At 44.2% G+C, this 72,089-nt stretch overlaps 1 protein-coding gene across 1 annotated transcript; it reads right to left on the bottom strand.

Annotated features, from left to right (window-relative positions):
- Window positions 1-17,253: 17,253 nt before the first annotated feature.
- LOC124804968 (homeobox protein Hox-A13-like) lies at window positions 17,254-59,041 on the bottom strand. Its single transcript, XM_047265359.1, has 4 exons — window positions 58,949-59,041; window positions 55,719-55,986; window positions 53,049-53,079; window positions 17,254-17,605 (listed from the first exon to the last, which is right to left on the bottom strand). The coding sequence occupies exons 1-4, from the start codon at window positions 59,039-59,041 to the stop codon at window positions 17,254-17,256; spliced, it is 744 nt and encodes a 247-aa protein (XP_047121315.1).
- Window positions 59,042-72,089: the final 13,048 nt, after the last annotated feature.

The raw sequence follows: 72,089 nt of genomic DNA, 5'->3' as shown, positions 1-72,089 counted from the left end.
CTAAGCTGTAGTAATAGTTTTTTTTCTCTTCAAGTTAAATACTTTACATCTTTTTGGTAGCAGCCTCGTTTAGCGTTGAATGTAAAAGTATAGTACCATTACAAAATTAATTGTTTGCATTTGGGGAGAGTTTTTAATTACTGCAGCACAGATGACAGTCATTTATTACTGAAAAACTTGAATTTGTATCGCTGGAAAATGCTTGCATTTAATACACTCCACATTTTCGCTTTGATGGATATGAAACACAGCAATTTCATGTTCACTGTTACATATTAATTAATGTTCTTGACATGTAAACATTAAGTTTTCTGATATATTTTGTCATCATTTTTCTTGTGTCACAATTTCTCGAAGTGCTGTTACTCACAATACACACTGCACACATCATTAAGGACTACATCCGTCCTGAGGCAGGTACCAAAAGAACTGAGTATTTCCTTTATGTCATCTATGAAGGCAAGTTTAACGGTTTTTATCTCTTTTATTTTATTATAATAAAACCCAACGAGGTTCTCGACAGTACGGGCCCGCCTTCTGGCAGTATGGACTTTGGCGAAAACATGGAAACGACTGGCACTGCAACAAAACTCCGCTCCAGTACAAAAGGACTATCTCGTAAATTCCATGCGAAACAGAAAACAAGCAAAAGTGTATGAAAATAGCGAAAACAAAAACCCGTTTAAACACTGTGAAATATAAATTTATGAATGTTTACTTGATGCTTCTCGCCCAGGTAGGCACCAATATTAACACTAATATTTTTAACACAACACATTACGATTACTTTCGTTCCGATATACACTACTGGCCATTAAAATTGCTACACCAAGAAGAAATGCAGATGATAAACGGGTATTCATTGGACAAGTGATTACATTTTCACGCAATTTGGGTGCATAGATCCTGAGAAATCAGTATCCAGAACAACCGCCTCTGGCCGTAAAAAAGGCCTTGATACGCCTGGGCATTGAGTCAAACAGAGCTTGGATGGCGTGTACAGGTACAACTGCCCATGCAGCATCAACACGATACCACAGTTCATCAAGAGTAGTGACTGGCCTATTGTGACGAGCCAGTTTCTCGGCCACCATTGACCAGACGTTTTCAATTGGTGAGAGATCTGGAGAATGTGCTGGCCAGTGCAGCAGTCGAACATTTTCTGTATCCAGAAAGACCCGTATACATGCGGTCGTGCATTATCCTGCTGATGTAGGGTTTCGCAGGGATCGAATGAAGGTTAGAGCCACGGTCGTAACACATCTGAAATGTAACGTCCACTGTTCAAAGTGCCGTCAATGCGAACAAGAGGTGACCGAGACGTGTAACCAATGGCACCCCATACCATCACGCCGGGTGATACGCCAGATTGGCGATGACGAATACACGCTTCCAATGTGCGTTCACCGCGATATCGCCAAACACGGATGCGACCATCATGATGCTGTAAACAGAACCTGGATTCATCCGAAAAAATGACGTTTTGCCATTCGTGCACCCAGGTTCGTCGTTGAGTACACCATCGCAGGCGCTGCTGTCTGTGATGCAGCATCAAGGGTAACCGCTGCCATGGTCTCCGAGCTGATAGTCCATGCTGCTGCAAACGTCGTCGAACTGTTCGTGCAGATGGTTGTTGTCTTGCAAACGTCCCCATCTGTTGACTCAGGGATCGAGACGTGGCTGCACGATCTGTTACAGCCATGCGGATAAGATGCCTGTCATCTCGACTGCTAGTGATATGAGGCCGTTAGGATCCTAATTAAACCTAACTAACCTAAGGACAGCACACACATCCATGCCCGAGGCAGGACTCGAACCTGCGACCGTAGCGGTCTCGCGGTTCCAGAGTGCAGCGCCTAGAACCGCACGGCCACTTCGGCCGGCGTGGCTCCCAAGTAGAAAACCCAGCAGCTAATGTAACCGGCGTCCAGCGCCGTGCGAATACACGGAGCTGCTCCAGCTGTTTAGGTGTAGCCAGGATAAGACACAGGAAAACAATACGACGGTGAATGATAGACACTGCGTCGCCGGAAGTTTTGTGTACATCGTAATTTTGTGATTTTCTCAATCTGCTGTGCATTCTGTTGCGTCAGATTCAGCACCTGCGTAGTAAAATTATAGAGTATAACTCGAAGAGCGCTGCATAGCTGACATCCACATTCCTGATTTGTCATACAGCCTCTTGTAGGCACCACTCCACAACTGCTGAGCCTTCTACCAGGGATTGTGTATTGTGTCTTGTGTATTAAGCTGCGGACCTAGAAACGACGGAGAGGCTTCGTCCCGCTGTAGTCCTCAGTGGTACACAACCCCACAAGAGGCCACAGCAGTCCACCCACCCCACCACCGACCCACACCGAACCCAGGGTTATTGTGCGGTTCGGCCTCCAGTTGACCCTTTCTCCCCCCCCCCCCCCCCCCCCCCCTCCAGCGGCAACGTCTCATTCCCAGACGAGTGTAACCCCAAATGTTTTGCGTGGTGGTGTAATTATGGTGTACGTGTATGTGGAGCCAGTGTTTGTGGAGCAATCGCCGACATAGTGTAACTGAGGCGGAATAAGGGAACCAGCCCGCATTCGCCGAGGTAGATGGAAAACCGCCTTGTAAACCATCCACACGCTGGCCGACACACCGGACCTCGACGCTAATCCGCCGGGCGGTTTCGTGCCGGGGACCGGCACGCCTTCCCGCTCGTGCTAGCCGGGCGGGCTTTTACCAGGGACAGTCGCAATGTTTTCGTTAATAACTCGAAAAAAAAATCAAGATTCGCCATGAAATATGCTGACGGTGTTCAAGTCGCGGGCCGGCACAAATTTTCATTGCCCTCAGTCCAGTACACAGCTGTTGAGAAAACATTGCACCTAGAAATCACTTCGCCCTTCTTCTGCAAATGCCTGTTACGCAATGGTTTCTTCATCAGCGGAAAGAAGAAAAGTCGATGTGTGCCATGTCAGGGGAACACCTGGCCAAATCAAAACGTTGCAGCCTGTCTGCAATTTATCAGCGGACTGCATAATTTTACTGTCGGTCTTGTAGCGTCTGCTAAGATACAGTGGCGCGAGGATTTCTGTGAGCGCAAGGATGACAGACGTGTACCTGAAAACAAAAAAATTAGTTAAGGCATTTTATTTTTTTCGAAATGATAATTAAAACTTTATGACTATCTCTCGTATTTCGATGAACGTTTGCTCACCACCGTCGTGCATAAGCGACCGCTCTCGCTTGTGATACATTGTTGTCCTAACATGTGACCAGATTGCTCCCATAGCCAGTGTTGACGCTTCTGTGACGCCGTCATCCGGTGGCCACGTTCTAGCCAGCCTTTTTCAGAGCAACGCGACGCGTTGTTGCAGAACGGCCAGAATTCTGAAACAGTAACGTAACGAATAAAATGGTTCAAATGGCTCTGAGCACTATGGGACTTAACATCTATGGTCATCAGTCCCCTAGAACTTAGAACTACTTAAACCTAACTAACCTAAGGACATCACACAACACCCAGTCATCACGAGGCAGAGAAAGTCCCTGACGCCGCCGGGAATCGAACCCGGGAAACCGGGCGCGGGGAGCGAGAACGCTACCGCACGACCACGAGCTGCGGACGCGTAACGAATAACGCGACGCAGAGCATCGGGAACAGTATACGACGGACGGTTCTGTCTCGATGTGAAAAGTTACATATTGAAAAACTATAGTGCAAGTTCAATTTAATTTTGCTTAACTATCTCTCTGTATTTTGTATCAGAATACAACTATCGTACCCTTGATAACGCCATCTGACTCGCAAAACTTAGATGATGTAGTGGTAGAATCATCACTAGCGCAACAAGGTCGTTTTCTACAAAACGTTTCTAAATATCACTGATGGAATATTATTTATACTCGCTAAGTAAACCAAGACCAAACGCGTCATGAATCTCGATTCGTACAGGGCAAACGTGCTTGTCATCTCTTGCCGATAACATTTCAGAATTATTAAACAGTGAGCTGTGGTGGACCTGAAAATCATCAAGTTCCTAATCCAAGTCGCTTTTCAGCAGCTGCATCACGGCGTTCTTAACTGACCGCTGAAAAAATAGCAGGTGCACGCATTGCAAAGCGACTAGATGCTTTCTTTTGAAAACGAACTTCACTGGAAAATGGGATCAGGTGCCATGAAGCCATCTCGTTTCAGCATGAATAAACTAAGCCACGTGGCTACATAGAAGGACAAAGGAAAGTTGTTTACTTTAGTATAATTCGCACGAAAATCTGAGGAAATGTATGCTATGCTGATTGAAAATAAATAGTAGGGGAGAGATAGTCCCACATGGTCAGTATAAATCACTAACACAAGTGATTCAAAAGTTCATAAGCCATTTAATCACTCGATAATATGCATAATTAAAGCTACAAATTGATTCCAGTGCCTTTTACGAGAGAGAGAGAGAGATCCTAAGGCATTTCTCGCAGAAAGAAAATGTGTGACTGGATATCCCTGTTGCTGCGTGCATGTAGATTCTAATAGCCCACAAACAAATAATAAAGTATCGCAACAAATTCTGACACAGTTAGGGAATTTACTTTCAATGAAGATTATTCTAAATAACGGATGCCCACTAGAAAACTGTCATAAAAATTTAGACAACATGAAACCAAATTTGTACGTGACATACTATTAAAGTTGAGATGTAAAAATACATTTCAACAGATGCCGGAGGTGATATGCCCGCCCCTTATACTCTTACACAAGGTTCAAATCGGTGCTGCGTGTTCGAGAATGTTGCTGCCAGTGTACTGGATTCCGCGGCGGATGTTTCAATCCAGCCACTTGGCTGTCTGGTTGCTCTATTTATTAAAATTATATAATTCAAAGCCATGGAGCTAAACAGGCAGTTGTTGTTGTGGTTGTTGTTGTGGTCTTCAGTCCTGAGACTGGTTTGATGCAGCTCTCCATGCTACTCTATCCTGTGCAAGCCCCTTCATCTCCCAGTACCTACTGCAACCTACATCCTTCTGAATCTGCTTAGTGTATTCATCTCTTGGTCTCCCTCTACGATTTTTACCCTCCACGCTGCCCTCCAATGCTAAATTTGTGATCCCCTGATGCCTCAAAACATGTCCTACCAACCGATCCCAGGCAGTAAAATGAGTAAATTATTGTTCTCTTGTAAGTTGTTGATGTTGTTTGGTTTATTCTTGTAGACATTACCTTTAAGGATATACTACAGAAAAAAGTCGTAGGGAGGGGGTGACCTTGGGAACCACAATCCTTTGCAGAGCACTTTGTCAGGGAAAAATGATGCCACTGCAGCCATCCTTGCTGTAGGTGTGTGCCATGTTGCCCTATCTTGCTGGCACCAGCCAAATGTCATTTCCTCATTATCTGACTGGACCACAAATTCATGATTCATTACCTGGTACACTTCACCAGTGACAGTAGTATCAAAAATCGACAGAATCAAGCAGCACCACAAGAAGCAAGTCGCAGGGAACGCCTCGAACAGTAAGCCGCGCTATACTGAAGCACGAGACCCACACACAGCTCGCGGGACCTCGACGTTGCCACATTTCACAGATGCTGCCACGGCGACGAGTTACGTGAGAACACCCTCCGTGGAACGCTACGCTCTGGTAGGAATATTCGCAAACAGGCAGCGCCATGTTGTACTGTATATACACCTCCTGTAATACACCTTAATTTCTCAACCGTAAAGGTAAGGCAAGTACAAATTTGGTTTCATATCCTCTGTTATTGAAAATTTTTATAATACTTCTCCGGGGCCCCCTTCCGAGTGTGACAGTCTGCACATGCTTAAAGCACGTGAGCCGTGAACACATCGCACATGTAGGGCGTGCAGCTGGCACTAGTCTTACCCAGTCGTACCAAATAATACGAAATAATTTGACTCGCTAAGGGGTTCGGAGCTCCTGACGCTGACGACCTTCAAACATTTGGAAATGCCGTCGCTCCATTGGGAGTCTACAAATTTCAATACCACCTTTACGACCGTCTACTGTCCGAACACTGACAATGAAAGCTTGTTCGCACCGGGATTCGAATCAGCTACCTCCAAACGGAGTTAAAGGGAGACTTGCCTGCGCAACCGGGCTGTCCTAACGTGCGACCGAGCTTTTCTCATACGAACGCTCGGCCTATTGTGATGCCGTGCACAGTATCCGAATACTGGCCTTCCGTTTTGGACGCGTTTGCAGCTAACAGTGCGAATTCCGCCGTGGGCGCTCGGCTGCAGTGGACGCAGACAGGCACGCGGGCGCGGGAATTCGGTGACTGTCGGGGCGTCGAATGTCGGCGGCTGTGAGCGCGGTAATGGCACTGGAAGAGCGGCGCTAATGCTCACTGCCTTCGGTTCATTACGGCCGCGCCGGCCTCGGCGCTTCATGAATAAGGCAGCCGCCGGTAATTGCAGCCACACCTGCCGCCACGCGCTTGCGCACTGCACTCTCCGGCATTCAGTGCTGTCTGCACTCGCGAAACCTCCCGTCCTTTCATCGCTGCCGCCCGCGCCCGCTGCCGCGAAATTTTTTTTTCACGTTCCATCGACTCGAGCGACAGCGGGAGCGGAACCGCTCCGCAGTCAAAACAGTTCAAAGAAAGAGCCGCGTCTTTCAGCCAGTCACTACGAGTCTTACCGCACCCCTCACGGGAGCGAAGTCGTGTCAGTCAAGACGCTGGGCTTACAGTAACTTCACTTCTGCAGCCTTCTATCAGTGGGAGAGCAGTCGTCTGAAGGCAGCTGTGCGTCGTCACTGTTCGGGCGCAAACAGTTTCCTTGCAACTGTGGAGCTGTGTACACCACCACTCCTCTTCCTGGCATTGGTGCCTAAGCTCGTAGCAATTTTTCACAAGTTTAATAAACACAGCAGATAAACATAACAGTGACTTTACTATTAACAACGATCTGTCAACGCTGGGCTGTCTTCTCGAATTCACGATTGTAGAACCCACGTGGTTTTGAGGCGAACAACTCGTCGAGCTATGTTCCGAGAGCATTTTCGTTCGGAAAGGAAGTTCCCTGAAGGCTGTTCGATAGAGCGCAGAAGAGATGAAAATTTGAGGACGCAAGATTTGATGAATAAGGACGGCACGGAATGACTTCCCGATCCATCTGTTGTATGGTGATTTTTGTTAGTCTAGCACAGTGTTTTTCAACTTATGGGTCTATGGGTCGCAACCCCAGTGGGGAAAGGGGGGGGGGGGGGGGTCTCAGGAGAAAGCAGTTGCAGCGTGGCTGGTAACACATGTCTCATGACGATCGTCTGCTATGGTATAAATGTCACACGGAACTGACAAGGTTTTGTGAAAGCCACTGGTCGTACTTATTTATAATAATGAATAAGAATTTAATTTAAACCTGTTGAAGAGTTTCTAGTGTGATAAAAGAAAAAAATAAGTTAAATATATTTCAATTTTTTTAATTTTAATCTGATAATTATAGTGTGTTTCATACTAGAATGTCGTGTTCCCAGTTTGGCACAGCTTTGGCACAGGAAACTCGAAAGCGGTCGAAGACGTCGTCTTCTGGTCGGCTCCTGATCGTTGTCAAAAGGAGGCTAGTTTTTGATTACGCAAAAGCTTCTATTATTTGGAAAAGAACAACCCGGATTTCTTTACGTAATCAGTATGAATTTTATAATTACCTAAGGGACCTTTAAGAATGAACAATAAAAAAATTGCATTTGCAAATGAAATTATTAATAAATGGGGCAGATATGAATTGTATAGAAGACAAGGAGCGGCCTTGTGTCTACGACCAGGATGCTGCAGTATTCTCTGCTGTAGTAAAGGCTGTTTGACATTTAGAAAAATAATATGACGTGGAGGTTAAAAAAAGGAAAAGAATAAAATAATAAATCTGGTAAACACTAAATATATTCAAATAATTCTCACAAGCAATTAGGGCTTATTTATAAACAGTATAACTTACATAAGTAATTTTCTAACTCAATGGTGCGATCAGATTTCGGCCTGTCCTGTGCTAGCATCTTGGTTCACGTTTTTGTCACAAATTACAGTCATTACTTTTCTCCTTCCTTCGAGACAATTCCTGCACAGTTCAACACCTTCATAACAATAACTTGCCGGTTTACAGTATCGAACATAAATTACTCGAATTTTATTAATTAATAACTGTTGTGTGCACGCTGGCAAGACTGCTCACTTCTCTGGTTAAAGACGACCTTCTTTACGCTTCACATTACAAGCAGAAGCACGATAAAATCTGAAGATCTACAAAGGTTTTCTACCGTCATATTTTTACTTAGATTGAAGCGGAACGCTCAATTTAGCTTCTGTTAAAATGTTTCTTTGATTGCGCAATCTATGTATTAGCGTTCCCTCTAGAGGCGCATCTTTACAGTTACGTAAATTATGTAAAACAAATGTCTTTCAAAGAATAGGTCTCACCTCACAGATTGATCATTTAATACACAGCTAGGTGAATGCCTTTCCAAGGGTACTCACAGCTTTCATACGACGGAAAGCCCAATGGTATTACAAGTTCAAATAAGCAAACACTTGCAGCAGTGAGAAGCAAGACGACGTCTGTCGATCTCTTCACACTTCTGCGGAATGGAACTAGGGCGGCAAGAGTCACGAAGTCTTGTACAGATAGTATTTACCTCTAAGATGCCCGCAGGGAAAGGGAGAGGACCACATCAACTTCCGGGCTAGAACGGCTGTGCAGTGGCAGCGTCTTGTGTGTTACTGACAACTTAGTGTACTTGCCAATCATATGCTGTGGTAATAATATCACACGGAACGAGAATAATTTATGAAAGCGCATTTAAAAGAGGCTCACGTTCAAATGTGATACAAGATTGCTGCAACAACACGCACACAGCTCACGTACAAGATTTGGCACCACTGTCACTAGAATGAATGCATTTCAGTAACAAGCTTCGAACCAAACAACAGACTGCTAGGATTGCCAGCAGTGAGACAAGACGCGAAGTACAGCAATTTCTATCGAGCGGGTCTAGGATGCCTGAGCTCAGTTCAGACTTTAATTCACACACTGCATGTTAGCATTGTTTTTATTTTCCTAGTTCTGTGGCTTCATCGGGATTGCCACAAAATCGTCGCTGCTGCTCACCTGGTTACTTTCTCACTTCCTTAGTGTAGTCAATTGTGGTGATTGCCGTGAAGTGAATCATTGTTTTTTTGATAGTGCTTTATAAAAGAGTTGAAAAATATCTTACAGTCATAGCTTTAGCACAATCATTACAAATGGCGATACATTTTGTCCAATCAGTCTCGTGGTTACGAGTGGTTTGTAAAAGCATGTCATACAAACACTGGCCAGTAGTGTTCGCAGGGAGTGCTTTGCAAAATAAAAGTGTCTTCCAAGATACTTTCATCTGCTTCAAAGCGCACAAATACTATAAACTGAGCACAACCTGAAACATCAGTAGATTCATCAAACTGCAAAGCAAAATGTAGGCTCTTCTTTAATTTTTCGACTAACTGCTCTCGAATGTCACCGGCCGTATCGTTTATTCTGCGTTAAATGGTATTATCAGAAAGTGGTATGCTTTTTAGCTTGTTTGCCTTTTGCTTACCTAACATAATTTCAACCATATCCAGGGCTCCTGGAAAAATAAGTTTCTCTGCATCTGTATGCGACTTCCCTACTTTAGCGACTGTGAATACGACTCGGTAGCTAGTTAATAACCCTTTCTCGTTGACACAGGACAACTAAAATCAGATAAAAATATTGTTAAATCAGAAAAACGAAAAAAAATCAGCAACATTAATACTATTTTAAATCAACAAATAACATACTATTTTATTATCTGAATCATAGCAGTTTGTTGTTGGTTGTTTTCAGTTTCCTTTCGAAGAAATCCAACGGTTTATCAGCTTCCTTGGAATATTTAGTTAACAGGCGACGTTGTAGCTGCGATGGTTCCATACTCTCACGTGACAATACTTCGCCACAAATTAGACGTGAGGTTTATTGTTAATGACGGTAAAACCATACTTTAGGTAACTGTCGTCGTAAAGTCCATTTTTTTCGAATTTGATTCGCTTCCGTCACTGCCAATTGTACCATACGTGGAGGGATGCACGGATATTGTATGAAACTTCTCTATTTTATGCTCGCTCAGAGCGAAGCGAGAAGACAATATTCACGTCCGTACCTGCTGGCGTACTCGGCCAACTTCCTGTAGTGACCGAAAAAGCGTGACTGTGCCTCCACTGACCCCTTCTCACCCCCACCCCTCTGCCACGGCAAAGAATATGGGCAGCTATGTCTCTGCCTGCAGAGCACTGCGACCTCTGTTCACATTGCACTTGATTTCTCGATCAATATACAGAAAGAAAATTAATTACGTTCACTTTGAAATCGCTGACATACATTTATTATGGTTCTGGGGGTCGCCAGAATATTTTTACTTGGAAAGGAGTCGCGTATTCAAAAAGGTCGAAAAACACTGGTCTAGCAGATCGCGGTAAGGCGTCACCGTCGTTCTTGGACTGTTGGCTTGTTCACAGAAATGTCAGCAGTGAGGGCTACACCTAGGAGAGGCAATTCGTAGCACGCTACAGCGTCGCTCTTCCACCAGACGTATAACATTATATTTTGGGTATACTCGCTTATCTTTGTACAGACAACTGCTGCTTGGTACGGGATCAACATTCCTTTCCTTTGTTTACGTTAGCAGAAAGACATCATTTCTCATCCTGAGTTACGGTACAAGATAAGAATTGTCGGTGTTGTTCACGAGCCAACTAGAAATTGGAAATTTGTGGTAACGTCTTACGGGACCAAACTGCTGAGGTTATCGGTTCCTAAGCCTACACCTTACCTAATCTAACTTAAACTAACTTACGCCGTGGACAACACACACACACCCACGCCCGAGGGAGGACTCGAGCCTCCGACTGGGGGAGCCGCACGGACCGTGACAAGGCGTCCCAGCCCGCGCGGCCACGATCCAATTGATGACGAACGAGCGGAGACGCACATATGGCCACCTACCGATTTTTGTGAGTTATGTTTAAGCATGCGGTATCATACACCCTATTTTTAAACCTTCCTCACTGCATACAAATGCCGCGCGATAGTGAAATCATCACAGTTCATCACATCTGCAAATTCTCGAGTACACTGAAGAGTATCGTAGTCGAGTAATATATTTAAACGATCTCCATTAAACCCCTTACATCTTCGTGAAGGTGGAGAGTCATTACTGTCAAAACGAACCTTCTTGAAAGTAGAAAAGCACTTTGGTGCCGTCCCCTGTCGGATGATATCGCACCTACAACATTGGCGCTGCCTCCGCCGCTGTCACCCCTCTGCTTCACTCAAACGGCAGAGTACGCAGGAAATGTTACGATTTCTCCACTCGGCGATCCATTTTCCAGGGTCAGTATCTCCACTAGCTACCTCCAAACGACACAATGGTAATACGTAAACTCGAAGAGCAATAGTGAACTAGAAATAGAAAGTGAAAATCTATAATTAAAGCCACAACAACCGGAATACCAACATGCAAAGCAAAATGTTCAAATGTGTTTTAAATCTTATGGGACTCAACTGCTAAGGTCATCAGTCCCTAAGCTTACACACTAATTAAGCGAAATTATCCTAAGGACAAACACACACACTCATGCACGAGGGAGGACTCGAACCTCCGCCGGGAGCAAAGCAAAAACTCTATGAAATTATGAGCCAGCCTAATACATCATTCTAGTGAATGTACCTACACTGTCATCTGAAGTAGCTGACAATAGCTATATTCACACAACTGCACGCTTATGTTCGTGGTCAGACTAACACATACGTGCCCTACCGCACGTCGAGCTTAATGTCTGAGACTATTTGGAAGAGCGAATCTGAAGTAGCAATTTTTTTGCTCTGTGGAACTTAATCGTCAGTGGGTGAGTGTTTCCAACTGCATATGAAACAGCTGAGATTACATATTAACACTCTTCCTAGACGAACTGACCTGATTATCAAGGCTTGACGTGGTGTTACATGGGATTATCATTACATTTTCTCTAGTTGATAAATTTTATGTTCGGTGAGCTTATGAATAAGATTTAAAAATCAATAACTTCTAGAAATATTGCGTGTTAGGATCCAAGACCTTTACTATTTAAATTTTTAGGTTTCAAGGTAGACATAGAGACTTTTCTTGTTAAATTGAGACTGTTAAATAACGAAAAATTATTAATAAATTTCATCTACTTTGTTTACAGCACTTTTTCTATGCCAATTTAGATTTCTAAGTCACAGATACATTATGAGGATCTTCGTTGCTATGCCAACAAGACAGAAACGAGTATGTGTGAATTATGTTGGTTTCTTTTGTGTATAACATCTCACTGGAGCAAGTTCTCCATTTTCGGAAATTGTATGCCTTGGACATGGCTATGTTGCTTCATTGGGATGTCAAACACAAAGAGTATCAACATAATTTGCAAATACTCTTTACTCTTGTATCGTTATAGCAATGAAGATCCTCGCATAAGAACTGAAAGCCCTGATGATGAATCTGTGGCTTCTAAATGTAAGCTGGTGCTCAAAACTTAAGGACCAAAGGTTATTTCGCATTATGCTTCACCTTCAATTAACATAGCTCGATGAACCTTGGACCACACACAGAAAGAACTGCTACATTATAGTACAGAAAATAACTGAATAAAATACGCAGTGAGACAAACAGGAACGACACTTTTATTCGAAGGCAATAATTGCACTGAAGTCATTACGATTCACGATGGTCCGCTGAATATTACAAAAGGCGAAACATGTTCTTATTAGAGTGTGGAATCGCAACGAATGGCAATACATACATTGCAACGTGTTCCCATGTTGGCTACAAGGTTAGTAAAGTGTTCTTGTGGGAAAGCGCTCTGCTCCTCGAGCAGCGCCTTTGACATCAGCTGCATAGTCTGTGCACTTGGTTCCAAATGGTTCAAATGGCTCTGAGCACTATGGGACTTAACTGCGAAGGTCATAAGTCCCCTAGAACTTATACCTAAGTAACCTAAGGACATCACACACATCCACTCCCGAGGCAGGATTCGAACCTGCGACCGTAGCGGTCGCGCGATTCCAAACTGTAGCGCCTAGAACCGCTCGGCCACTCCGGCCGGCCGTGCACTTTGGCACGCTGCACTTCCCAACGCATCTCAATGCTGCTCGTTGGGATTTAAGTCTGGACAACGGACTGGCCAGTAAATTTGCCGAATATTCTCTCATTGAAGAGCTCTTCCACCTGCGCTTTTCGATGCGATGACACATAGCCATGCATAGAAATTAAGGCACCTCTGAATGAACCCCTAAAAAGAAGCACATGGGGAGAGAGTACAGTGTCGGAACAATATTGATCAGTGTGTGTACGTGTTCAAAGATGTGGAGGTCAGTACGACCTTGCAGCATTATGCCTTTCTACACTATACCAACCTGGACTATCAAAATGATTATGTTCCACTGTGCTGCACGTAGCCTCATATGGTGAGATGCGGGAACACGTAACGCAACGACGAACATTGTTTAACATGACCGTTTTGGTGATCCAGGTGTTACGGTGTGGGGAGATATAATGTTGCATAGACATAGTGACCTCTAAATCTTTAAACATAGTTTATTCGCCGGTCAAACTTGTGTCACTGTACCCCTTCTCCATTTCTTCTTTTCGGGCGTGTATTCGGCCCTGACTTCATCTCATGTATGACAACACTCTGAGGCATCGAACTGCACAGGTGGAGTTCTTGGAACGAGAAGTTATTCGGCGAACCTGGCCTGCCGCCTCCTCCGACTTAAGTCGCACCGAGCACAGGCGCGACGCACCCACGTGGGTAAATGGACAGCCGCGCTAGCAGGAGTGTGGGGTGCACGTTGCAGGACATGCACTGCCGTCCGTCTTGATCACGCTGCCTATTAAGAACTACGTCCCTCGTTTTGTACTGTCTAGGGGACGTCACTTCCGCGTTATTTCCGTCTTTGAATAAATGTGACATTTGTGTTTGGCTCATTGATTATTTCTTCCAAATATCTTCTGTACCTTGCTATACTATACTGTAGCAGTTCTTTCTGTGTATGGTCAAAGTTTCTGCGAGGTATGTTACTTGTCAGTGACACATAATGCGAATGTTACTATCGTCTTTACGTTTTGTACACAAGTGTACGTTTCAAAGCTAGAGATTTATCATCAGGGCTTTCAGTTCTAATATAACGATCTTCATTCCTATAACAACACGAGAGTATCTGTGAATTACGTTGATCTTTTTTGGATGTTGACAGAACGATGAAGCAACTTATTTATGTTCAAGACACACAGATACTCGTTTGTGCCATGTTTACACATCAACAGAAACCCATACGTAAGAACAGAAACCCCTGTTGACACATGTGTGACTTCTAAATGTAAAGTGGCGTAGTAAAAATTCTGTAAATATCGTAGACGGAATTTGTCAATAATTTTTTCAGTTATTTAACTGTATCTAAAAATAGTTCAAATGGTTCTGAGCACTATGCGACTTATCTTCAGAGGTCATCAGTCGCCTAGAACTTAGAAATAATTAAACCTAACTAACCTAAGGACATCACACACATCCATGCCCAAGGCAGGATTCGAACCTGCGACCGTAGCGGTCGCTCGCTTCCAGACTGCAGCGCCTAGAACCGCACGACCACTCCGGCCCGCTTTAACTGTATCTATTTGACAAGAAAAGCCGCAATGTCTACCATAAAACTTAAAAATTTAAATAGTAAAAGTCTTGCACTCTCACACGCAATATTTCTAGAATTTCTTGACTTTTGCATTTTATTGATAAACATACCGGACATAAAATTTGTGACCCCGACGGGATATCACGGTAATACCGCGTAACGTCACCTTAAGTGTCGATAATAACCTCAATTGTACGTGTAATTTCTACATTTACATCTACATGGATACTAAGCAAATCACATTTAAGTGCCTGGCAGAGGGTTCATCAAACCACCTCCACAATTGTCTATTATTCCAATCTCGTATAGCGTTCGGAAAGAATGAACACCTATATCTTTCCGTACGAGCTCTGATTTCCCTATTTTATCGTGGTGATCGTTCCGCCCTATATAGGTCGCATTCGGACGAGAAAGTTGGTGATTGGAATTTCGTGAGAAGATTCCGTCACAACGAAAAACGCCTTTCTTTTAATCATTTCCAGCCCAAATAATGTATCATTTCCGTGACACTCTCTCCCATATTTCTCTATAATACAAAACGTGCTGCTTTTCTTTGAACTTTTTCGATGTGCTCCGTCAGTCCTATGTGGTAAGGATCCCACACCACGCAGCAGTATTCTAAAAGAGGACGGACAAGCGTAGTGTAGGCAGTCTCCTTAGTAGGTCTGTTACATTTTCTAAGTGTCCTGCCAATAAGACGCAGCCTTTGATTAGCCTTCCCCACAACATTATCTGTGTGTTCTTTCCCATTTAAGTTCTTCGTAATTGTAATACCTAGGTATTTAGTAGAATTTACGGCATTTAGATTATACTGATTTATCTTGTAACCGAAGTTTAAAGAGTTCCTTTTAGCACTCATGTGGATGACATCACACTTTTCGTTATTTAGAGTCAACTGCCACTTTTCGCACCATTCAGATATTTTTTCTAAATCGTTTTGGAATTTGTTTTCAATTTCAGATGACTTTATTAGTCGATAAACGACAGCGTCATCTGCAAACAACCAAAGACGGTTCCTCAAATTGTCTCCAAAATCGTTTATATAAACAAGGAGCAGCAAAGGGCCTATAACATTACCTTGCGGAACGGCAGGAATCACTTCTGTTTTATTCGATGACTTTCCGTCAGTTAGTGCGAACTGTGACCTCTCTGAAAGGAAATTGCAAATCCAGTCACATAACTGAGACGATATTCCATAAGCACGCAATTTCACTACGAGCCGCTTGTGTGGTACAGTGTCAAAAGCCTTCCGGAAATCCAGGAACACGGAATCGATCTGAAATCCCTTGTCAGTAGTACTCGGCACTTCATGTGAATAGAGCTAGTTGTGTTTCACAGGAACGATGTTTTCTAAACCCATGTTGACTGTGTGTCAACAGACCGTATTCTTCGAGATAATTCATAAAGTTCGAACACAATATATGTTCTAAAATCCTGATGCATATCGACGTTTGCGATATGGGCCTGTAATTTAGTGGATTACTCATACTACATTTCTTGAATATTGGTGTGACCTGCGCAGCTTTCCAGTCTTTGGGTACGAATCTTTCGTCGAGCGAACGGTTGTATATGGTTGTTAAGTATGGAGCAAAGGCATCAGCATACTCCGAAAGGAACCATTAAGTGATTTGAGTTGCTTCACTACTCTGAGGATATTTACTTCTACGCTACTCATGTTGGCAGCTGTTCTCGATCGAATTCTGGAATATTTACTTCGTCTTCTTTTGGGAAGGCATTTCGGAAGGCTGTGTTTAGTAACTCTGCTTTGGCAGCACTGTCTTCGACAGTATCTCCATTGCTATCGCGCAGAGAAGGCACTGATTGTTTCTTGCCGCTAACATACTTCACATACGACCAGAATCTCTTTGGACTTTCTGCCAGGTTTCGAGACAAAGTTTCGTTGTGGAAACTGTTATAGGCGTCTCGCTTTGAACTCCGCGCTAAATTTCGATCGCCAATCTTGGTGATATTGTGTCTGTTTGAATTTGGCATGTTTGTTTCGTTGTTTCTGCAACAGTGTTCTAGGCCGTTTTGTGTATCAAGGAAGATTAGGTCCGTCGTTTGTTAATTTATTTGGTATAAATCTCTCAATTGCTGCCGATACTAGTTCTTTGAATTTAAGCGACATCTGGTCTACACTTATATTATTGACTTGGAATGAGTGGAGATTGTGTCTCAGGAAAGCGTCAAGTGAATTTTTATCTGCTTTTTTGAATAGGTCTATTTTTCGATTATTTTTCGAGGATTTGGGGATTACAATATTCAATCTCGCTACGACAACCCTGTGTTAACTAATTCCTGTGTCGTTTTTGATGCTCGTTACTAACTCAGGATTATTTGTTGCTAAGCGGGCAAGTGTGCTTTCACAACTTTGTTAAAATCAAAACTGCTTTTAACACAGCAGACGGAATTTATTATTAAGTTTCCCACAGATTTTTAAACATTTGCTCTTACTGCCCAAGGTCACCGAGGAAGCGTAAGTGGCTGCGCCGTTAACAGGAGCGGCGTAGGCGGAACTTTGTCGGACGTGTATTACGAGCCATTAGCGATGCATCTAGGCAGGCTGCTAGGTGGCGGCCGGCGTGTTGGCCCACCACTTGTGCGCCTGCGAGAGCGGCTCGGGGGCGGCGGAGGCGGAGGCGCGGCTCGTTAGTGCAATCAAAAGGCGGCGGCGGCGGCGGCGTCCCGACGGCCCGGCCTCTGCCTGAGCGGCGCCGACGTCGTATCGACCGGCCGCCGCCGCCGCCGCCGCCGCCGCCGCCGCCGCCGCCAGATGGCCAGCGCAGGCACGAGGTGGTCGCAGAGCGCCGCCCCTGGCCTCGCCGACGGCCGACGGCCGACGGCCGACGGCCGACGGCTTCCCCGGGGCTCCGGCAATGCAGCTGCCTCTCTGGTATCGCAGCACGTGGGACACCACGCTGACGAACAAACGCTGTACTCTGCCGTCGTGTGCGAGAAGGAGGGATGGGCGACAGAGTGGTTCAGCAGCTGTCGTCGTAGGAAAGCTGGACAGGAGCAGAAATGTCTAGCGGACAAGTAAACATAGTAAACACAAGATTTACTTAACTTGGGGTCTCCGAGCATATGAAAACTCATTACAAATTACGCAGCGAGAAATGTAGCGCAGGTCTCAAAGGCAAAAAAGATGACGCTCTCTGAAATGAACACGAACCGTATGCCAGAGCCACAACCAGCCGACACCTGTGTTGGACCGTGCAACGAAATACACCCAGTCCGAGTAACTGCCTGGCTGCCTCCAGCCGTTCTGTATTGCGGCAGCAGAGGGCACTCAGCGCAGGGCAGCTCAAGGGGTGGCGCAGCGGGCGTGCTCCATTCGGTCTCCCGGATTCTGCACGACCGCTGACGGATACTTGCAATTCCACTGCCAAGTTTCTGACGCCCGTGGGATATATCGATACGAGATACCACATTTGCCAGTGCAGCAACAGCGCTGCAACAACGTGATGTGGTCACAGTAGATGCAGCACACTTTCATACCGCGGTCGCGCACCCACACGAAATTTCGGAAACTATTAACAGGCCAGTGACGGGGTTACATCCTCCTACAATCCTCTACACTTACGAAAGGCACCATAGCCCGTACCTCCACACCGCCAAAATTTGGCCTCTCCGTACAAGTCTTAGAATGCCCGAACTCTGACTAGCCTTCGGTATCAATCTTCCCTCTTCTACACATAACATCGACCAGCTGATAAAATTTCACGTGCTCCTCGAATTCCTCAATCATCTTCGCAGCTCCTATACCTCCTGCAAACTCGGAGACCATTTACCAATTATCTACCCAATTCTCTCGATTCCAGGTCTGTTGCCACCTATGTACCAATACGTTCCACTCTCCCTTCACCTCCACACCTTCCGTATTCTGTTCGAAGGCAGTTTAAACCGTGCTCCCTGTTTCTGACACAAAACCCACCCTATCGTCTACCCACCTACAAGCTACAGCCCTGGTCCCCATAATCTCTCCTTAGATCGAGACTTCAGTATCCCTCCCAGCCTCCTGACCCAATGTCGCTACGGCCTCCACCTGTCTCTCTCACTTCGAGCGCAACATAATCCCCCACATAGCCATCCATTTATTTGTATGATCCTCTTATCACTCCATCCTTCCTTTCTTCCTAGTCGCGCAGAATCAACTGGGGGTCTGACCTCGAGGAACTTTCTGAATATGTCACCGTCATCGTCATCTGACATTTTTACAAACTCATCGAAAGGAATCATGTTATAAACCCTTTATTTTAATCTTCTTACTTTAAATAAAATCTATACACTGCATTATTTTAACACTTGCCTGAGGAGCAGCAACATCACCCAGCTTCTAGCCTGACTCTCCCACAGTCTCCAGCTGGAGGGAGTGACATTAACAATAAAGAAAGAAATAAGGCTATATGCCAGTTGCTGTTTTCTAATAAAGACATTCTTCTCGCGCCACACCATACTCAGTATAACAATCGTAGTTGCCCATGGTTTTCCCTGGCTTCATGTGATGGAGTTGTGGGTTTAGGGTTCACGACGACTTTTGCTGTTCAAACTATTTCACTTAGCGTCGGTATTCGCTTCGTAACAACCTGTCGCTCGCAACCGATAGTTAAGCGTCGGCGCAGCAGGGCTGCATCGGTCACGTAACCAGACTTGAGCATTTTGGTTTCACAGCACAGTGCCAGTCTGCTGACGAGGAGTTTACTCATCGGTGACGTAATACCACACCCTTTCTCCCTAGCCGTCATCACCACGCACCTCCTGAAAGTATAAATCGATACCAAATCAAACTAACTACATGAAAGAGCATTACAACAGTTGGCGTAGATAGGGCGACGATAGATAACCGGAATACCCGTTACAAAATAAAAAACTCCGCGTATTGGTCAGGAGACCACGCGATTCGGTGTAAGTGTCGTTCTGTGACCTCAATGGACGGGGCCGGATTTTCGCATCGAGGACACTCCATTGTGTTTCACAGGGTTGAAGACTCGTCGTTCCAGTCCCCTCACCAAAAGAAATTTCTTATTCTGTGGTATCGGACCCAGGCCCTCAATGAGGCAGTCAAACCCGCAGCGGACTACGTTACTAACTCGGCAGAAATAAAAAGAAGCAACTGGTGAACTTTTTTTCAGTAGTACAGCAGACAGGGAAAGTTTATTGGGAGAATTTTGGGAACGTGTTCCTCATCTGCGAGGGAGACTGTGTGTAGAATCCTAGTGCGACCCATTCTTGAGTATTTCTGGAGTGTGTAGGATTCCTACTAGTTCGGATTACAAGAAGACATCGAAACAATATTGAAAGGAGTGCAGTTAGATTTGTTACCTACATATTCGGTCAGCATGGAAGTATTATGGAGATGCTTTGTGAAATCAGATGGGAATCCCTGAAGAATTGGTGAGGGTGTGTGTGTGTGGGGGGGGGGGGGGGGCGGTGGGGGGACGCTCTCCTCGCGAGGGACTGTTGAGAAAATTTAGAGAACCGACGTCTGCGGCTGGCTGCACGACGATTCTGTTGCCGCCAACGTACATTCCACGCAAGGACCACGAAGATGAGAGAACATCGGGCTGGTACGGAGGCACATACACAGTCGTTTTGACCTCGCCCCATTTGCGAATGGAACAGAAAGGAAATGGCTAGTAGTGGTACGTGGTACCCTCCACCATGCATCGTACGGTGTCCTGCGGAGTGTGTCCTGTAGATATGTGTTTGACATCCTGAATCTCCCCGCAGCCGCAAAGTTCTGATGGTATGATATGGCTTCGTGCGTTGTTGTTAGCAGCGTGTCGAATTTCAGTCTTGCAATATCATTTCGAATCGACTCTTGTTCCAGAGTTATATTCCATACCGCATTTTCAGTGTATAATTGCACATTCCGTAAATGTGGGTTCATTTGTGTATAACAGAGATTAGAAACGGATCGTGTACGAGTCTAATGTTCGGGTCGCGTAGGCCTACTTCACAGATAAAGGTGTCGCCGTTACGTTGGAATCTTCCGTTCCCATCCTAGCCTATACCCGTCGACTCGTTTTCTCTTACTGATGTGGGCAGGAGTGTAAGGTTAATACAGAAGATGAGTACACGATCTCGCTGCTGTAAAGAAGCACTGTCGAGACGAAATGACTGATTGCCGGTATCAGATTGCCTTCAGTTTGGTGAGACTGTGAAGGGTGATAGATGAAAATTAATTGATGCGAAACAGACAGTTGCAAATACGTTCCATGAGAGTGATATCTGGAGCAAGTTTCACGCTATAGCCCACGCTTCAGCTGAAAAACATACAAATTTCGTCCAGTGAAAACGAAATGGTTGTATTTTTGTTTATTCCACCCCCACCGTGAGTAAATGTATGTGCTACATGAAACGAAAACTGGGCACAGAGCAACTCCACTGTTATCACCGTGCGACAAAAAACGCGGTATTTCTGTATTGATTTTGTCACGGAAATAAATTTTCATCACTCTTCGAAAAAGTATTATTTGTATAAACGTATGTATAAACAGAGCAATATTCACTTCTAACCGATAAGTTGTTATATTGATGTATGACTTGGTTCTGTAATTTCGGCATGTCGGATATTTTGTGATATTTCAGCTCGCATTTGAGAATGGCTACAAAGACATAACCATAATTGTATGAAATATATCAACAGTAATCTACAATTTATAGAGAAAATATTTTTCAAAACAGCTGTCTATGCTGCGGGAAAGAGGCGAGTCCGCAGCTGCACTCGCGAACGTGCCTACTCCTCTCCTTGCTGAGTGACTCGAGTAGACGGCGAACTGTGGCGGAGACTCACGAGCCGAGTCTGTTGGCACACGCAGACGACGAGTTCGCAGACGGCGCCACAGGGTTAACTTGCGAGTTTAAAGCTAGCATACGGAGCTGATTTCTGATCTCTAGCGTGTAGCAGGTGATCCAGAGTACGACGTCGATCTCCCGGTATTTCTTCGGTTGGGTGATAACGCTGTTTCTTACTACAGCCATTAGATCCCCAGCTGGAATGCGTCATTTTCCAGACTGATCGGCCTTCTCAGTCCCCATAGTCTCCTAATGCTCCTCTGCCCACACAACTGATCGTATGCCCTTTCTGTTACCACACTTAGCTAAGGGATTTACCTACCTACGTATTATATAAACTTCGTTCTGTGTATGATCTTATTTTGACTATTTGTTAATCGTATTTTCTGAGGCACAAATTGGGAACCAGCCAAGCATTTGCCTAAACAAGCGTGGAAGACTGCCTAAAAATCATACTCAGGCTTACTCGTGCACCAGCTCACCTTCGTATCTCTCAAACTAGGGGCGTGCACTTTTCTCTGTACGCGCAAGTTTAGGTGAAGCTCTGGAGTGGTAGCCGCTAATTACTGTGGCAGGTGGCAAGTCCCTCTGTCGCCAGCACACCGGTCGGCAAAGATGTGGCGCGAAGATGGATAGCAGGCGCCGGATCGAGCGTGCCTACCACGAGACACGCGAGAGACAGACTCGCAAGCAACGGGCTAACAGCGGCCTCCAAACAGCGTGCATGTAGCTGTCGCCGCTGACCGGAGGGGCTCGATATCTCAGTCACTAGCTCACTGACTCACGCTTCCATTTGGGGTCTGCCAGTTCACATCGCAGGCCACGACAGCAAATTGCGACCAGATCAGTGTCGACAGTGGGACGTGTACTTTACCCACAGCGAGACTAAAGTTTGTAATAGCAAGAATACCGATATTGTTTGAAAGAAGACTATTATTGATCAGCTTGCACCACAGAACATAGACTCCATTCCAGTTAAGTAAAAATTACAGTTCACGTGAATAAAGAACCGTGTTAATCCACGTGTGGATATGAGTTGTAGAAAGAGGATGCCAGCCACCATAACAATATCCTCTCCCTTTCTTCCTTGCTGCAAGACTCTACATTAACTCTCTCGAAATGGCTGACTTCAGCGATGTAAAGTGACAAAATGTTCAGCATTGAAGGAGTATTTTGTTCGTCGTTTGCGCCATCTGATTTTTGACGTAGCGATGTGCTACGCGTTCCAGACCGCAGCTCGTGGTCGTGCGGTAGCCTTCTCGCTTCCCGCGCCCGGGTTCCCGGGTTCGATTCCCGGCGGGGTCAGGGATTTTCTCTGCCTCGTGATGACTGGGTGTTGTGTGCTATCCTTAGGTTAGTTAGCTTTAAGTTGTTCTAAGTTCTAGGGGACTGATGACCGTAGATGTTAAGTCCCATAGTGCTCAGAGCCATTTTTTGCTACGCGTCCGCAGTCGCCTTCCGAAGCGAGCAGCTGGCCGGACAAACGTGCGCGCTGGCCCTGTCGAGGCAGCGCCGTCACACCGTGCTTCTGCCGGGCAACTATCGACCTAGTTGGGTGCTGGCACACCACCCCCGGTGCCATAAACTGGGCGCCCCCTGGCGGCCGGCGCTCAGTAAACACACTCAGGCCTCGAGTTTCTGCCGGGACGGGCTCACGCTGCCCTCGCACGGTACACTTACCGCTCCTGGGATCGCTTACCACTCCGTCTTCGACCCTGCAGATCGGTCGCTTCATCTCTAATATAAGGGACGAAACAGCTACCGTCTGCCAGCAAAGCACGCGGCACCCCACTGATGTCTCAGACGCTTCATAAAAAGAAAAATTATTCTCAGCGTATTGTCACCATCCGATGTTTTGGATGAGGTTATATGAGATTATCGCGAAAACTATACATCGGGTGAAAATAGTGGGTAAGACAAGTTCGTAAGCTCAAAGGGGGACATCGAATGATACTACACTTGACCCCCAGCCCCCGTCCCCTTGGGTGGGGCGGGAGGCGACTTTTAAATCTTAAATGTAAACACCCATGTTTTATTGCAGATTTGGATTCTCCATAAAAAAGTAATCAAGTTTTGTCTGTAACATTTTTTAAAACCGTTGAATGTGCTGCTCAAAACTGTGGACAACTTTCGCAGACGATTGACTTAATGCATTGAAGCAAATTGGGATAGTTATGAACAATTTCTTCGTGGCTACTTTCATTAATTATTCACCAAAAAAAGTGAGAGGCAAGGGTACTCACACTGATGAAACACCCCAACATGTGAGAGGCAAGGGTACTCACACTGATGGAACACCCCAACATGTGAGAGGCAAGGGTACTCACACTAATGAAGCACCTCAACAGGTGAGAGGCAACGTGACTTACACTAATGAAGCACCCCATGGGTATCGTTCTACTACGCCCATGTCGTTGTTCCTGGGTAACGCTAAGAGTAGGATGCAGTACATTTTGTACAAAAGTAGCTTAATTTGGCGTAACGAAAGAACTGGTGCACATTTTTTATCGATGTGATGCGTCTTTCTCTGATAATTCTAAATAAAGCTGAGTTCTTCCCAAGTTTTACTTTTTTCTCGATTTCAGCGCCATCTGTCTATGCTTTAACAAATGTTTCAGACAAAACTTGATTACTTTCTTATGGAGAATCCGAATCTGCAATAAAAAATGGGTGTTTCCATTTAAGATTTAAAAGTTGCCCCCGCCCCACCCAAGGCGACGGGGGCTGGAAGTCTTTTTACTCAGTCGAAGGTTGATTATGAATAATAACATGTTTTATGTACGTTCGTCGGAGTATTGATGCGATGTTTGACATATTTTTGTTTTGTGGCTCCTTTTTAATTTACCTTTTTTTGACAAAATTTGGTTTTCTGATACTATATGATAATTACATCCCTGTGTTTCACGTTACAAATTAATAATTTTCGAATAAGACCTGAATGAAACATTGACCATTTCAGTATTGCTATAAATACTGTTCATCTCTAAGTAACAGACAGGAGGATAACTATGTAGCTGAAAAAGTTTCTATAGGTTACGTGGCCCTTTATATATCGCCTCTCAGTCTCTAGACCGTTCACCACTTCTGGTTTTAGGGAAATCTAGTATGATACTGATCGCATATGCAAAGAAAGCGCTCGTTGTGAGGTAACGTCCAGTAGGTATGCAACACGCCTAACTTAAAGGTAATGCGGGTAAATCTTAACTAGCCAAAGTTACTAGCAGAGCTACCGTAGTCTGCACTTACGTATGATGATCAACTGTAGCCTACAGTATTTACAGAGCTGTACTTTTATTACAAACTCGGCTGTTCGTACGCTTAAATAAATTTTTACGACTTGCACTCTGTACTGACACGTAACGGATTTCACTGTTCATTTTTACATACCGTGGGGAATAGCAAACTAATAACAAGTTAAGAACAGAGTAGGCGAAATGTTGAGAGTAACCATCTTTCGGAAATGCGCCGTTATGGAGATACTTCCATAAAACGACAGCAAATCATCGACGAGGACGCGGTATTTTGTCTGATAAGCGAACTTCTTTGGGTGTGTCTGGCTGAGCGGTTTTGTCTGGCTAACCTACTGCTGTGTTAAGTTGTATTTATTAGGCTCCACTGCACATGATTAAATGTTCATTCGCCCTCTCTGTGCATTATCAGAAATGAAAACGTTTGGCATTTGGATACCTCCAAATCTTTAAGCACGGTTCACTCACCGGTCACCCGTCTTTGTGGCACTGCACTCCTTCTCCTTCCGCGTGTTTTGAGTCGTGCGTTCAGTCCTGACTAAATGCGCGACACTGCCTGACCTCTTGGAACGAGAGGATGTTCGGCGAATGGGCTGGCATGTCCGTTGGCTCGGCTCGCTTCCCACGGATCTTCTGTGGGATGCACTGGAGAAGCGGATCACAAACCACGACGACTTCAATGAAATTATTATCTTTGAATAACTGTATCGTTCCTCTTCCACTCGTTGCTTATTTCTTTCATTTACCTTCTGTACTACACCGTACCAGTTGTTTCTGTGGGTCGTCCTAGTTTGATCGAGCTGTGTTACTTGGCAGTGCCACATTATGTCAAAGTTTACTTTAGTCAGTAAGTTTTGCAGACCAGCGTAGTTCATGTACCGTGAGACAAACAACACAGCTTACTTCATCCACCGCAGGTGAGGACGATGGAAACTTTGATTGTCTAACGTAAGGTGCATGAAATATTTCTCAGACCAATCTTGTTTTGCTCACGTTGTATTATTTGCCTCTTACCGTAACAAGAGACAGGCTAGTGGTACATCAACCACGACATGTGTTAAATGTTAATCTGCTTCTGGAAAGAGCAGGAGATGGGAAAATTGCATGGGAAGAAAAAAAGTTAGAAAACGGACGTGCTCGTACAGCTTAAAACGTAGTATATTAGCTTCCAAGGCACGGAGATGGGTCAGACACGGAAGCAAACCACGCAGCGGGCTGTCGACCACTGGTGTGGTACACGGACCAGCTGGACTATGGTTGCCAGGTGGTTTTTGACGATTGTCTAGACAAATCGTGCACTGGTTCTCAATCTACATCACCGAAAATACGTTAGATAAGTAACTAAAACAAGACACTGCACTAGATTTACACGATTCACAGGCAGTAAGCGCATGTGACTCAGTCCATTGACTGTGGTATAGGAAGTACATCTTGCCACAAATTTAAAATAAAATAAATTTGCCAAATTATTAAAAATGTAAATGTCATACTACGGGATAAACGCAAGAAAAGGGAGACAAGACATAAGAAAGACTATAATTTTCAAAACAGATTATAGAGAACAAGTGATCCCTTCCCTCTTTGAACAGGTAGATCTGAGTATCTACGGCAGGTCGACTTGGCTGGCGCAACGGTAACACATTGTATACACAAACCTTGCACAGCTGTCAGGCTGTTTATTAATGAAAACCACACAGAAATCCCTACTCGAGTTCCTGACATTAGCTTTCATATACAAGCAGAAAAAAACGTGGCGGGGGCGTTAAATAATATTTCGTCTTATAGATGTTAGGTGTAATAGTTACATCTACACGGAAAAGACCATCATCTAACGCGTGAAAAGCTGATTGCTTAAACGAGTACATTTTAGATTTCAAGTTTCGCCAACCCCTGATTTGACATATAGAAGACACGCGCACGTAGAGAAAGGAGTAGGGGGATATGAAACACCACTTGATGTGCCTACTAATTCTTCTCTAAGTTTTCTCGTAAACATCTTATTTCGTGGACGGTTTGTTTGCTACATGTCGCCTATGGCGGAAGTGTTTCGATCGTTATATATTTGTTTTCATTTTACGTCACTACCAAACAGAACTGTCAAAAACTTTAAAATATTTTACGATTTTAAGACAGGCAGTTCTCCTTTTCCCATTGTGTATTATTAACACAGACATTTGTGGTCGAAACCAGAAATGATTGTGACTTGAGTGTGAAAGAAATAAAAAGGAAGCTCTGCCTATGTTGACAACACGTTGCCAGTTTTACTTCTTTTTAGTGCCGTACATTGGCCGAATGTTAGGACACAAGAGGTTACAGTGGTTTGGCCACATCCTTAGAGCAGACAGATGCCTCCCATACCGAGTCCTCCATTCTTAACCTGCTGTAAAACGTTCAATAGAACGTCGAAGAACGCCATGGAAGGATCGAGTTTTAACAATCCTTAAGAAAGTAGAGCCAGGAGCGATGGGAGATGAAACCAGAGACTGGCAAAGACGGGCCTCCGTGTGCAGTAGGTACCTCCTCTGTTCTGACGCACTGAATTTTCTGATGTGCTTTTGCAGTATGTTGTTTTACATCCTTTTATAGAGTGCTGTATATCTTCTTTTCATGTGTGTGTCTTTCTTTTATTTTTCTGCTGTAGACATCACAAACTCGTTTATGCAATAAATTATGATGATGACGATGATTTAGTTTTTAATACAGCCAGACAGGTAGGTTCAAAAATGGCTCTGAGCACTATGGGACTTAACTACTGTGGTCATCAGTCCCCTAGAACTTAGAACTACTTAAACCTAACTAACCTAAGGACATCACACACATTCATGCCCGAGGCAGGATTCGAACCTGCGACCGTAGCGGTCACGCGGTTCCAGACTGTAGCGCCTAGAACCGCTCGGCCACTCCGGCCGGCAGACAGGTAGGTAAAGGAAGAGAAACGCCTCTGTCAATGGCCGCGAGTTGCCATAGCCGACAGAGAGGTCGACTACAGATTCGCTATTTGTTCTTCTGCGTCCTTTGAATGAATATCAGTGAAAGCTACATCTAGTTTTTGATGCAAATCGTTGTTCGTCTCCCAATGATGCATGGAAGGAGTTTTTAACTGCCAATTAAGAAAGATGCACGTGCGAGCCCGGAAGAGACATTTGACTGAGAATGCGTGATTAGTATTCAATCAGTTACCTTCGGAAAATTCATATCTTGTTTCACCCAAATAAAGCTACGGGCTAATTAGATTTTCGTAAATAATGGCAGCTTATCTACATGCGCTTATATTTTATTTTGTCCAATTTGCACCTCGTCTCCGAAGTAAGGCGTCTGCACTTGTCGTTATAAGGTTTATTAAACGGCATCTGCTGTTGCATAAAATTGTCCTCTAAATAAGTATATCCGGCAGGAGTTGCCATTTAATAAAATATCCACACACGGACTTCGCACGTCACTGTGGAGTGTGCGGCAGAGGGTACTTTGTACCAACAGCGCGATTTCTTGTTCTATTCCATTCGCCTATTGAGAGAGAGATACTTTCCGTACGTCTCTCAACGATCCCCATTCTCATCTAATTTATTGCCGTGGTATCTGCGCGAAAAATACGACGGTAGTAGCAGAGGTAATGCACAGTCTTCGTCAAATATCGGTGCTCTTTTTACCCTCCTAAAGAGTTTCAAGAGAACAATGTCGCATCTCTGGAAAAGAATCGCATTTACGTTTCATGATTATTGCTGTTTTATCCACGAACCTGATGTGCTGGTCTGTTACGATCCAATCAACATGCCTCTGAATTCGCTCGATATCCAATGCCATATATATATGATGAGGAATTCAAACTCTGGAGCAATAGTCTGGGACTGATAATACAGTATCTTACATGCGATTTCCTTTACAGATGTTCTCCACATGCCCACAACCCTAACACCAAATCTAAGTCCTTCATTTGTCTTCCCTAATAAAATAATTACATGTTCGTCCCGTTTTATATCGCTTTTGAAATTACCATCCAAATATTTAATGTAAAGTATGACACGACTGTGATTGTATACTATTTCTTTCTTGCCCTTCGTTTAGCGGATGCTCGGTAAGAGTGCGTAGCGTACAGTTCAGTGATCTCCATTTCTTCGTCGAAACTTCTCTTTATATTGACAGAGGATAATTAGCTATGGCTGCGTCCTCTTCGGGCAGTAGACTTTCCGGTTTCTGTTGTTTTTTTCCTTAAAGCAGAACTGTTTCGGAACTTGTGTAGCACGTTGCTCTGGCTTTAATTGACACCCATCGTGTCGTGTTTGGAACACAAACAAGATTTAAAAGTATACATGACGTGTCCAGGTCGCTTTCACTGATCATTTATATAATCTTAAATTACAACTCTAACAGAAAGCAGACGTCATTTGTAAGAGTGGAGGACTTGAAAGGAAAGAAGTAGCGGAGAAGCGGGAGCGGCGAGGGAAATACATGAGGAGATGAGAGACTACCAGAAACAGATGAGCGTTGCTGTTTAAGCAGCGTAACAACTGATGACGGCGAAGTAAAGATGGAAAAATAAAATGCAGATAGTAGCGAAAAAAGCATTTCTAGAAAAGAGAAATTCGTTACTATTTTAAGTTTACATTTAAATTTTAAGAAGTATTTACTCAAGGCATTCGTCCGGAATGGAACCTGTACGGAAGTAAAACTTGGAGAATAAACATATCGGATAAGAAGAGAATAGAGACTTGATGTTACAGAAGAATATTAAATATTTGATGGGTAGCTTGAATAACTGATGAGGAAGTACTTCTTCGAGTTTGGAAAAAAGACATTTATAAAAGTTGTACAAGCTGCTGGGAGCTATCGGATATTTGACGAATAAAAATATTTCTCAGTGAATATCGCGTGTAGTAATACACTTTATTTCCCCAATGACCGGTTTATACAGAGTCTAGCTGTCATCTTCGGTTCTTCTAGAAATAATATTATTTTACATGTATCGAACAAACATAAAGAGAGCATACTTCGCTTATAAAACAAAGGTGCCACATTGGCTTGTCAGATACATAAAAAGAGTAAATAAAAAGCTTATAACACTAACATTGCGTCCTGGAATGGAGACGAGTTCAATAATGGAGTTGTTATAGGTACCGCATATCAAAAAATTGGCAACAAGGAATTTTCGGTTTGGTAGTGGAGGGAAGTGTGAGAGGTAATAATTGTAGAGGAAAATCAAGACTTGATAGACTAGGCGGGTTTCAACAGTTGTAGGTTGCAATAGTCACTCAGAAATGAAGGGCATAAGATAGACAAAAGTGGAGAATTGCATCAAACCGGTTATTCCAGATGGATTGTAGCAATAATGGCTCCAGTGACGAACCCACCTCCACTGAGGGGTACACTTTTGCTGCTATGGACTTTTTATTTACTCTGTTTTATGTATTTGACAAGCCAGTGTTGCGTCTTTGTTTTATGCGTGTGTGCTCTTGTTATGTTTCTGCGATTCATGCACAGTAATATTATTTATCAGAATATCCGAAGATGACTGTTAGAATCTGTCGAAACCGATCGTTGGAGAAAAAAAATTTACAACATTCGAGATTGACTGTCAAATATTCTTATTTACCAAAAAGAAATCTATGGCACAGACTGACTAAAAGAACTGATCGCTTGATAGCACACGACCTGAGCCAACAAGAAATTTTCAATCTGACAATGAAGGGAAGTGTGAGGGGTAAAACTTGTAGAGGCAGACCGACAGTTGAATACAGTGAACAGGTTTAAACGGATGTAGGTTTCAATAGACACGCAGAAACGATGGACGCAGAATACACTAGCATGGAGAGCTGCATCAAACCGGTCTTCGGACTGGAAACCACAACTACAACAACATTCCCTATAGCTTATAGCGGCAGCAGTTTATGTAATTAGAAAGAGAAGTTGAAAATCAGTTCCTAAGCGAAAACGACGTCCAACTGGCAGCAACGTAAACCTGTTACTGTAACTGAACACGCACCGCGCTCGTCTTAGAAACACGGAGGTGGACCGGAAATGAACTCGCGTGGCCAGCAAACGACCATAATTCTGGAGCAGTGTGCTGCTTGAGTGTGTTTTCTGGGCGCTCTTGGAGATTCGTCCAGGCAAATATCAATGTGGCCCCCAATCTCCGTATCAGAAAAGCGGCATACAAGCGGTTACAATACGAATACATTCCCAACAAAGTCTACACAATTCACAGACAGGTGATCGCTCACGACTTTCGACCATCCGACCACGGGACATAAAATAAAATAAATCCACGCATCGTGAACGAATGACTGCACATCATTAGCCCAATAAAAAGAACTCCAGTGGACACGAGCTAACGACACTTTTCTGTTGTCTTGAATATCAACTTGCCGCATGTCTATTACTGCTGAGACAGAAACATCCTTTTGCTTTCTATTGTTCGCTGACACTTAGTTTAAGCTGTGTAACCAGAATCAGGTGTAAATTGTAACCAGTTAAACGTAAACACTTGTGTTACACTCCACGTGCTTGTCTGTGTACCACAACTGTATAAGAAAAGCGTGGTTTGCCCTGAGACCAGCAAGGGATTCCTCCCAGTATCTTACACGCAGTCCGTTACGTAACAGTGAACAATATAAAATAATAAGATCGTTTAATTCGTTTAATCATAGGAGTAATAGCCACTGCGGCAAACTGATATCATCTTTGAAATTTATCTTGCCTGTTGACTTATTGCAACTAAAAAAAGGGAATTTTACATTGCCTTTAATCCACGACCAGGATTTGCCAAATAAACAGGCGACCAGAAAGGTGCGTAGGGCTTCATAACATATCTTGATTTAAAAAAAATTCTAAAGAACTATGGTTGATACAGCTGTGCGGCCTGTTGAAAATGGTAGCTTGGTTTGTAAAATTTTTTATGGATACGCCTCCACATGTGAGACATTTGTCGACTGCAGGACGTATGAGCGACACTCAGCTTTTCTCAAAGTCTTTGCCAACACATCCTCGGTCACCGAGAATCTCGTACCCGTGACGTAAGAGTTTTTACTTCAGTTACTGGTGAACTAAACACTTTATCCTTAACGTAACCCACAGAAAAATTCGAGAGGGTCTGGTGAAAGTGGTGGCGATGAAATTCGACCCTTTCTATCAATACACGTGTGCAGAAATGTTTCATCCAAGAAGTGGCGAACGAACAGTCTCCAGTGTGTTGTTGCACTATCCTGTTAAAGCACTACACAAGGTTGACATTTCTGTAACTGAGGTGCACCGTAAAGTTCCAGTGTCCCCAGCTAATCTGTTGCTGTAATGTTAGGCTCAGTGGGAGAAAACGGTCCAATAACTGTGTTGTGCATTAAGCCACATCCTAGCTTTCTGCTCGATCCCGATATGTAGGTTCTCCCGTCACCAGATCCGTCGTTTATGCCCGTTTCCTTTCTCGGAGCTGTATAAAGTTGCCTTGTCATAAAAAAGAACTTTAGTAAGGTAGTTATTGTCTGCATTGATTCGTTCGAGCATGTTCCCAGCAAACTAAGCGCGGCTGGGCCTATCATCTGGCTGCAAAGGTTACAGGAGTCGCACTTTCTATGCACGAAAATGCAGCCATATGTTTAAAATCTTCACCAATGTGTTCTGAGGCATGTTTGTTTCTCTGGGAACGCAGCGCCTCGATATCCGTGCACTGTGTTAAAATGCTGTACCCACGCTATCAACAGTGCCGTCACTCACCCCAGATCTTCCACTTATTGCCTTGTCACCAATATCACCAGTCTCTTTTAAGCTATTCATACCATCCTTTGATGCTTTTCCGGATCTCGACCATAGGCACTTCAGAACTGTCGCTGACAGTGCTTCATGAAACACCACAAAACACATTGCACTTTCTCCCACATGCACGTCATTGTTACAGCAGCACTCTTAAATTACGCTACCTGTAACAAGAGATCGATAGATAGACAGATAGACAGATAGATAGATAGATAGAGAGCGAGAAAGGAGAAGAAATCAGCTCTATCAGAACGCATATAGAAGTGTAACCACAAGAATTTCATGAGATAAGCTACCAGCTGCAAATACTGCATAGACGTGGACGTGTATCCATAAAAATCTTTAAGAGTTAAGTCAACATTTGCAAGTAACCGCGTAAGTGTATGTAGCATAGTCCCTTGGAAATAAATTTTGTAATCAGGGAAATGCTTTATGCTCACCGTGTATAGCGATACTTACATTCGGCTTGAATTAAAAAGGTTACAAAATGTATGAAAACTACGTGCTTGTCTTTACAGTATCACTTCTTTCACATCCAGAGGCGATCCGTCCTCAATGCCAACAATCTTCATTTCCTTTAAAACTACCTAGATATATAACCTATGTCATCAAAGACAACTTCTTTTTTGTCGAAATTAATTTCGTCAAATTGTCCCAAATCTGTTTTGAGTCTCTTGCTGCTAGTATGCCAGTAATTGAGAACTACGTTTCCCGATTTGCGGTCTGCTGTTCCCGTGTGAGTGCAGCTTAATTACTTGTAACGGATCCAGCCCGGATAATTACTGCTGCTGTAATGAGAGTGAAAGAGTGAAATCTGTTGCTATCCCAGTGTCAGAGACTCTAGTCGAATTATCCCAAATGAGCGCCCATCTGTATCGCATATTACATAATACTGCTTATCTACACAGGTCACTAATAAGGGACGAAGCAGTTATCGAATAATCTTCCTACCTGAATATATGGTACTATAATTTACAATTACTAGTCGTTGCAATTCCTAAACACACACGTAGTACCATTTCCAGGAAAATTCGCTATTTCATACGATATGCGATTTCAAACACCTCTTCTTATGGGAGAAACTTTTAGTCGTTGTAGTGTATCGATTATCGTGATCATAATTTTTCTCGTCAGATTTTGATATAATGTACCCTATCATTTGTTAAAAATACGGTTCTCTGACACCTACATTATCTCCGCACAGGACCTGTCTTGTCAGTTATTACTGCTTCTGTACAGCAGCGTCTGTGCACGTCCTCTGATTTCATGTCGTTGTGAGTATAGCCTTCTTGAGTAAAGCCTTCTTTGTTGGACACGCGTCTAGAAGAAACAGTGAACCAATCCACTTAAAAAAACATTGATTTAGGCGTTCCTTATATATTGAATGTTAGACCGGTTCCTTAAAGGACAATAGCCTTTACCTTATCCAACCCATCTCTAATTGAGCCGCTGTTCGCTGTCTACTGAACTCGACGGCGACGAAATTATTAAGTCGTAGTTTCTTCCTAATTCCCCAATATTGTAGCTAGTAGAATGTGACATGCTCTACCTGACTGGATATACACTCCTGGAAATGGAAAAAAGAACACATTGACACCGGTGTGTCAGACCCACCATACTTGCTCCGGACACTGCGAGAGGGCTGTACAAGCAATGATCACACGCACGGCACAGCGGACACACCAGGAACCGCGGTGTTGGCCGTCGAATGGCGCTAGCTGCGCAGCATTTGTGCACCGCCGCCGTCAGTGTCAGCCAGTTTGCCGTGGAATACGGAGCTCCATCGCAGTCTTTAACACTGGTAGCATGCCGCGACAGCGTGGACGTGAACCGTATGTGCAGTTGACGGACTTTGAGCGAGGGCGTATAGTGGGCATGCGGGAGGCCGGGTGGACGTACCGCCGAATTGCTCAACACGTGGGGCGGGAGGTCTCCACAGTACATCGATGTTGTCGCCAGTGGTCGGCGGAAGGTGCACGTGCCCGTCGACCTGGGACCGGACCGCAGCGACGCACGGATGCACGCCAAGACCGTAGGATCCTACGCAGTGCCGTAGGGGACCGCACCGCCACTTCCCGGCAAATTAGGGACACTGTTGCTCTGGAGTATCGGCGAGGACCATTCGCAACCGTCTCCATGAAGCTGGGCTACGATCCCGCACACCGTTAGGCCGTCTTCCGCTCACGCCCCAACATCGTGCAGCCCGCCTCCAGTGGTGTCGCGACAGGCGTGAATGGAGGGACGAATGGAGACGTGTCGTCTTCAGCGATGAGAGTCGCTTCTGCCTTGGTGCCAATGATGGTCGTATGCGTGTTTGGCGCCGTGCAGGTGAGCGCCACAATCAGGACTGCATACGACCGAGGCACACAGGGCCAACACCCGGCATCATGGTGTGGGGAGCGATCTCCTACACTGGCCGTACACCACTGGTGATCGTCGAGGGGACACTGAATAGTGCACGGTACATCCAAACCGTCATCGAACCCATCGTTCTACCATTCCTAGACCGGCAAGGGAACTTGCTGTTCCAACAGGACAATGCACGTCCGCATGTATCCCGTGCCACCCAACGTGCTCTAGAAGGTGTAAGTCAACTACCCTGGCCAGCAAGATCTCCGGATCTGTCCCCCATTGAGCATGTTTGGGACTGGATGAAGCGTCGTCTCACGCGGTCTGCACGTCCAGCACGAACGCTGGTCCAACTGAGGCGCCAGGTGGAAATGGCATGGCAAGCCGTTCCACAGGACTACATCCAGCATCTCTACGATCGTCTCCATGGGAGAATAGCAGCCTGCATTTCTGCGAAAGGTGGATATACACTATACTAGTGCCGACATTGTGCATGCTCTGTTGCCTGTGTCTATGTGCCTGTGGTTCTGTCAGTGTGATCATGTGATGTATCTGACCCCAGGCATGTGTCAATAAAGTTTCCCCTTCCTGGGACAATGAATTCACGGTGTTCTTATTTCAATTTCCAGGAGTGTAGATCAATATTGAAAAATATCTATTTCATCTATCGTCGATTTGCTTGAGGACTTCGATTGCTAATAAGAACGAAAACAATACTATTATTGCGTCAGTCACACGATTTTTTTTTTTTTTTTTGCTTATTTATACCATGTTTCACCGGTTGTGCTACTATTAGCAGGTTACATGACTGATGTTTTTCACTCAGAGCGATCATATAAAAGGTTTCGATCTTCTGATCATATTCTGTAACTGTCGAAACATGTAGTACAGTATTATAAATCTGGTGAGTGATGCGGGAATTACAGTATCTTCTTTACAGCTGAAAGTGCACAGTACCTTCAGTTAAAAGAGAAGTGACGACAGTGCTGTACGTGGTCTTCACAGCGACAATCACAGCACATTTAATAGGTGAAAACACACTGAAACAATGCATTGAAACAACCACTCTGCAGCTAATTAGTCTTTGTTCTGAGGAAGACCATTGTACCATGGCCGAAACTTGGGTTATTTCGGTTATATAACATGGTGAATATTTTATTGTATGATGTGGTAGTACGTGTCTGGTGTTGAACAGGCACCAGCGGTGAGGAAGAAGCCTCAGCTAACCACAAATACTTTAGCCGTTCCTTGTAATCTGACAGGTGGCGTATCGATTTCAGTGTACTGACGGATCATACAAGATGCTGTTACCCCATAGGTCGATCCTGAAATGCTCCTTTATTTGCTGAAACATGATTGTGTCTGTCGCGATATGTGAAATCCTAGAATAATTGGCAATATTTCATCACAATAAAAGAGCATTTCAAGACAACCTCTCCAACATACAGACGCGTACACACACACACACACACACACACACTCACACACACACACACACACACTCACACACACACACACACACACACACGCGCGCGCACACTACTATAGTCCGAAGCAACACTTTTCAGCGTCTTAGAAACATCAGACACTGTATATGACCACAAACCGTTGCTGAAATTTGTAAAGGCAAAAGTTGAAAAACTAAGAGAAAGGTAACATGTAATATTATACGGCTAGGACGTACATTTGTCACACAGGCCAGACGTCTTGAGCAAACATACGAGGACGTACAATGAGATTACAGACGAAACAACATGAAAATAGATCTGTAGTATGGCATACTCGACTTCACGAACCTTCACTTACAGTACACAAATTAAAGTTAAAACACACAAATCGTAAAAGGTAATAAATCGTAAGACCAGTAAAGCAGACATAGGTGCATGGCTTTCTAATAACGAAACCCAATGGTGGGCGCATGCCGCCACGTATTGCCGATGTATCCCAGTCCTGCTGGACTTGGGTAACAGGAATGTAAAACTCACCTCTAATCTTTCCTGACACCTTTAAACTTTCTGCAAGTTCAATAAACAATCTCTCAGATTTCCAGTAGACATAATTTGTATTTTATAATTTCTTTCAATATTAAAAGAAAAAGATGCGGAGGAGCGCAGGATAACAGCACACCCAAAAGATTTAAGTGGCCTGTCACCACGGACAACATTGCGCCGAGAACCGCAAAACAAAAGTCTTCTTTTGTCCGAAATCGCCGGTTCGTCTGATAATACACGTCTATTTATTTCACTTTTGGTCTACCTTCGGAGCATAATCTGTATGCCCCACCCCTCTGTTTATTCGGGAGCAAAGTTCTTGCCTTGTTATAGACAAACCTTTTTCTTGTCACGTTTCTACTCTGGTTTGTTGCGGTGTATTGCTGAGATTTTCTGTTGTATGCAGGAAGCTCCTCCTCGATTTGTGCCGGTGGCAAGCTGGTTGGTGTGGACAGAGAAACTGGCTAGAAAGGCTTCGCTCACACTTTTGGAACCTAGAAGAATATGCATCTGGCGCCTCGACCAACTTTTGCAATGACAGCACTTTCACACTCCCACGTTTGTTTGCATCATCCACATTTCCTGTCCTCCGGAACATGTAAATTATTTAATTTCCTTCTTCTTGGCTGCCACTTCGTGTCTGATGCTAGGGGAAGTGGAAGCGATAACGGCTAGGCGGTGCAGCTTGTCAGTCGCTACTGGTCTCCAACGGCCTGTGACGATTCAGCATGACTCACTGAGCGGTATGCCCACTTGCCTGACGTTGTTGGAGTTACGCTACGCACGACATGCGTACTCAGCAGCTGAGTAACACAAGCCTAAAGTTCCATTTCTCACTGTCCTGTTGTACCCGCTACATGTTCTATCTGCCAGTTTGCGCACCGTGTTGCTTCTGGCAGATACTTTACACTTCGCGTTCATACAGTGTTTCCTGTAAGTGAGTGCTGTATCTAATATGAGAGCCAAGTATTTTGGCGTACCACAATGCTCTAGCGGTTACCCCTTCCACGCTGCTGACGCCTATGTATGAATCAGGTGAAAATGACAGGTTTGGGTCATGTTAGAGAAACTGGCATCGGACGGCAGTATCTGAAATGGTCGTTTGATGCATTGAGCAGTCTTATTGGCACAGCAGTCTCAAGTATTAAATGTTACCGGCTCCAACATCAGCTAGTTTGGTGAAAACAGATTTGTGAGGCTACCGTAGACTGCGGTAGTTTTCCTGGTAACTTTGGTCAGCTAAGTTCACAGCCACGTCACCTGTACGTTACTTCTGTTGCATTCATATCGGGCGTTACCTCATTTTAACCGCTTTGTTTACTTGTGCGCTAGTCTTACTAGATTCCCCAGGAAACGAAAAGTTGTCAATTATACAGAAACTGGGTGTGGATATATAAATGGCCACGCAACGTACGCAAAATTTTTGTTCTACATAGTTATCCTCGTACCCATTACTTAAAAATAAAGAGCATTTAGAGAAAAATTGAAACTGACATTGTTTCATTCAGTTGTATTGGAAAACTGTTGATCTGTAACGTGAAACAGAGGGATGTTGTAGCAAAAATAATTAAAAAAAACAATACAGATTTGTCATATAGCTCTAGAAAACGTAATTTCCTCCAGAAAAAAGTAAAACGTAAAAACTGTCAAAGGAAAAAAATATCAAACTTCCCTTCCATACTTCGTCGATCTTATATATAACATGTTTAAGTTATTGATAGCCAATTTTGGCACTTGTCAATTATAACAGGAAGCTTTTGTCTCTGATCATAATGAAGAACTTTTTATTGACTCCAAAATACCAACAATAATTATATAGATTTTGCCTGGTATTTGTGCTTGTAAGCCGGCCGGAGTGCCCGAGCGGTTTTAGGCGCTACAGTCTGGAACCGCGAGACCGCTACGGTCGCAGGTTCGAGTCCTGCCTCGGGCATGGATGTGTGTGATGTCCTTAGGTTGGTTAGGTTTAAGTAGTTCTGAGTTCTAGGGGACTGATGACCTCAGAAGTTAAGTCCCATAGTGCTCAGAGCCATTTGAACCATTTTGTGCTTGTAAACTGTACGTCTATCAAAAGTAATTCTTTTCGCTACGTAAGAGAGCCGAAGATAGACATGCAGAAATTTTTTTTTTTACTTATAAAATGCAGTTTAAATTTACAATACATAGTGGACTAGCACTGAACGATGGGTGGTTCAATTGCGTGCAAAGCAAAGGAACAATCAAACAGAAGCCAGTTTCTCTCGCACATTCATTTATGTTTCTTTTCCTACCAATTGTTTCATTACTCCCGGCAATCCTACCATTTACTACCTCATTTATGTACTGCACCGAAACTACCGAACCGTAGTTTTGGTAGAGCGCAACTCCAGCTAAAAGCTGATACGCCACTTGGCTCAGTCCGAGCAACGAGTGACAGCGCATGCCGTCAACGGTACCTTACCTCTCCGTTATTGGATCCCGTGCGACGTCAGATACGGCCCATGCCTTGCGTGAAACACCCCATGTACGCATTTACCCATGATCTGAACCTTTGACAGACGCTACATGTTCTCCATAATCTACAGTTAATAACACATCAACAGCAGGAATTCTTTACGGATACACTGGTAAATACTTCCCCATGCAGTGACCAGTGGAGAGATCAGACTGGCCAGAAAGGCTTCGCTCAGACTTCTTGCAACCTCTATGCATACGCTCTGTAGCTGGTACGTCGATCAACTTTTCCGACGGCAACACTTCCACTCGTCCACGTTTGTCTGCACCATCCACATTTGCTGTCTTCTGAACAGTGTCGTACAGTGGCTCCACAGTCCATCCTTGCCTTCTTTTTTGAATACCATCTGAGGCTTAGAATAACTGGGACATACAGGGTGAATCCGAGATGGTATAACAGACTTTCAGGGAGGAATGAGGGCGCTTTTTATCCAGACAACATTCACCCGGTATTTGAAACTGAGAGCACGTAGTCACGCCAGTAAATTTTACACATAATCTCAAAAAGTTTCGAACCTTTTTTGTGCTGCAAACTCACAAAAATAACGAAAGGAAATAAGTTTATAGCTTACTGCATTTTCGCAGCTCGTGCACCAAAAGTTCAGCGTCAGACGCGAAGTTTTAATTTATTACTTCCTTCCTACTAACTCTATTCGTAAGACAGTTTGCACACCGTATCCTATACACCACTAACTGCACCTCAAAAATTATATCATCGTCCACACATAACTCACACGTCATAAACATTGAGATACGTGAAAAACTAGCTTTTCTTAAAACGGATTTCTATTTTTTACTAGTCGTGGATAGGGTTCAAATGGCTCTGAGCACTATGGGACTTCACTTCTGAGGTTATCAGTCCCCTCGAACATAGAACTACTGAAACCTAACTAACCTAAGGACATCACACACATCCATGCCCGAGGCAGGATTCGAACCTGTGAGCGTAGCGGTCGCGCGGATCCAGACTGTAGCGACTAGAACCGCTCGGCCACCGTGCGTCCTCAGCTTCCGGTGCCGTTTGCGAGTGGGGCGCGGGAGTAAAGGCTGTCAGCGGGCTTCAGTGGGAGCTCCAGTTTGTCACACTGCGCCGCCGCGGTCACTTGGCGAGATGAAAGAATGTAATTCTTTGTTTGACTCCTGTTGGAACGGACGCTGCCTTGACTCCGACGGTAGAATGGCTAACGCCCCTGCAACGTTCTTTTTTTTTTCTTAACGAACACACTGCCATTTGACTGTATTGTTGTTTATTTAATTATGATCCAGGATTCAGCCTTTTATGATATTTCCAAGTGTTTGAGTTTCTCATTCACATATATTGCATGACATTAAGCTCAGAACTGGCCATAGAATATTTTTTGATCTAAGCCCAACTTTGCGCTTGATGTTATGCAACATATGGTAACGACATAAACTCAATCACTTGAAAATTGCATAAAAGGCCGCAACCTGTGTCGTAATTAAATAAATGACAATACTGTCAAATTGCGGTCTGTAGATTTAAAAATTATTGTATGATTTTTGCTCAGCAACATAAAAAACTATAACATTTCTCGTGTAGTGTCTTCCTTAAGCTGAATCTTTACACTCTCACGTATATTAATCCGACGAGTGAAGAAACACTTCGGTTTGCTTCAAGTATTCTCTGTCTACTCTGTTAATCCTAACTTATAAAATTGCCAGACTGCCGAATAATTCTCAAGAACCTGCCGAAACAGTGTTTTATAAGCTAGACCCTTCCGTGATTGAATTACGTTTCCTGAAATTTTTACTATGAATACCAGTGCGACATTTATCTTTTGCAGAACTAGTTTTATGTGACCATCTCGCCTTAAATCATTCCGCGGTAAACTACTGGATATCAAAGTGGTCCCATACTCAGGGAACGAGGGTAGCGGAGAGCAGATGCAGGAATAATGAACAGCCGTTATAGGCAACATCCTAGTGGACGTGTTTCGCCATTGCCTTCCTCCGACCTGTCACAAAGTGTCAGGTGTATATTTGCGTCGTCTGGATGAGTGAGATGCTATGTGATCAAAAGTATCCGGACACCTGGCTGAAAATGACTTAAAAGTTCGTGGCGCCCTCCGTCGGTAATGCTGGAATTCAGTGTGGTGTTGGCACAAGCTTAGCCTTGATGACAGCTTCCACTTTGGCAGGCATACGCACAATCAGATGCTGGAAGGTTTCTTGGGGAATGGCAGAACATTCTTCAAGGAGTTCTGACTGAAGAGAAGTATCGATGTCGGTCGGTGAGGCCTGGCACGAAGTCAGCGTTCCAAAACATTCCAAACGTGGTGTACAGGATTCTGGTCACGACTGTGTGAGGGCCAGTCTATTACAGGGATGTACTTCTTGTATAACTACTCCGCCACAGGCGGTACATTACGAACAGGTGCTCGATCGTGTTGATAAATGCAATCGCCATCCCCGAATTCCATTTCAACAGTGCGAAGCATGGTGCTCGAAACATCAATATAGCCCTGTTCCGTGATAGTGCCTCAGCATAACACCACCGCCTCCTATTTTACTGTTGGCACTACATACGCTGGCAGATGACGATCACCGGGCATTCGCCATACCCACACCATGCCATCGGATCGCCACATTGTGTACTGCGATTCGCCACTCCACACAACGTTTTTCCACTGTTCAATCTTCCAATGTTTACGTTCCTTACACCAAGCGAGGCGTCGTTTGGCATTTACCGGCGGATGTGTGGCATATGAGCAGCCGCTCGACCATGAAAGCTAAGTTTTCTCACATCCCGCCTAACTCTCATATTACGTGCAGTGCATCCTGATGCAGTTTGGCATTCCTGTGTGATGGTCCGGAGAGATGTCTGCCTATGACACATTACGACCCTCTTCAACTGTCGGCGGTCTCTGTCAGTCAACAGACGAGGTCGGCCTGTACGCTTTAGTGCTGTACGTGTCCCTACACGTTTCCACTTCACTATCACATCAGAAACAGTGGACCTAGGGATGTCTAGGAGTCTGAAAATCTCGCGCGCAGACGTATGACACCAGTGACACCCAGTCACATGACCGCGTTCGAAGTCCGTGAGTTCCGCGGAGCGCCCCATTCTGCTCTCTCACGATGTCTAATGACTACTGAGGTCGCTGACATGGAGTTCCTGGCATTAGGTGGCAGCACAATGCACCTAATATGAAACACGTATGGTTTTGGGGGTGTCCGGATACTTTTGACCACATAGTGTCTGTGTCGTCTGGATGACTGTGGTGAGCGCTTCTACAGAGCAGTGATTGGTTGTGTTGTTATGGATGAAAGGGAGGGAGAAACTGAAACCTGATGCCGATACTTAGCCGAGTCCTCTCGAACAGCACCGAGGCGGTCGCTGAGCTTGCTAGCGCACAGAATGGCGTCGCTCGTCCGTGAGGCGAACCAAATATTTCGAATGCTGTGTATTTAAATTCGATAGCGAAGATACTGAACCAAGAACTGTATCAGAAGTAAATAAAGAGTTTTCTGCTGTAACGTAATATGAGAGGAAGTTAAAATACGGATTTCACTGAATATGTGGTATTTCGATCTCACAATTTGCAGCTGCGGCTTTGTATTTTGATAGGCTACAATCCGTTGATAGAAAATAAATAAATATTTCCCATTTCGTTCATGAAATGTCGTTGTACTTCCAGAATTATCTGCTGGGTGGCTATAGCTACAACCTCTGTGCGAAACAGTGAATAAATATAACCAATTAAAACCATCCAGGTAGTACATTCTTCCATTGTTGTTATCATACAGAGAAAACGTTACGCCGACTGCTACATTGTGTATTACTCACGTGTAATGGCTTTTCAGCTCGTCTCCCCAGTGACTAGATGTCGTGCAAGGCTTCTTCCTGAGGGTGCAACGGGTGTAAGTGCAGATATTTTTATACGTGGTACGTTAACATGTACACAAATCAGTTTGTTGGTTGTTTTTTCTCTGCGTCACAAACTTCACGACCTGATGTTCGTGCACAGACGGACTGCACCACTAAGTGGACGCTGCCTCTTGCATCCGAGCATCCACACTTCAGCACCCGAGTGCTGCCCAGGGGAAAATAAGCGGCAATAACTTGCTCTTGCCACACACACGTGGAGGTGCCAAGCAACATGAAAACCTATCAATCGTAATAGCTATAATTATTAGTCTGCAAACGGGACTCCGATTCACAAAAGCTTACTTACGTCACCAGCAAACTTACGTTCCGGTGCTATTCGAGAGGAGTAGGGTACTAGTCGACATCAGGTATTCACTCTTTTGTACTGATTTTTGTTTAAAACTAAAAGGCTGTAATTCAAGTTTTACAAGAAAAGAACCGTCTTGAATCTGATTAATGAAATGAAAGTAAAGGTTACTTGCATTCTATTTTATCATTCCAATTAATGAGCAAACATTCGTTATTTGCATGCTACCGTCAGTTTTCCAATGTTCAATTATCTTTTTTCTGGAAATTTTGCAACAAAGAGTTTTTCGTGTGCATATTCTTACAGGAGACCGCAAATTTCACTTCTGAATCCCAGAAAAGCGACAACATTCCTAATAAGAAGAGAGAATAATTATTGTTTTTTATAGTTACATCTGTGAAGCAGATTAAAAAAAGTACCTCGCTGCCGCTTGTTAGTTTTTCTCTCTCGCTCATACACGTCACTCTTGCGGACATCTCGTGTCGTCTCTGTACTCCTAACAGACGGCAATATTCTCGTCTGGCCCCGATTGTTTCTTTTGCTATCTCCATCGTTCGCGGCATGAAAACACGAAATAAAGTCCATTTTAACAACTACTACCTCCTTACCTACATCATTTAAAACATGATACTTAAGTTATTTTCATTTGTGTGCTGCGAGAAACTCTCTGCATTTCATGGGGTACAAAAAGCACACTGCTCGTGAACGAAATTCGCATGAAAGTATATACGCGAAGAAGTGTCACCTTACAAACCTAACGTCCCGATTCGACGGGCGGATAGCCACCAGCAGTGCCACATGCCGTCACTCCGAGGGGTTTGTGATTTAATGCAGGACTTAGGCACACAGACTGGTGATGAGACCAAAAATTACTGAACACCAAGAAAAGAGAGATCTTTTAAAGTGTGTCGTTAGAATAGTCGAATATAAAGCGTGATCCACATAAAAAGACTAATTTTCAGTAGTTTATCGCAGTGAAACTATGAAAGATAAAAAGACATTGCGCACTGGACAGAGGAAGGTTCAAAGTTTCATGTTCGCACAGACGGTATACCGTGAACTCAAAATGAGCACCATGCGTTGCTCGGTAAAGATGGAAACGGTAGTCCACTTCATTCCACACACGAATCAACAGGTCCTTCTTTATTGACTTCAATAATTAGATTTCTCAGTTGTTGAATAGCAGCTGCCGTATATGTAACAAAGACTCAGTCTTTTATATAGCCGTCATGTATAAAAAGATAACCATTGAGGAAACAGCGCAACGTGTCCAGGGACGACATTCCTGTCAGTCTCCTCCGTAAATAAAAAACTTTGTCGACAGAAACAGCACAAAACAAACTCAGTTTCGATGAGTCCCTTTCATGTTCGATGACGGCGGCCGGATTTGAGACTCGCAAATTCTTACATTATGGTGTTTTGGTTTACCCTGTAGATGGAATATCGATTTCGTCCGAAAAGACGAGTTGTTCGGAGAAAGTGTCCTCTGCCACACCCTGGAGAAATGAACTGTGAAATTCGTACCTTGTAGCTGGTCGCTGGGACGTAGTTGGTGCAGTAGCTGCAACTTGCAGAGGTTCGTAAGCAGGCGTTGTCCGGAACACAACCCACCGTGTTTGAGGAAGTTGAAGCTGCTGACCCGGCTGTCTCGCGCACTTCCGAGGGCTTATCGGGAACCTTCCACCTTCTCATCAGACGCCCGTGGTCGACCAATGCCCCTCCATTTGCACACGAATTTGCACAAGAATTTTGCATTCCAGTCATAAATCTGCTTGTGCAGAGGTGAGTTATAGCTGAATCGAATAAACGTAGCGCTTGAACAGTGGATTGACTTCTCGTGAATTCCAACACAGAAAATGATTTCTCTTGTGGTGTAGTTGCCATGTTGCTACAAACAAACACAGCATAGGTGTGGCAAAACTTTGAACCTTTCTCTATCCAGTGACATTCGCAACCAGTTTCTATCTTTTATAGTTTGTCGGTAATAAAGAACTGTAATCTGTTCATTCTTTTTTAATCACCCACTACAGAGTATAGCAGTAGCAAAAATTGACACGGTTGAAAAGATACCACAACAAAATCAAAAACTTTCCTCTGAACACGATTCTACAAACGAGTTGTTTGGATAATTATTCTGAAAATGTGGTTACGAGCTGTCACTGACCTTATTCTGAAATATTGTCCTAGCTGGCACAAAATTAGTTGAAATGTAAACTTTTTGATTAATTACCCATCCAGTTGTGTTGAAATTACATCCATGACCAAATTTAAAAAGAAGGACGACACTGCTTCAGCAAGTTACGTGTTGCAATTTACTGGTCACACGTGTCGTCTTCGCATTTGTATGCAATACCGCATTCGTCTCGGCAGAGAGTTACGAAATCTTTCAGATGTCCCTGGATCATCTCGGAAATCTTCACAAGACCGTACAGCTCGCTGCTGTAGTTCTTCTATTGTATCACAGGTAGTGCTGCTCGCTTCCCTTCTGCGATATCCCAGCTGCGCGGGATTAGCCGAGCGGTCTCAGGTTCGAATCCTCCCTCGGGCATGGGTGTGTGTGTGTTTGTCCTTAGGATAATTTAGGTTAAGTAGTGTGTAAGCTTAGGGACTGATGACCTTAACAGTTAAGTCCCATAAAATTTCACGTACATTTGAACATTCTGCGATATCCCTAGTAAGAATATTCGCAGGATTGAGCTCAGGTAACAATGCAAGGCAAACTACAGACCCTGCTCTACCATCCCATCTTGTACCATATCGTCGCAAAATGTGTTGGTGCCTCATGAGACTTTTGCAACATTCCAAACCCTGTTCCATGAGTAAAATCTGCACCCAATTAGATTTAAAGTACATTGGGACTAACTAGGACAGTGGTTCATACTGAATTCGTTGGTTAGCAACCTCACATTCGTAATTATTTCGCAACCCGCTAATTTTTTGACCACATTATCTATTACATTTTGCTTTTGTTGTGGTATAATTTAATCCTGTCAGTTTCCGTAACTAATTCTGATACACTCCGTGTATTCGAGGCAATTAAATATTACGCATGCAGTTTTAGTTGTTCTGATAAGCACATTACGGGGAGATAAACTGTCACCTCCGCGTGGTCTCAGTTGAAGTTACAGACATGTACACTGCAAACTTAATACGCAAAGTATGCTGTGAATGCACTAATATCAGAAATCTCTAAAACAGTTTTCATGACATTATTAAGAGATACTTGTTATGTATAAAAACATTCGACAGGAATGCGGCCCCATAACTGGCCAAACAAAAAAACACATAAAGGTAAACGCATCCGGAAACAAGTCAGACTCTGTATTTATTGTTTAATTTGTAATTTCCGTTGACGCTACCTAGAGGCAAAAATTTTTTACTGCCTTGTAATGTGCTTTGATGCCACTTTTTAAGTGGGTACTGATATTTGTACTGCATGTCATCCATTTTCACTGATATATTTTGTAATGTTTTCCTTTCATGCCTCTAATACTTTGACATATTTTTATTCGTTGCTGTTATTTTTCGTTGCTAACCTGGTATGTGTAATAAAGGGTGTCCTGGGACGAACGGTCACCATTCATGGATATGACTGAAACGAGCATTTGAAGAAAAAACCTTCATGTGGACGTACTCCCTATCTCCAGTATTTTTCGAGATAGAATACTGAACCTCTTTGATATTTTCTTCTAACCCAACCTGTCTGATTGCTCTCAACCTCCTTGTTCCTGATGTCTTTCTGCCACTAAAGTAGCCCTATGAACGCGCTGTTGTCCATAGCGTGTTGTCAGTGAAGTAATGCGATGGATTACGAATGTATCAGAGAGGATCATCAGTGAAGTGACTTTATATATGCGTTGGCTAAACTTCCACACATCTATGCTAATGCAGGAATTGCAGTTACAGTGTATGATTAGCGCTTCTGTGTGGTAGTGATCCTGGTGCTGTCGAAGAATACTGTCAGCGCTTTCTGACACGTAAGATTCCTGATTGTAGAGTGTTTACCAAAGTTTTCAGTACTTTGCGTGAAACAAATAGTCTTTCAAGTTTTCATTTTTCTTCTGAATGTGTAATTCAAGAACCTGTGCAGTAACCGCAACAACAACATTGTCTGATTTGGGAGGTGTGGTTCTCCTAACAGCCTTATCAATGTCCCCCAACATGTGTATGAAGAACATTACATCCAGAAAACTTGTAAAATGCATGTTGCATTGTTTACTAACTGTTGCACATGTGTAAACGTTTTGTTGGCGTAAACTGTCGCCAGCACACCGGTCGGCAAAGAGGTCGAGAAAATCGATAGTATGCGCTAAAGCAAGCACTCCCATCAGGAGAGGGGCCAATGACAGACTCGCAAGAAACGCGCCGCAACTCCCTCTCGCCCGCAAGTATTTAGATCGCCACCCGCGGACCTGAGGGTGCAGCCAATCACAGCCGCAGGAGGAGTCACTGTATCCAGTTCACAGTGAGACAGTACCTGGCGACCAGAGCAGTCCACATAGCAGCACTTGTACTTCACCGGCAGTGAGGCTAACGTGGACTAAGAACTATGGAAGAACTTGTACCACAACAACTAGCTTAAGATCAGTAGCTCCTAGTTCTGATAGACAAAGAGCCCTGTTAATACAGTGCGGTTGTGTTGAAGAAAGTGCACACCAGCCACCAGACAACGTCCTCTTCTTGCTTCCCATGGTACAAGAATCTGCAGTGGCAACGACGACACAAAAAGAAACCTGACAATGTATTCGACAATACAGAAAATAAATAACAATTTATAGTGTTCTACATCGGATAGCACTCAGAATGGGGCATATGTCCACATGAAGATTTTTTTCCTTCAAATGATCGTTCCTGTCATGACCTTGAATATTGGCAATTTCTGTTGGAACACTCTGTGTATTTTCAATTAAAAATTATGAATTTAATAAATACATTGAATGTAATCGTATCCTAGTTAGGCTGAAAAATGTAGTACTTTACACACAAATGTCAAGTTACAAAATTTAGTGTTCAGAACGATGGTATTGTATCGCCGGGACAAACAATAACACTGTATTGTTATTTTGTAACCAAAGTACCATTTAGATCAAGTATTTTATTGGTACGACTCGTTTCGGCCGAAAGTGGCGATACTAATAAAAGGCGTCATCTAGACTGCTCATTGTTTAGAGAACAGAAATAAGTACTGAGATAATTGGTACCTTGCAAAGACGCGAGTCTTTCTCACTTTAGTTAGGACTCTTAACTTCATCTGCCAACACAACGAACCAACTGTGACTGAAAAAGCGTGGCGCAATGATTCTCTAGACTAGAAGAACGTAGTGAATGGAACTTGCCTCTTTCCAACATAGGGGTCGTCTGGCTTCACCTAGTCGTCCTATTCGCACTTGCTACTGCACCCACTACGCACTAGCCATAAGTACGGAGAGTAAATCGGTGTTTCAGCTCACACGTTTTCCATTTATACAGAAAAGATCTGTAACTCATCGTAAACAGTTTTCCTTTCATAGCGGACAGGCTCCGTGATAAAAGCAACATTCCAGAACTAAATTTCTCCTTCATCTGTTTATTACTTCTCTTGAAGAGTGTCGTTGTTTTCCTGAAATTCGCACCTGCCTCTTGATCCTCGTCACAAGTACATTTTCTTCCTCAGTCATCAGTCTGTCTTTGTTTTGGTATACGAGGTTTGTACTTTTTGAACGCAGTAACCTGTACATGTGAAAGGCAGTGTCGTGACCGTTCCAATCATCATCGCCCAGCCCAAACCGCTAAGGGGAGAAACTTGAAATTTGGAGAGAGTGTTGATGTTATACTATAGGCGTCGTTTCAAAAGACATTGTTTTACATTCCAATACTAAAGGGTGAAAGGTTTTTTGAAAAGACGTCACTATTCAGGCACTTTTGAAGCTAGAGCTGCGAAAATTGGTGTTTGGTTTCTCGGACAGAAATAAAGAAATATGTGATTCCGCATTTTTTGGAATTTAGCCGCTATGGGAGTGAAATAACGGATGAAACATGTTCTGAATGCCAACCATTAGTAAAGAATTACTAAAGTGCTTTTAAAACTACATCTATCACAATTGTTATTTGACTTCTCGCTTAGATATAAAAAAATAAGTGCCTCTTTCTTTCCGAAAATACAACCGGTTAAGAAGCTGAAATAGTGCATGAAATATATTATGAAAATACTTCATTACGAAAGCATATTTGAAGCTAAATCACTGAAAATTTGTAATTGGTTTCTCGGTTATAGATAAAGAAAATACATGTTTCACAGTTTTTGGAATTTCAAACTCTAAGAAGGTGAAATAGGAATTTTATGAAAATATTTAATTGCGAAAGAATTTTTAGAGATAAGTCTATTAAAATAGGCTTCTCGTTTGCAAATGAAAACATAAGCGTTCAAGCAATTTTGAAAATTCAACCTCTAAGGGGATAAAATAGCGGGTGAAATTTATTTTTAAAAAATCATTATTAAAGAAGTACTTACATCATTGAAAACTGGTGTTTGATTTGTTGGTTAGATATGAAGAAATGTGTGTCAGAAGATGAAAGTTTTTATGGCACTATCAGTACAAAAACTCATAAAGCATGATTAACAAAAACCTCGGACTCCAGCTACCAGAATCCTTTCGGTGAGAAGCACGTTCGGAAAATACCATGCTCCTATGGCCGTAATTAGCGTGAAAAGTTTAAAAGGTGTGACAATTTGTGAAAAACATAGAAATTTCATTAAAGAAAAACAAGACAGAAAAATCTGGGCGAATTATACAGTCTATACGAGAGAAGTAGCTTGGTGCTAAGCTACTCTACCTGTATGGACGCGACCTACATTTTAGGCGACCAGCTCTGATGTGCTATCGAAATGGATAGCAAACGAAGTTCCATTATCCGTTCAAACAGCTCCATTGAATAAGTTGATTTTTAGACATTCGGAGGAGATATTTGAGCTGTTCTCGAACTGTGAACAGTTCTGTATGTGCATAGCGTTTCTCACTAAATTCTGATGGCTGTTTCTCGAAGAAAATAAAGGAAAAAGGAACTCTCTGCTTCTTCTGAAATGTTGCATCTTCTATAATTGAGAGATAATTACTTTATGTGCTTCCAACAACTCATCTTTTTCTAGCATGAAACACTCTATCGTGGAAGAAGACCCTTTATTAACACAAAGAAAGTTACAGGAAATTTACCTTCTTTTCTCTTGGAGGTAATAATAAAAGTAAAGGAGCGAACGACACTCTTAACTGGCACACAATATACGGACGTTAGGCAAGAAGGAGGCTTTGAAGCTGCGTTAAAAAAATTTAAAGTGTGCAAAATTCCTAAAAAGGTTCACAACCTAAATGAACATAGTACTGATTTTTCCGATTAATATGTTACATTTTTCGCATCATAAGCATTGCAATAAATCACCATTTCCATGTCACTTATAACGAATGCTCAAGTCTTCCAGTACTGAGCAACGCCTGTATATTATAGCCTCATTTCTAAAACGGCGCATTTTCATTGCGTGTCAGTAATACAAGATGTTAATTACACATGTTGTGGTTGATTCACAGTCTAGTTAATTACGCAGTAGAGCTCGGAGCCTATATAACAGTTTACACGGGTGATTGGTTAGGAAACCTTTTTAATGCTAAACCCCAGTCCCTTTCCTTCTACAGCAAGCATTATCATCAAGGAACGTAACACTGGAAGAGGTTCGGAAGTGGAATGGTGCAGCTCTTATTTCTCATTTACATAAACGATTTGTGAGATAGGTTGAGCAGCAGACGGAGACTGTTTGTAGTTATTCCTGTCGTATACGAGAAGTCTTTGCGTGACTGTGGGGGGAATTCAGGATAAACTGGACTTATTACCTATATGATGCGATGAATGGCAGCGTGCTGTTTGTTGAGAAAGAAGAACATTCCTGTAATGTTTGAATACAGCATTAATGGTATGCTGTTTGACTGAGTCTAGACGTAACGTTACAAAACGACATGAGATGAAACGAGCACACAAGGGCAGTTATGCGGAAAGAAAAAGGTCGGCATAGGGTTATTGGGAGATTCCTGCAGCCGTCCGATTTAAGACGCCGAGTATACAAAACTTGTGCTATTCATTCAGAAGCACTGCTCGAATGTTTTGGATCCCCATCTTGGTAGAGTAATGGCGAAATTTGAAAAATTCTGAGGCACGCTGCGAAATTTGTTACTCATCGATTCGATCAGTGCGAGGTTGTTGCAGAAATGGGCCCCGAATTTAAATGGGAATCATTTGGGGTAGGAAGACGTCTTTTCGCCAACGATAGTGAGAAATTTTAGAGAACGGCCATTTCCGAAACGCTGCAGAACGATTCTACTGTCCCCAATGTAATTCTCTTCTGAGGACTGTAAGGACAACATAACACAAAGGTGAACATACACTGAGCTAACAAAAGTACGAGGCTAGCAATATGCAGTGTGGCGTACGCAAGGTATTAAAGGTCAGCGCACTGACGGAGCTGTCATTTGTACTCACGTGATTCATGTGAAAAGGTTTCCGGCCTGATTACTACTGCAGGACGCGAATTAACAGACTTGGAACGCGGAACGCTGGTTGGAGTTAAACTCATGGGACATTCCGTATCGACAATCGTTAGGGATTTCAGTACTTCGAGATCCGCAGTCAAGATTGCGCCGAGCATACAAAATTTCAGGCACTAATTCTCACCACGGACTACGCAGTGGTCGATGGGTTTTTACTTCACGACCGAGAGCAGCGGCTTTTGGGTAGAGTTGTCAGTGCTAACAGACAAGCAACGCTGCGTGCAATAACCGCAGAAATCAATGTGGGACGTGCGACGAAAGTACCCGTTAGGGCTGCGGCGAAATTTGGCGTTAATGGGCTGTGGCAGCAGAGGAGCGAGGCGAGTGCCTTCGCCAACAGCACGATGTCACGTGCAACTCCTCACCTGGGCTCTGTTGGGCCGTAGGCGACTGGGAAGCCGCTGCCTGGTCCAGGTTTCCTTTGGTAACGCTGATGGTAGGGTCGGACTGTGGCGCAGATCGCACGAAGTCGTGGAGCCAAGTTGTCAGACCGATACTGTGAGCTCTGTTTACATGTAATGGACTGCGTTCCCTGGTCCAACTGAACGGGTCGTTGACTGGAAGCGGTTATGTTCGACTACTTGGAGGCCATTTGTAACCATTCACGGCTATCGTGTACCCAAGGACAGATGGAACTCTTATGGGTGACAATGCGCCATGTGACCGGGCCACCGTTGTTCGTGATTGGTTTGAAGAGCGTTCTGGACAGTTCAAGCGAGTGATTTGGCCATTCCGACCACCCGATATGAATGCCCTCGAACATTTACGGGACACAATCGACAGGTCAGTTCGTGCACAAAATCCTGCACCGGCAACACCTCATCAATTATAGCCGGCTGTAAAGGCAGCGTGGCTCAGTTTTTCTGCACGGGACCTCCACTGAATTGTGGAATGAATGACACGTCGAGTTGCTGCACTACGCTAGCCAAAAGAAGGTCCGACACGCTACTTGGAGGTACCGCACGGCTTTCCTCACCTCACTACATAATCATTATCCCTCGCCTTATCTGTGAATGAAACAAAAAGGCGTGAGTTATCAATGGTGCTAAATCCCATACCTCATCTATAATAAAATGATTTTCAGAATGTATGTACAGACGTAGATATAACACGTCTGTCCGAAAAGTTTCGAGACTAGGTTAATAAATGATAAAGGAACCGTAAGATGGTGGTTTTAACGCTTCTACTGTTCTACATAGTCTCCCTCACTTTAGTACAACACACATATCATTTGTACAACCGTGTGGAACTGTCAGAAAAGACCTTCTTTGGGATGTCGTTCAAGTCCCCCGTCACATTAGCTTGAATGTAGCTGGTATAGTCAAATCGTTGAGTGATTATGTGAATTCATGCACGTTGACATTTTGAGGTAGGTTCGTAAACACCAAGTCTCCTCAACCGTGACGATATTTCCAGAAAAGAATTGTTCGTCTTTTCCATTTGAGTCAAGTCACGGTAGGCATCGACGCGTCGTTGTTCTTGTGCGGATGTCCCAGTGCGCGAGATCAACTCTGCACGCACTTTCCTCTTCTTCAAAACTTTCTGAAGAACGCCTTGAACACTTGATTTACAGATGTTGCTCCACAACGATTTGTGACACAACAACGTTGCTTCCACTACAGCCGACTGGTCGAATTCCCATTTGTTACTGCGCTGACATCACTTATTTATTCGTCAGGATTTGTGGAAATTTTGGTCGCAGTTTCAATTGTAACTAAAACTTTCCACAACTCATTAAGTACCAATTCTAATCGGACACCTACCTTGTAGATGGAAACATTTACACTGAAAACCCAAAGAAACTGTTCCACAGGCCTAATATCTTGTAGGGTCCCCGCGAGCACGCACAAGTGCCGCAACACGACGTGGCATGGACTCGACTAACGTCTGAAGTAGTGCTGGACGGAATTCACACCATGAATCTTGAAGGGCTGTCCAGAAATCCGTAAGAGTACGAGGGCGTGGAAATTTCTTCTGAACAGCAAGACATCCCAGATATCCTCTACAATGTTCGTGTCTGGGGAGCCTGGCGGCTGGAGGAAGTGTTTAAAGTTAGAAGAGCGTTCGTGGAGCCACACTGTAGCAATTCTGGACGTGTAGAGTGTCTCATTGTCCTGCTGGAATTTCCCAAGTCCGTCGGAATCCACAATGAACATGAATAGATGGAGGTGATCAGACAGGATGCTTACGTACATGTTACCTGTCAGATCGGCCGCGGCGAGGTCGGAGATTTGATGTTTTACCGGATTCCTAATATTGACGGTACATTCGTGAAATACTGATACGGGAAAATCCTCAAGTCATCGCTATCTCGGAGATGCTGTGTCCCGTCGCTCGTGCGCCGACTATAACACCACGTTCAAACTCACTTATATCTTGTTGACCTTATATTGTAGAAGCAGTAATCGATACTTGTTGTATTATACAGGCGTTCCCGACCGCAACGCCACACTAGTGGGCTTTCGACTTTCAACTTATGTGAGCGCGTTGGAAAGCCCTTCTATATGACCTTCGATTAATCGTTATCTTTTTAGTGTGTGTACCGAAGTACGCCTTTTCAAAGCAAAGCGGCATTGAAAAGTATCACAAAGACGTCAGTTAAGAAATCATCAGCGAGATAAGACTTCAAGAGGTATTATGACAACCGAGACAAGAAACAAAGCCCAGGTGACTAAGTAGAAGCGTAGCGGTTAATGTCTTGGTTTATGGAGTTAGAGGAAGTGGGTTCGTACTCCATTGCATGCTAATTTCTTTAATTTTAATCTTAGCGTTGTTAACATATTCAGTGACTTTGTTATGAATGTAATACAAGTATTTCCTCCAATATTCGATGTTAATTAACATTTCCGTCTGATCAGAGAACGAACGATGAAATAAATATTTGGCTGTTTATTTCCGAATATGTGGTGATTTCTGTGTGTTTGTGTGTGTGTGTGTGTGTGTGTGTGTGTGTGTGTGTGTGTGTGTGTGTGTGTGGTTAGGCAGGAACCTAAGAGAACAGTTTACATTTTTACAACTGAAACGATCAGTAATAAAATACATATTCATTCTTCTCACAAATATTTGGCTCTTTGTTTCCGAATATGTAGTGATTTCTGAATGTGGTGTTAGGCAGGAATCTAAGAGAACAGCTTAAATTGCTGCGAGTAAAACGATGAGCAGTAATTTTCGTATCCTTTCCTATCACAAATATTTCGTACGTTGCGAACCGCAGAGACATTCGTGTAGAGAGTTCTCTCGACACCTGTGAGATTGTCCTGTCACTACCACATCCATAAACATCAATTCGGCGCCATAGCAAATGGCAAATCGACAGCCCCGTTTCTGGTCGCCTTCACTGCGCCTTTACGTCACAATTACTTCAGTTCCTGCAAGAAGTTGTGTGAACGTACTCGATCCTAGAACGCTGCCAGAGGAGCCAAAACAAGGTGGCGTGGATCGCTGATAGAGCGAAGATCTGCTCAGTCGTTTTGTTTTGGCTCCCCTAGCGGCATGCTACGGAAGTGTGGCGTAAGACTGCTGAATGTACCTGCGAACAAACAGGTAGTTAATTACGCGATTGGTTTTTTTCGTGGTGTTTGATAAACCTTTATTACTATCACTCGTACAAGACGTTTGGAGAGAGAACTTTGCCGCACACATTTGCCTGCAAACAGCGACGGCGTGTACCCCGCCCGCTTCTCCCGCCGCCAGTGCGCCTCTGCCACGGCCACCCTGTCCCCGCCCCCGCCCCCGCCACCGCCCCCGCTTCCCCGCGCCGCGTGACATCGGCCCTGCGACGCGCCAGCACCGGAGCGCCACTGCAGCGCCTCGTCGCCATCAGCGACGAGGCTCGCGAGCCGCCGCTGCCGCGACGTCCCAAGTTGCCAGCCCGCGGCTCCACTGCTTGCCGCCCCCTCTCTGCCTATCTCAACCTGTGGCGATACACAATCTCACAAAATGTCGCTTCTCACCTCCAGCGAGCACGCTATTCCCGAAACCCTCCTCCTCTCTTGTTGTAAGACATGGCGCAGCGTATCTTCCTAATTAACACCCTCAGAAATTACGTTCCCCCGTGATCTAAAACGGATCATCCTCGTACGACGATCCCCTCCCTGTCACCTCCCCTCCCCCACCCCTGTCCGGCGATACAGATTAATTCCATTTCCCACAGCAATACCATCGACAGAGGGAGTATCTGCCCTTTTTCTTGCGATTACCAGTATCACCACTCCCCTCCACCTTGTATTTTTCCTTTTTCGTATGTATTTATTTATTGTATGGTATACGTCGTCATTTACATACACATGGTGAAGCACATAAAACTTGCACCGCAAATATTGCGGAAACGAAACGTGCTATTGATGTGTTTGTTTTCACAGAATGAACTGGTAGTTATGCGCTAGTAGTAGCTGATCGAGGTATTGTAATAATATTTAGAAAGTGTATTTATTGTGCAAATATATGCTTTTTAAAAGGAACAGTGCCTACTGACATTAACAAGATAAAATTGTTCTTAGTTATAATGTGAGTGGTGTTTGTTGCAGGATTCCAGCACGAGTATTTTACGATATATCGTATTTTCGTTAAGTTCCTACACTGACACTTCTACAGTGCCTGTGGTAGCATACACTAAAAACAGTACAAGTGCATAAACTACGTATTTGCATTCTAACCAGAAACTAGTTGTGTTTGAGATGACCACCATCAGCAGAAATACATGCTTCCAGTCAGGTATGGAACGATTGCTGCATACACGCTAGCATTTCGGCGAAGATGTCAGAACGAACAGCAGTAATACTCCGTCGAATATCATAAGATGTTACTGGTATGTCGTTGTAGACATCGTCTTTCTGCTTTCCCCACTGAAATAAGTCTACAGTTGTCAAGGCCAAAGTAGAGGTCCTCTGCATCCAATCCAGAAATTTGGAAAGAATACGTGGAGACGTGCCCCACTACTTGGTGGACTATGGGCTGGACAGCCATCACGTTGGTACCGCATGTTCCTCCTAGTCTGCAGAGGAACGTCGAAGATGCTCTGTTAGGAGGCCATGATATTTGTGCACGTTCAGTATTCCGTCTATGAAAAACGGTTCTATGGTCTGATGGTTCATTATACCACATCACACGTTTACACTCCATGGACGATGACGTTCCCTTTGACGAAGGCAACAGTAATTATCAACAGACCTATAGCTCATGTTTCGGTGGTTTTCTTGGCGGTGAGTGTTAAATGTGGCTTCATCACTACACAAGTTGCAGAACAGATCTGGAGTATGCTGTCTTAATGTCCATGTATAGAAGTTAACACGATTCTCATAATCCTTTCCATGCAATTCTTTATGAAGAGAGATGTGATAGGGGTGAAACCTATATCGATGGAGAAAGCCTAGGACACTTGCTTGACTCATCACAGTGCCTCATCTGATTATGTGGAGCTAACACGCAAATCAACTGCAAGTGTCGTCACTTGTATCTTTCTGTTACGTTGTCTAGGTGTTACATTACCAATTTCACATAACTGGTTGAAGAGGTTGATAAATAAATGCCGACATGGTTGACGTCTATTAGGATATATTGTCGCACATACTGTACAAGAAAAACTGCATTCTTCCTACACTGTCTATACACCACGAGCATGTCACCTTCTTCTGCTTTGGTACATCTCATCGCCCACTCACAACGTACTGTGTAGACTGTCGCTCACTGTAGGACTATCGCATTAACTGATTAGCGTGTCGCAATGCACTCGAGAAACACACAACCATACTGTAAGCAAATATAATAACATCGTACATAGCAACTACGCATGTTGAAGGCACAGACAAGTGTCGGTGTTTAAACTTACCGACTCGCGCTAGAATCCTGCAACAAACACCAGTCACATTCTGATTTACCCTTCTTTCAATTGAAATGATAATTAAATTAAGACCCTAAGCTATCGGCAGGCGTTGATATACATCAACGGGGACAGTTGAAAATGTGTGCCCAGACCGGGACTCGAACCCGGGATCTCCTGCGTACACGGCAGATGCTCTATCCAGCCGAGCCACTGAGGGCACAGAAGATAGTGCGACTGCCGGGATTTATCCCTTGCACGCTCCTCGTGAGACCCACATTTCCAACTTAATCCCGTACACTACATTCGTAGTGCCCCTGCCCACTACACTCATTACTGGCGGCAGACAATCTGACCGAGTCCCGTAAGAGTTCGGGCAATGCGTGTGCATCCGCATAGAAGAGGAAGGCCAATAGCTCGTTAGCTGTAACTATATATGAGATGGTATCTGATACCATCTCCATATATATCTACTTTTAGTTCGTCAACATCAATGATCAACACATATTCAGTTTAATGTCATACGCGTCTTGTATGATTGGGTGAAACCAGGAGGGTTCTCTGTAATGGTGAAACTTTCACTTTGTGGTGGGCTGTGCTCTTGCTAGATAATGTGAGCATCAGAATTCGAGTTCATCAATTCTTTAACAGTGCTGGCCTTCTTGATACTAATTTTGCATATCTAGGTCGGCTATGTCATTATGTATGGATAGCTCAGGATTATTGTGAATCTTGTGGTACTCTTTAAGGACACATTTTTACGCCGTATTTCCGATGGTGACAGATGGCTCGAGACTGAAAAGCTAGCTCGAATTCATCCAGTTCACCCTAGGTAACGTCAAAGGGCTCTAACAACTTCCGGTAGTCACATAATGAACGAACTCTGATCGTTGATCTCTCGGCTAGTTGCTCGTCATCTACTACTGTTTTTCATATTTGACATGCGGCAGACCATAACCACACGGAAAGTAGCTTTGGGCGAACTGCCAATGAAGCGGAGCGCAGTGAGGAGAGAAGGTGCGGACGGAGCTTGCTGGCCCGCCGCACTTGGCCATAACCTCAGCTGACGTCCTCTCAGCACCAGAACAACGCGCACTGGCTGCTGGCTGCATCCCCGTCACTCTGGTAGGACCTGCACCAGAGTGAGACATGCACGACCAGCAGCATACGTTTTCCCACCCCCTTGCGTTCTGGATGCACGGTCGCTTAAACACAGAAATTTTATGTAATAGTGTCCCTGGTGGACATAGTAGCCATATGACAAGAACACACCTGCCACTCGGAAATGGTTTCTGCCTTATTATCTTAATTTAAGGAATTGTAAACTGACATGAAGTAGAGATGTAGGTCTCAGAGGTGGCACTGTCTCCACCGAACTCCGAAGGGTAAAAACGTGCGGTGTAACGGCAACGCGACGATCGCCTTGTCACCCGGATGGCAGCCGCCTCGGCAAACAGCGGCCGCGTCCTGGGCGTGTTCCAGAACAGTCCCCTCCACCAGCGGTCACAAAAGGAACAGCGGCGGCAGGCGCCGTGTTTGTGGCGAGGCGAGGCGGTAACGAGCGGAAACGAAAACTCGGCCTCCGGGGGCTGAGCGAAATCCAGGTGGGGCGAGACGGCCGCATTCCGGCCGCTAATTAAAATTCATTTCCTACCTACCGACGGCGTACAGCATTTTTACGTCCCACTCGCTTCAGGAATGCCGAATATTTCGCCGAAATCAATTAAAATATCCACTCTGCCAACCGCACTCACCGTTATTCTTTCTAATCAGCAGCCTGGATTGTAAATTTTAACACTGTAACACATTCTCTGATATGTAGAACGATTTGGCATCACTGTTCAGTTACCGTTCGTTATTTTGCTGCCCGAGTTGTTGGCACGTTGTCTAGTCTAATTATGATTCGTGGGTAAATACCGTTCCAAGTTGTACAAGTAAAAATTAATCAAATACGTTTTTCAAATGGAATAGCGGCAATACCCGTGCCGTGCTATATTTTTTGACGATTCGTGATAAACTTAGAACCGGACAGAGCATACCCCCTCGTGTTCGAGAAAGTTCGAGGACTGGAGTAACAAAATATGGAGAAAACTTGTTTCCTCGCACTTGAGTAGAACACGCAGAATTTTCAGACAACCACGTGAAAATATCAGACAAGTTTTTCTTTAGGATATCGTTCAACTCGCACTTCCATTGGATTGAGTGTCTGTTATGCCATCGAAGTGTTGACCCTTTATGTAAATTTCTGCACTTTATCGTTTTCTGGTAGGCTCGCATTGATAACATCAAATCCTGTCGTATGTGATGACTTTCCCAGAAAAGAATTGCATGTGTTTCGCATTTGTGACAAGTCACAGCAGGCTACCACGTTTCGTTATTCTTGTTCTGGAGTCAAGGCGTCTGGGACAAGGTTTGCTGCCGCACTACGTTCGCTCATCCATTACTTGAGACTGCCGAGCACGACAACTGACTGTTCGAAGGCACACCTGTTATTTACAACTTTTAGTTCTAACTGCCATCGTGGTATCGCGCTGACGTCACTTATACGCCAGGAATAAAATCAGTATCGGAACTTTTTGCCTAAAAGGCATATACTCAGAGTATTGCCGTCTGGCATGTTGCTTACGTCCGTTTCGTTTAGTATCATGCGAAATACACAGAAAAATAATTATTCAGATATATTCCTTTGTTTTCTCTGTTAATGTTGGACTCACTGACTACCATTATGATCGTTACAATTTTTGTTAGAGAAATATTGTAGAGGCGACGAGATAATGAAACACGTTAATATAAGGTAACTATTACCTGATTAGCGGGGGATTAAATTTTCGCTTAAGTTGCATACACTTACTGATAAATAACACATAAAAGTACGCTTTTCAAAATGCAAGTGCTCCTGCTGAGGTTAAGTATACAAAAATTTCTACCGTATTAGTTAACTTTTAATCCATCTTACTTGTTCTCGTGACAGCTACGCAAGACATGGGGTGGTCGCAGCAGAATGGTAACACACTGTTCCTCTGATAATAAAGATGCAGGCAGGTCTTTCAGTTGGATGCTTCTTTGGCGGCTGCGTATCCCTCAGCGATTAGCACAGACTGCTCCTCGGTGGTCACCCATCCAAACACTAACTGGGCGCGACGTTGCTTAACTTTGGTGACCGAGCGAGAACCGGCGTACCAACCGTGGCAAAGCCGTTGTGCTCACTCTACTACAGGTTTCCTAAATTCACGGAACAGGATTACGCGAGAATAGCGTCGCCTCTCTGCTTAAGATTTCCCCCTTAAGTTCTACGAGCGCTTCTGTATTTGGTGTACGAACCCGTTTTGTTTCTAGAAGCGCGCCCATGAATACGTTAGATGTCTGCTGCCATGTTTGATTAGCACAGTTTCCTAACTCTGGAGAAATTCCCTAATGCTAATCTATGACAACTCCCTTAAAGATGCAACACACTTCTCAGACCCCTTCCAGCAAATGCCAGTCCGCCCTTGGCCTTCTCTAGGACTGATTTTGCATCTTCACCCTAAACCATATTGTTTCTTTGAATTAACCTCTGAATATTAAAACGACTAGTTGGATTCTAAATGCTCACCAAAAATCTTTTAACCGCTCGCTCATTCATTCTCCCCCTTGTTGAAATTTGCTTGCATTTATTCGCATGTAAAGAGAGCTGACATTCATTACCTAGAGCGAGAAATATTCTTCGAATCTTTCTGTATTTCCTGAACGTCATTCAGCGAAGGAACTTTCCTGCTGATCCTATCTGATAAATTGTATAAGTTCAACGCTGGGCGTTCAGTTACACGATTCGGCCTCTACTACCCAAAAATTGATCGAGTCTCTCCCATATCTGTGATCGCATGTTCATCGGTCAAAATATTACACAATGCTTTTAAAGACCACACTGGTCGCTTTAGAACGCTCTAGATGGTTCATAACTGATGCCAGGCTTATACGTAACCCTATACCGGTGACATATGTCATGTCAGTCAAATGGTCTGTATGTGTCAGTCGATTGTATGGAATCTGCTAGTACGATCTGTCAACTTAGAGACGTGACCCAACGGCTAAGAAGCTATTGTGCTAGGATGTGACCACGACCATATCAAGAATGAAAGCGCCAGATTTGTCGGTGTATTGGTGTATCAACGCGGACTGGTCAACTAGTCTACAGAGTTTGATCTACCACTCACAGCCATGTAACACGGGTGTCATAAAAGATGCTAACCACCAGGACCGGAAACTAGAGTAACATCTTGTAAATGACAGTCAATTTTAAATCGAACAGAAATTGCTGATGTCGGTTAATGCAGGTCCATCTCAACCAGTTGCTTTGAAAACATTCCGAAGGGAGCTGCACGCGATGGGTATTTTAAGTTGGGGTACGTTACAAAAGGTCATCGTTCATAGCGACACAGTTTTGATACGCCAAACAGTAGAAACACAACAATAGCTGACTGGAAGCGTGTAGTGTGGCCGGGTGAATCGCGATATTTTTGCTACTTTCCAAATGATGCTCCTACGGCGGAGTCACAATTTTAACCGAAATTGTTGTAGAGTCTGTGTTTGAGGCCTGGGGAGGTTCCGTGATGATTCGGATCGCTCTCATTCAGATCAGTGTAAACATGAACCAGGGTGTTCATAAAAATTTCAGGCTTGCAGCCGGTCGTCGTATATCCATCTTCAGGCGAGCCGTCGAAGACTGACGGAGACTTGGTCCGATCCGCAATATGTGGCCCGCTGCAAGTGTTCCGCACATGCGTCAAAATGTCAAGTTGACAGACGGGCCACACATCACTGCGGCAGCGCCCTCGCTGGTGGAACTGCGGAACTCAACCGTCCTCTGTGTTACCGCTGATAGCGGCCGTTGGCGCACTCTGTCGTCTCCGATTAGAACAAATCCTGGAGAAAGGGGGTTCCAGGTGCTCCCCAACTGGTATCCACAACCACGGTTTATTAGCTTTTCCGCTAGGCGCATTTCCACGAATTCTTTAATAATGACGTGTCCCAAGAACTACGATTCTGACCATAGCAACAAATTTTTGGGATTTTTTTCTTAAATAATCCGCAGAAAGACTCCTGGCGGAGAAGCTGATGAACCGCGACAGTGGCTACCAGTTGGACAATGCATGGAGCAGCATGAACTCCACGCATTGTCCTAATCGAAGACGACAGAGTGCGCTAATGCAGAGGACAGCTGGTGTTGCATCGTGTGGCCAACCACCCAGCAATAAACGCCCGTCAACTTGCCCGTTGACAACTGAGTTCGCGGGTCCAATAGCGAGGGCGCTGGTAGCGGCAACCGTGGTCCGTCTGTCAACATGATTTAGAAGTATGGGCGGAATTCTCACAGCGCGCTATATGCTGCGGTACTTAGTAAGTCTTCGTCACCATTCGAAGGCTCACCTGAAGGTGACTGGCAGGTAGCCACTCGCAAAATCGTAGGATGAATTAAACGACAACCGGCTGTAAGCCAGAAATGTGTCTGAACATTCAGTTCACCGGGAACATTTTATAATTCACATCAACCAGGGTCTTTACTGAAACACTCTCGGAATCGAGTTGTTATTCTTTCATTCCTTCGTGGCGCGTGACGGGTATTTCCTGGACGTCTGTCTTCCAAAATGGGAACTGTCCCAGTTCACAGGGGAGCACGCATAAATTCCTCGTTTGATGAACACTCGTACGTCGACCAGTCTGCTAAATCACCCTATCTAACTCGGGTGGAAAACGTCTGGGAGTATTCGGTACAGCAGATGAAACTTACCAACAAACAACCGCACAGGTTGATAGCTACAATCGTTAGTGACTGACTTTAGTTCGGCATGGCATACCTGAAGAATCTTGTGAACTACCTTCCTCACCGTATTGATGTCATTATCAGTGATAATAAAGGTTGTGTTGGACGGTGTTACCGTGATGTCTGCTGAACGTGATTGCTTTTGTCGTGTGCTTATCGTGGTTATTATTCAACGACGATGTGGCAGTGGGCGGCACCTGTTGGTCGGCTACGGCGACGCAGCCCAGCAACTGACGCCCCGCCTTCCCAGAAAAGAAAAAAACGTTTTTGAACCCGAACACTATGGGACTTAACATATGATGTCATCAGTTCAGTCCCCTATAAATTAGAACTACCTACACCTAACTAACCTAAGGACATCACACACATCCATTCGAAGCTGCTACCGCAGCGGTCGCGCAGTTCCAGACTGAAGCGCCTAGGAGCGCTCGGCCACCACGGCCGGCCCCCCGGCTCGTGTGTGCGTTCCTCTCCGGAGCACAGAGGCCGCGCAGCCCGGGGCCATATTGTCGGCGCTACAGCGGCTCGTTTCCGCTGATTGCGGCCGCAGTCGGACCCTACAGCGGTTGGGATTAGCCCAGCCGAGGGAGCCGTCCTCGCGGCCAGCCGGAGGACGTCGCGGCCGGCTGGCGGCTGGGTCGTGCAGTGCAGTGTGGATCAGACCTGGCTGCACACGAGGCTTGTAACGAAAGTCGAGGCCAAGCCTTTGTTGCGACCCCTCCTGCCATATTGTAATAAAACTGACTCCAGTATCGTACTCCACACTATATCACTGTCTTTATAAATTTGTATCACATGACTGAAAGGCATATTTAACAAATGCCCGGCATGTAATTCATTATTAAAGAGAAAAATCGGTAAAACACAGTCTCGCGGCCGCAACATCAAATAAACGACTTCCTACCGTGTCAAGCGGTTCAGATGCCACGAGCTTTCGAACAAGTACTCCTCGATCGTTGTCAAGTGGAATTACTGTCGGTGGGGTGGTGTTACGCCCTTATACAGGAGGTCTCGTACCTTTTGGCTCAAACCGAAACAGGTGATAGAGAGTCCACAACCGGTTATATTGAGATAGCGGACTAGTGGTGGGAAATGCGTATTTATTGGGCTACGAACACACACAGCATATACACTCCGTAACAGCAACGTAGCTCACAGTACTTGTTCCCACTAACGACAGCCAGTCTCGATGCGGCCATGACAACAGCACATGAAGCTCTGCCACACTGTCGCCAAACTGCCTGCTGTTTGAAGCACCAGGGAACAGGCGTACTGGACCTTAGCAAGCAGGTTTCCGTCCGTTTCCAGGGCGGTTTCGTACACCAACATCTTGACGTAACTCCAGAGGGAGAACTCGCGAGGTATGAGATTTGGCGATCGCTCTGGCCGTGGGACAAGACGTCCTCTTCCAATAAAACGACGAGCGTCAGTGTTGTTCAGGTGCTTGTGGATATTAACATCGAAGTGGGCTAGTGCACCGTCGTGCTGAAAGCACGTCCTTTCGCGAACAACAAGGGGTACAGTCGTCAAGAATTGTGGCAGCACATCTCGCAGGAACACCGGATAACGTGGAGCATTCAGACGAGGAGGCAGCAAATCAGGTTCTGTTAGTTGATCTTGGACAATGCCTGCCCATACGCTGACAGAGAATCGTCGCAGGTGGCCACTGATGTGGGTGGCGTTGGAATCACTGGTGATTGACGCCTCATACGTGAACAATACAAACTGTACGAAGTTCAGCACCACAACATTGCGGTGGATAATCCATTGAAGTGAACGTGGGGCTCAAAATCGGTTTGTCCCAGTGCTTGCACACGATTTTCATCCTGCCACACAGTACGTTAAATGCATATCTTCCAACTCTTTTGACGAGTAACGTTTCATCTTTGAGGACGCGTCATGCGCTGCGCAAAGCAACGCCCCTCACAATGGACACATCACAAGCTGTCTGAGAAATGGACACTGACACCAGCTCTAATGGAGTGCGTGAGGCACAGGTTGATACATCGGTGCGATGCATGCGGTCGTCACATGCCACACGTTCCGTCTGGAGGTCAGGTACGCACGCTATTTATCCCATGCTGCCTGTTCCACTGTACAACAGACACCCGGGATCTTTGCGAGAGTGTGGAAGATCGGCATCCGCTGTTGCAACACATGCACCATGCCTCGCAGTCGTCGCTTTGAACAATTACTGTGAGCTGCGTTGTTGTTATGCCATGCACAGTACGTATGTTTATAAAACGATAAATATGCATTTGCGACCATTGGTTCCCTATTTCAATGTAATCGGTTGTGGACCCACTATCTCCTGTTTCAGTTTCACCCAAAATGTCTGAGACACCCTGTGTACTCTAGCAACAAACTGCCGCGTTACTGGCGCTCATGGTTTCACCATATACAGACATACGTTGACTCTGCGTTCGATGCGCTTGCTTAGGGATGACACCTATTGGAAAAGTGTGCTCTGTACATTCGTGTTGCTTTACGGACGCTACATCCTGCCACACAGTACACTAAATGCATGTATCTCACGCCGCATACTGCTGCAGGCCGCCGTCTGTGTTGAGCGCGTTGTCGGTAATTTTTGTTACGATGGATTCTTTAATAACACAGTCCCGGACGCCGGTAGTACGAGCAATGGCAGACGTTGCTGTGGTGACCGTTTTCTAGAGCATGCTTTGCTAAAGTGGATTTTTCAGGGTAGCATAGGCGATAAAACCTTTAATTCTCTTTCCTGCATTGTCCTACGGTACATTCTGTTTGTCCACCGTAAGACAGGCCACATTCGCAAGGTTTCTTCTAACCCCCACGTGTTATGAGACTTTAAATGGTGTTAGTAATTGCTGGAATTTCTACGGAGGTCTGTAGATCGAGGCTTTTTGCTCTCACGTTCGTAGGCTTTGCCAACTCGCAGCCAAACTATCACATTCCGACCTAACCTAGACCTCGTCTGAAGTTGGGAAAACCGACATGAAACCGTAAAGGCAAAATAAATTATCATATGGGGGTCGTTCAATAAGTATTGCACCACATTTTTTATCTCAGAACATATTTGTTGTTAAGAGTCAGAATTTGGTGACAATATATATCAACATGTCTTGTCCATGTCCTATTTTTCGCCAACGTTGTGGAAGAGCATGATTTCCCTGCTGGTAAAAGCTCTTGTACTGCAGGCGTAGCCATGTGTTTACTGCATGACTGACACTGTCGTCATTTTCAAAGCGTGTTTCCGGTAGAGAATCTTTAAGCAGCACAAAGAGATGGAATAATGGTACCTGCAAGATTCAGCATGTCTGGAGCTGTGGCTGTGGCGGGACGTCCCGAGCGTGGCCGATCATGGAGCTCTATTTCTGCATTTCCTGAGGCTGTAACTTCCTTTACCCATCTACCAATCGTAAGTCTATCAACTGCAGCATCGCCATACACTGCACACAAATGTTTATTTATGTTCACCACGGTTTCTTTTTCTGCACACAAGAACTCAATAACAGCATGCTGCTTGACGCTGTACTATGGCTCTGCGAACTGCCAGAACGGTTCGAAACTTCACAGGCGCGCAGGGCAAACATCAGACGTGAAGCACCAACAAGGACGTTTGTCTACGCATATTAATGGCTTAAAAAAATAAAAATAAAAAGTGGGGCGTTACTTATAGAAGGACTCTCGTAAAAGTTGTTCGCAGTTTCTTGAAACTTTCAACATACATTAAAACTAATCTCTAGCAACACGTGTCGTAGACTACAGCACACTTGCCTGCATTCCTATACGGAAATAAATCCTTAGTGAGCCTGTATGCAATCTGCGAAAAGCCGCTTATCCCTGCAGGAGTTCCAGGCTACGCAGAAATGTCTCACCGCGAAAATATCACTCCGTACAAGCGATCCAAACCCGGTATATTTGGTTCAACTATCCCCGAACGAGATTCGACGCGTTCATGCAAGGTAGATGTTAAATTCTTTATATGGACGCCTAATATCGAGCATAAACCATTAGAAATAGCCTCCTTTTTCAACTGGTAATGTAATGTATCCCACGTGAGTAAATAATGAGAGGAAAGAGAATGAATTGCTAATGCTTGTACTTAATTCTCTGAAAGCTAATTGTTCGGAGGTAGGACACATCGCAGTACCACAGCAGGGGCATAATAAAGGAAGATATATCATCAGGAGTTCAATTTTGATGAAACCTCCCGCTCGGCCAAGTTAAAACTCCTGCATCACCGTTCTCCTCGCAGCCAGCTGCAGAGCCGTTGTGAGGGAGCAGAAAAGCTAGGTAACGACCGGTCGTGATAATATGGTGTATAATGCAAGTAACGTGCATTACACAAAGCAAAACAGTAACAGCACTTCGTGACACTTAATTTAGGTTGGAATGTTCGTCGTGTGAAGATTGCAAACCAGTCCAGTGACTTTCCAAAGTTATTAAAAAACTGAAAGGGACCAAAATTCTAAACACATAATTAGTAAAAGAATTTTTTGCAGATTAGTACGAAATAAAAGTATAAATAAATTTAAATATTGTCATTATTATTATTAAAATTATAAGTAACAAGCAAATGTGTTCTTACATTAAGGCGAACGGAAGATGAAAAGTGATAGAACAGAAGCTACGTGACTCAATTATTGTTTAAGGTGAAGAACGAAATTAGATAAACGATTTTAAAACAGTCAGAGAGACAAAGGTACTACTGGATCTTTGGTATAACAAAACAAATTAATTTATTATAATAGTACCTGTTATAATTTCGCTTATACCGCTGGGGTTTTTAAGTCAGACTACTTCTACTCTCTGTTGGCAAATTCTACTTCTATAAGCCGTTGCATTATTTTGGTAATAAAGTTATTTCTCCCATCCAGTGTATTCAATACGAACAACGAGTCTGTTAACACCAACACTTCTGTTACTTCTATCAAACTTCAGTGCCTCTATTATCTCAATGCTTTCAGCTGTAAATACAGAAAATTCTCAATAAAAATTACAAGATATGTATGTATTAGGCGTATTGTCGATCCACTGTTCTACCTTCCGTGAGACCGATCTATCTGGAAACCCTGCAGTGCAATACGTTCGTAAGCACTCACATTCTGCATAAGCCCCTCATTTCCGCCCACTTCCCTCCTTCCTGGTTCGTGCCAAGGTTTTGTGAAGGATTTACTTGGCGTAAGCCTAATGCCACAATCGGGAACCCACTCTGACACTTTGTTCGCTGTTCGGAATCCCCTTGTTTCCATCCCAGCTTGCAGGAAATTGGCTGTGCCGGGCCGGGCGCAGCGAAATACCACCTACATCGGAAGGGTGGCGGAAGAAGAAAAACCAAAGAGAATTGGCTGAATATTACTGAAATAAGCGTCTTTCTAAAGCAATTTTGAGCATAATCTTTTCGAAATGGTGATGACCTTACATGTAATGCAAGCGTTACGAGGTCTACTCATAAAGTTTTAATTATAATATCGAAAAACTCAAGTTGTGATCATGAACTTGATGATGGTGTTAGTTTTTTCTACATATTCATATTCACGTTGTAACCGACACATTTTTCTTAACGAAGGATGACTTGTTGAGACCATGATAGTTTAAATCTGTATTTTGGCTGTTGAGGAAACTACTAGGGGCGTTCAATAAGTAATGCAACACTGTTGTCGGCCAATTTATGTTGAAAAAATCGGGAATTTGTTGTGGGACATCGTGGAATATTCCAGTGTCAGCCCCTATAGTTTCTTGAAGTTCCGTATGTTGCGGCGCTGTACCTAGCCCTCAAGACGACGTCTATAATGAAGGTGCGTTCCAAGTCCAGAGCTGTCATTACGTTTCTTTGGTGGAAATCAGGAGCATCGCAGATATTCATAGGCGCTTGCAGAATGTATAGGGACACCTGGCAGTGAACAAAAGCACGGTGAGTCGCTGGGAGAGGTGTCTGTCAGCATCGCAGAAAGGTCGCTCAAACACGTCCGATCTCCCGAATGCCGGCCGACCGCAAGAAGTGTTGATTCCTGCAGTGTTGGAACGTGCGGGCTTACTCATTCGATGTGATCGATAGATCACAATCAAACACCCCGCTGCACAAATGGATGCCCTTGCTGCTAGTGCTGACATACCTGTCCACCAGTTGAGGGTACTCAAAGGTGTGTGACCGCTCTGTCCCTCGAAGCCTAACAGAAGTAAGTAAAGACCAACGAAAGACCGTCTGTGGCGGAACTGCTTGTGCGTTACGAGCCTGATCGTGACGATTTTTTGTCGAAGATCGTCACAGGCAATTAAATATGGGTTCACCACTTCGAATCGGGAATAAAACGGCAACCCGTGGAGTGGAAAGATGTCTCCTAAGAAGAGAAACTTCTAATCTCGACCCCAGCTGGTAAAGTCCCCTCCTGGGACTATGAAAGGGGTTATTCTGTTTGATGTCCTTCCTCGTGGTGCAACGATTGACTAGGAAGTGTGTTATGCTCCCCTCAGGAAACTGAAGAAACAAATTCAGCGTGTACGTCGGCACTAAAATGAAACGTACTCCTCCTACCAAAAACAACGTCAGGCCTCACTCAAGTCTGCGCGCCAGACAGGTGCCCACGAAGCCTCATTGGACTGTTCTTCCTCATCCACTCATCCATCCTAGAGCCCGGATCTCGCACGTACCCGATTTCATCTCTTTGGCACAATGAATGATCCACTCCGCAGAAAGCAGTACGTGGATGTTGGAGACGTTATCGATACTACAAGACGTTCGCACCGACGTCGACTACTGAGTGGTACGATGTGGGCATACAGACCCTCCTAGTAAGATGGCGCAATGTCGGAGATTACATTAAAAATTGGGTTTTGTAGTCAAAAGAGTAGGATTAATACGGTGCATTGGAATCCGGAATAACGCCGACCTGCTTTCAGGAAAAATAGTGTTGCATTCCTTATGAACGCCATTAGCAGTATACTACTCTAACGATTTGGCTTAGAGCAGGATTATCTGATAGCAGTACACCGTGGCAGTTTCAAAAAGTGCTCACCATCACCTTGCCCGATGACAGTTGGGGCTGCGCGTTTTCGGTGGTAGCGAATCTACACGTTCCCAGTGGCTGCTTTGGTCGGGCTCACGTCGACACTCCAGCACTGGTGGGTGGATCAAAGGCAATTAGGCGAGGGTGTGAGCATTTCGGAACCCAAAGAGCGGCGACCTTTGTTGTATTCGAAATGTCTTGCAAGATGTTGAAATTCTTTTCACCTTTCGACTATCGCCTCGATTTTGACACGCCTATATTGGAGGATCAAGGCCTCCACTTCTCTTTAAACTCCCTGTTCTTCAGAGAGAGGTGATTTGCCATTTCTTTTTTCGTTATTCAGACTTTTTATATCACACTGGCAGCATCTGCATCATATAACCGCTCCGCTGTATGATGGTACATTCTTTCCGTACGTTTCTGTCAACTCAGACCGAATTGTTCCCTCTGTCCTTTCCATTCAGTTGGAGGAAATAAGTTACCACTGAACACACCACTTTATCAGTCTGTTGCGCGATTTTTTTGGTTCTTCCAGCGCCGTGCTGCTGTACTATGGCGCGGGATTTCAGTGTGTCCGAGGACTGCAGAAATCTACGAACAAATAAACAAAAAATTTATTACGTAACCTTGTTTTTCGAGCTGATAATTCAAGCTTTGTGATTATATCGTACCATTATAATTGAAGTGCACCTACTCAACGAGGTTCAGAGTACGCTGCTATAATTATCGTATAGCAGAGAAACTTGGTAGATATGCTAATGTGTTACTGTGAGCCGCTTTGTACTGGAAACATTAATTTCAATTTTGACCACCAGGTGCAAATCTGGCGCTGTACAACATCTCATCGACCTCTCCAGTGCTAATATTGAACAAATTGTGTAAGTTACAGTTAAAAATAAAGTCAACATATCCCACTTGCTTGATATTTTCTGCCCACATCACGTTCCTAATCCATTGCATACGGAGACATTTCTATACGTCTTTCAGAGAGCCAGAATTGCATCAAACTGAAATTACTTTCTTTCCAGCGTAAACAGGTTCTACATAAACGCATTGGAATACCCAGCAAGTTTCGCTGCCGTACGGTAGTTAAAGCCCACAACGGGCATCTGCGAGTAGCTGTACTTTAATTATAAACACCCGATACCTCGTAGAGATGAAAATTAATCACACCTATGTCAGTAACTTCCTATAGACATTTTTGTGTATGTTCTTTCATTTCTTCCAGTTGTTTGACAACCGCCCAACAAGATAAAGAGCTGTCCTGCCTTACATACAGTATTGCCTCCACGTATCAAATGTATGGCTGACGAACACTTCCGCATTACACTTTTTATTGTCAAGTTGACATGAGTCCATTATTGGCGAACTTTTGAACGTTACCAATCGACACGACTGCATTCAGGAACA

This window comes from Schistocerca piceifrons, chromosome 7 (assembly GCF_021461385.2).
Source record: "Schistocerca piceifrons isolate TAMUIC-IGC-003096 chromosome 7, iqSchPice1.1, whole genome shotgun sequence".
In the NCBI taxonomy this organism is placed as follows: Eukaryota; Metazoa; Arthropoda; class Insecta; order Orthoptera; family Acrididae; genus Schistocerca; species Schistocerca piceifrons.
The sequence above is the reverse complement of the archived record's forward strand: the minus strand, read 5'-3'. Positions and strand labels throughout refer to the sequence as shown.

What these genes read in the sequence shown, in the direction of transcription:
- LOC124804968 (XM_047265359.1), bottom strand. Translation starts at nt 59,041, where the DNA reads ATGTCTCACTCTGGTGCAGGTCCTACCAGAGTGACGGGGATGCAGCCA. An exon ending in CACGCCGTCGCTGTTTGCAG is followed by an intron (nt 53,080 to 55,718) that starts GCAAATGTGTGC and finishes TTTCATTCACAG; the next exon opens with ATAAGGCGAGGGATAATGAT. An exon ending in GATAATGATTATGTAGTGAG is followed by an intron (nt 17,606 to 53,048) that starts GTGAGGAAAGCC and finishes TTTGTTCGTCAG; the next exon opens with CGTGGTGTCCCACGTGCTGC.